This window comes from Lethenteron reissneri, chromosome 17, assembly GCF_015708825.2.
Source record: "Lethenteron reissneri isolate LAM-NWPU_2019-01 chromosome 17, ASM1570882v1, whole genome shotgun sequence".
NCBI lineage: Eukaryota > Metazoa > Chordata > Hyperoartia > Petromyzontiformes > Petromyzontidae > Lethenteron > Lethenteron reissneri.
In genome coordinates this window covers 6,332,978-6,405,066 of record NC_083795.1, presented here as the reverse complement: position 1 = coordinate 6,405,066, position 72,089 = coordinate 6,332,978, and the positions used below count along the sequence as shown (strand labels likewise).

General features: G+C 51.3%; 1 protein-coding gene across 1 annotated transcript; it reads left to right on the top strand.

Moving 5' to 3' along the window:
• Nucleotides 1-28,635: 28,635 nt before the first annotated feature.
• On the top strand, nt 28,636-52,788 carry LOC133343397 (fibroblast growth factor 8-like). Its single transcript, XM_061552982.1, has 5 exons — nt 28,636-28,816; nt 30,063-30,099; nt 33,712-33,877; nt 44,010-44,116; nt 50,114-52,788. The coding sequence occupies exons 1-5, from the start codon at nt 28,779-28,781 to the stop codon at nt 50,468-50,470; spliced, it is 705 nt and encodes a 234-aa protein (XP_061408966.1). The 5' UTR covers nt 28,636-28,778; the 3' UTR covers nt 50,471-52,788.
• The last annotated feature ends 19,301 nt before the right edge of the window (nt 52,789-72,089 follow it).

Sequence of the window (72,089 nt, the reverse complement as noted above, 5' to 3'; positions counted from 1 at the left end):
GGCCGGGGCGGGGTGAGTGGGTGATATCCTGGCAAAAGTTGTGTCTAGAAACTATGGTTCTGTTGTTGAGAGTAAGGGAATCAAGTGACTTAACGAAGTTCATTTAAAATTCGATTTAAATCTTTCGTGACTGCAGGGATTCATCTTCTTAAAATAATAAAAATAAAACATAATAAAATAATATTTTAATCTGTTTTATTTTTATTATTTTATTATTTCCCTTTTACGTGACTTTACCGAAAGAACCAAGAAGATGAAGTTCATTTAGTGGCCATCTGTTGGATGAGCAGGATACGGTGAAACGTAATCAACGTCGGCCTGTCAGCTGCGTCGGTGAAGCACTCCCGAATTACCACGGTTGGCTGTGTACGGTGCGAAAGAAGTTCAACGTACATATCGTTATTTAACATAGAAGGAGGAAATATTGGTTGTCATGGGTGTCCATCACAACCATTGGCCCTCTCATTGTAGTGTTTATGGGGTCAAGGCGGTGGTTGCTGTAGGCTTCTCGAGTGAAAACAATTTGTTAAAAGTGAGTCCTAAACAGAGATTGAACAATGAGGAGCATTGCAGCTGACATTTGACCGCAGAGGTGTCGAGGTGTCGGTCATCAGCTGCATTGGCGGTCAGAGTTCACGGGTAAACTGAGGCTTTACGTCGTTTGGGGTGGAAATCATTCACTCAAACCTTGCGAATCGATTAATTCTCCCGAATCGGGTGTCACGGTTGGATTTGACGATCGATTCTCATGTTGACTTTGCGGTGAGCGTGGGCGACCTCCAGCCGACTGGGGTCTCGCGCGACGAACCCATTGCATGCAACGTGTACGCATTGGGGGGGGGGAACCAAACATCGATTCTCACGCATGCAATTATTCGACGCGTGTTTCACGAGCTTTGTAACCGACGTGAATTTGATGAATTGGAGCATCATTACGTCCCCACTTGCCTGAGAATGGGAAAATTTGAACGCGTGCCCTCGCTGTCAAGGTAAAATGTGGCGACTCAGGACTTGTTACCTTGATTTGATGAGTCATGTCTGCACGGCTCGCGCAATCCATCAGCAGGGCTTGACGGGAAGGGCTTAAACCACTTGCAACTCAGCGAGTGGAGCAAAGTCAGCATAAATATACACACGCGCGCGCACGCACGCACGCCTGCAGAAGGACATTGCTGCGTGCCAGCCTGCCTCCTAATGCGACGCAAAGTCACTGTCAAGCACACACACAAACAAAGATCCCCGAGTGTAGCCTTGACAGACTGTAGGGGCAAGTGCTGTTAGCGAGCACCTATGAAGGCCAGCACGGCTCGCGAGGGGGTGGGTGGCCAACACCACGCCCGGCCGCCTTTGTCTCCCTAGTAGCGATGTTAACACACCGCACCAGGTACTCATTTGAGGCTGAGTCGACCTAGGGGAGGCCCAGGACCGGTTTTGATAATCGTCACTGGTGTTGGCCGTGAGCGGGAATCGAAACTCGACTCGCCGGGTTCTTAGCGCAGCGCGCTAACCACTACACTACCGCTCCCCACACAAAGTCACTGTCAAGCACACACACTCACGTGCACACGTGCACACACGTACACACACGCCCACTCATGCGCAAAATTTTAATTTTAAAGTCTTGCCCATTTTTGCAGCAGTAAGCTTTTAACTATCATATTAACTTGAACATTCAAAAAAGATCAATATCCCCCTTTGGCCGTATTGACTGTTAAGATGAGTCCCATTAGTGAGCACCTATTAGGCCCAAAACAAAGTCTCTCCATTGCCGCTGCTTAAACACTGCAGCAGGTACTCATCTAAGGCTGAGCCAACCTAGAAGAGGCCCAGGACTAGTAAGTATATCACTCGCCACCGATATTAACAGCAGCTGTGAATGGAATTTAAATCACACGCACACATACGCAGACAAGTTTCCCCTCTATAAGCTACATCAACTGTTGGGGCAAGTGCTGTTAGCCAGTACATTATTGGTTCAAATATTCGCCACTGATGTTAGCTGTGGCCAGGAATCGAACTCAGGTCACCGAGTTCAACAAGCAGTGCGCTAACCCCTAGACGACTGCTCCACTGCACACAAAGACACGCACGCACACAGGCAAAGAGAAAGACCCCCCATATAGCCTTAATAGACTGTTGGGGCAAGTGCTATTACCGGGCACCTATGAAGGTCGGCATGGCACACGCTTGGCCGCCTTTGTCTCCCCAGTGACGATGTTTACACACTGCAACAGGTACTCATTTGAGGCTGAGTCTACCTAGGGGAGGCCCAAGACCGGCTCAGATAATTATCATCACTGATGTTGGCCATAAGCAGGAATCGTACTCGGGTCGCCGGATTCATAGCGCAGCGCGCAAATCGCCACACTACCGCTCCCCACACACACAATGCCAACGCACGCACGTGCACACACCCGCACACACACACACGTGCACCACGATATCCACTAAGGAGGCACCCTCGGCTTTGCGGGCTGGATGTCGTCGAGCTGGGATATTTACGCTGCCCTGAGCCGCGTGAGCCAAGACCCGGCTCACCTGTCGGCGCGGCGTTTCAGCGAGCCAGCCGCACGGCAAGGGCACTCAACGATGAAATTAGAAACGTTTACTGAAAGCGCGCGCCATAAATCACGGCCTGAAAGATCCTCGAACTAAACGGTCAAAAGTCGAATCGGTGGAAACGCCGGGCACGCAGCTCGCCGCTTTGATCCCCCTCCACGTCGCGCAACGCGGTTTCGGAAACCGTCGCGAAAATAGAAAGTCTTACACATTTGAAATCCCTACCGGTTGAACGGTTGGCAGGATTGCCACGTCGGGGACGTGTTTGGACGGTGACCAAATCACCCGGAATGCGCCTGATCTCATCATCTCTCGGAAGCCAAGCGGGGTTGACCCTTGATAATGCTTGGATGGGCAACCGCCGTGCATAAAACAGGTGTTGCAGGCTGCGTCGCTCCACGTTTTTTTTGTCCGCTCCCCCCCCCCAAGCGAGGCATTAGAAAACCTCATAGTCCTTTATCCCCCCCCCTCCCCACCACCACCACCACATAAGTCCAGATGACAAACCCCTCTCGTAGGGCCTTGTCGACCTAAGTGACAAATGACGTCCCTCTCTAAGCAGGTGACTGGCCCACCAGCGGTGCCCAGCCTCCCTGCGCGCGCCCATCACTCGCGTCGCAGCGCAGCACCCAGCTGTGCTAAGTGCCCGCGTGAGCACCGGGCAGGGGACACGGCCGTCACTCCCAAAATGAGATACCCCTCCCCCATCGAAGCCACGCTGAGGTCCCCCCCCCTCCCCCCCTCCAAATTAAAAACAATGTTCGTTGAAACAAATTTTCAACAATATTCATCGCTCCCTTGCGGTCCCGTGCACAGATGCCAACGCGCTCGCTCTCCTTTTGGCGGTGAGGTGCGTCCTCGAAATGCCGTGCTAATTTTAAACGTTTCCACTCTGTGGGGAAGTCGCCCGTAGTTGTTTCTGTCCTGTGGAGGGACTCGCCCCTGCCATAGGGATGTGTAAGTTCCATGACGGGATCTGGGCTGTAGACGGTGCCTTTCTGGCATGGATCTGCCACCCAAAGCGCCATCATCACACGAGCACCGCCTTTATCATTTGTGTGAGGAAATGACCGTGATTTATTTATTTTAGAGTGCAGTTCTCCAATTGTTTTTGTTACAGAACTGTTAATTCCATGGAGAATAAACTTACCCTAGTAACAGGCTGTAATGCCCTTTCTATAACTTTATACATTATAACAATAAAGGTTCATAATAATAAAAAAACACCACTCAAACGACCGAGAATGACAAGCCACGATGCAATGTTGCAGCCGTGACTGCAGTGCTCGGACCCAACTGGGGCTGCCTGCGTCGGTATGCTCGTAGCGTTGACGCAGATAACAAGAACAATTTGGCAGGCTGTTCAATCTTTTTTTACTTTGGGTGTGCGATTGTCATTTTTTCCCTCTAATTTCTTTCGGTTAGCAGGTAACCAAAATAATCCCGCGACACGCAATGACGCGGTATACCCACCTCCGCTATTTCGAGGGCACACTGTAACCGCACGCTGGAATTTACATCTTCCATACCGCTCGCGATTGTTATTCGAAAGCAGAGAGATTTCTGCTGATGGTATGGGAATTCATCCTCGAACAAAAAATTATACTTTTATGTTTCACCCGCCACTATATTTTATCATCAAAATCCGCGCGAGTGAATTTATTTAGAAAAGGCCCAATCAGAATTATTTTTTTTAAAGATGAGCTTAAGCATGACGGCAACGCGCGCGTGCGCGTGCTCAAAATATGCGGCGGGAGTGCTTTTCATGGAAGGCGGCCAACTTATGAAAAGCTCCGTCTCCCGTGCAGGCCCGGACGATGTGGATGGCCGGCACCGAGATGGGAGTCGGCTGAGTGGAGAGACCCTCGTGGGGTCGTACAGCAACACCGGGAGGTCGGTCGGTCGGGCAGGCGGGCCGCGAATCTTTCCGAGTGGACTTGAACGCCACGTTAAGTGTCGGCGCGCGATGCGGACTGCTGGGGCACTGCGGCGACGTCGGTTGGCGACGCAGGCTGCCCGTTCTGCGCGGCGGATCGGCTCGCGCGGCCGATCCGCGTTGACGAGTGTCCTCGAGCGGCGAGCGCCGGCATTTCAAATTAAGTAGATGACGCACAGCTTGTTTGACAGTTGGGCTTTCAGCTTTTGCATTCTTGAGATGCGTCGAATGTTCCCGAACACTGTTCGCCTGCAAGCTTGGCTGACTTCGGTGGGGAAGTGCAATGGCGCGGTGGTTAGCGCGCTGCGCCCTGATACCCGGCTACACGAGTTTGATTCTTGGCAACGGCTAACGTCAGTGGCGAGGGACATTCGATTCGGTCCTGGGTGGTACCCCTGTTCAGCCACCCACACCTGACAAGCGTGGCAAACTTTTTAACCCCCCCCCCCCACCCCCCATGACCAACACGGCATGCGGAGTCCTTCACCCAGCAGTGGATTTGACGAGGGGGTCAAGTTACTGTTACAGGCTGCGGTGTCAACGTCTCCGGTGCCTCGGGATGTCGTGCGTGGGAAGGCGGGCTGTGAATCCGAAATGATGATGATGATGATCCTCAAAACCGACCGGAGGGCAATCGAGTCTACGGCGGTGAAATTTCGTGGAATTTAGCACGACTCTGAAACGTGCCATTCCAACGCTTGTTACGAAACAACATTTGGCTCAATTGTGGGGGGGGGGGGGGGTGAGGGGGGGGTTGGTGTAAAAGGCGGCGAGGCTGCCTTGGCAGGGCAGGTGGTGCCACTGGATTTGGCGGGGTGGTGGGGCAGTGGTGAAGGGGGAGAAATGTGGCGTGAATGCACATGTCGTGAATCGCACAAAAAAGAATCATACTCGGGAGTGGAACAATTTACCCGCGCCCCCCAGGAATCAATTCCTTTTTTAACATTGCAGTAAATGGTAGTGCCTCTAGTGGCTGCAGGGTTTGACGTGAACCCATTATATACAGCATATACCAATTGAAATAGAATGGTTCTCATACGCGCAATGCGATGTACGCATCTCCAATTTGATTTTCAGTATCAATCGATTAATCGATACAGCGTTCCACCCCTAAAATGTCGCCCTTAAATGTTTTTATACATTTTATAATTCGCTTGTACTCATTCTCACAATTCCTCAATTATCTTGCATGGTGCATAGAGCCACACATTAGTAGGACGCCAGTTCACATTCAACCTGGTAGCCCTCCCGATGTCATTCCCTTCCCCAACAGCGCATATCTATTTATTGTATGATTATGAATTGGGCTCTTACCCCCGTACTGGGTTATTGTGAATGATATAGCATATAAGAAGTGGGAGGCCTGAATTACGAGCAGAACAAGCCAAATTATCAGGTCAAATGTCTACATTTTTCAGAATGTTGACCTGGTTCACATGAACTGAATATAATACGCCATTAAATGATGCCTCGTTCATTAAAACCGGTGCAGTGGTCTGGGACAAACATATTACATGCAACCAGATCATCCCCTTGTTATGTACAGTACGGGGGATGCGGCCGTGGTGGAATGGTAACAACACTGCAGTTGCAATCCAGAAGTCATCGGGTTCAACCTCCCGGCGTGGCAGTTAAAGTTTCTTAAATCCCGCGCCCCTGCCCTGTCCATCCAGCAGCATAAATGGGTTCATCGCAGCTCTATGATCGTAATGTCACGTTTGTGTGGGCCACATGCCCTCCAGAGCAGCGGTGGCCAACTGGCGTCTCCCGAGCCACACTTGGCTCTTTAGTTCACCACGTGCGGCTCTTTATCGATGGGGCATAACGTGGAACGTACTTCTACTATCACAGTAGCGAAGAATAATGGGATGACTCCCATTCAGCGCCGAAAACTGTCTATATATATACACGCATATTATACCCACACTTGGCTCTCTGCAGAACTCATGGGTACTTTTTTGGCTCTTGGTCTGTTACAGGTTGGCCACCCGTGCCCTCGAGCAGCTCTCTGGAGCTGCCCCGAGTGGAGTCCCTTTCCGCCAGCAGTCGCGTGAGCAGCCAATGTCCCCGGGCTGCATCTTTACCGTGCGTATGGACACAACGGGGTCAACTTCGCGGCACGGCATCCACGTTTCTGCCACTTTGTGGGGGCACGTGGATCTCTCTGTCCCTGCTGCACTGCGCGTGGTGATGCCAACTGCCGCCGCCGCCGCCGCCACTGCTGCCGTGGTTAAGTGCCACGTGGGCTCGGCTCCAGCGTTGGACGGGGCAACGTCTGGTTGCCGGCTGCTAATAATGATCGACGGTGGTGCCGAAATGCACAGCTTGCACATCGAGGGGGGGGGGGTGGCGGGGGGGGGGCAGCAGGCAGCGTAGGCGAGCTGGTATTTTTGCACTGCCAACTCGTACGCGACTCTGTCGCCGATTTTTACTCGCGTTGCCAACCTTCGGGGCCGATCTGTAGCGGTCAAACTTTGCGTCCGCGGTGGGCAACTCTTGCCATGACCAATTGAGCAAAAACTGTCGTGGGACACAACTCGCTCTCGTGGCATTGAGAATTGCGTTTACTTTGGTGAGTACAGAGAGGGGGATGCTGGACGTGGATTTGGGGAAACGATCGCAAATCGGAGACATTATTTTATAATTTTTTGTTTCCAAAATGTAAGTGGTTCTTCGTCCGGACACATCGCTGGCGGGCACGATGGCCAGTGAGCGAGGCTGGGTCACGGAATAAGTAGCCAAAGGAGTGAACGACGTGCCCTGCAGGAGGATGGCGAACCACAGAGACGCGGCAGCGTGATCGGCTCATTTGGGGAGAGGCCTTCGCCCGGCAGTGAATGGACCATCGCTGATGATTGTTATTATAGATGGTGACAGGGCGGTGAGTCGACGTGACGCTGCACAGTGTTGTGCTGACTCACAGGAACACCGCTTATCGGCGTCCCAGCTTTGCTTCGAATCAGGAAACGGAATTGTTTGATTTCTCAATAGTGCGCGCTGGTTGAAATATCCCACGGCACTAATTGTTGTCTCATTTCCCCAGATGTTATCGGGAGAGTTATTTTGTTCAAAGGGCATGCGTCTGTTGTGCGTGCACACGCGCGGGCGTCTGGGTGTTTGGCCGCATTTTTAAGATCCTGCCCTTCTCGGTCGTGATATCGACGCGTCCTCTTTGGAAGGGGGGTGGGGAGGGGGGAGCAAAACAAAGTGACGTTAGTCACACACACTTAGGTGCAAGCGGCACAAAGCAGAAGGCACGCCGCCGCCGCCGCTCTTCAACTTTGCTCCAGAAGTAACCACAAAAATAAAGAAATAAGTGTCTGGATCCGGGCAATCGCCGTCAAATATGCAATGTCAGTTCGCGATACGATCTTACAGTAGGGCTCTCTACCTTAAGAGTATCGAGTATCGGGTGGGATTAGCTGCCATGGAGAATGCGTGTGTAAGGTTAAGGTACAGTCTGGGCTGTGAGAGTAGGCTGGGTGGGTGTTTGTATCGAGGGAGCACACAAGTCTGTGGGGTGCGGGGGGGACAGCGCGCGCCGCACAGCTCTGATGAGTCTGGCGAGCTGAGTTCGATTCCCGTGCCAGCCGTTGGCTCAGGTCAGTGGTCCGTAGCGAGTGAGATCTTCTGAAGCCGGTTGGCGGCTCCGTTGTGGACCCGCGCTGTGACCACCGTCAAATGTGCAGCAGCCTCTTTACATCGCGTTTCGTGTCCGCGTTGCCCTGATGTGTCCACGTGACCTTTCTAATCAACGTTGCCGTGTTTCTACTCTCATGGACCCAGGTATCCGTTGGAAGGAGAAAAAAAACACCCACATTGCATTATTTCGGTCTCATCGTCAGGTATGACCTATCCACTGCTGGATGAAGGCCTCCCCCCAAGCTGTCACCGTACCTCATGGTCTTACAATCACAACAATCAAATCACAACAGGGTGACACGGTGGCGAGATGTTAACTACCTCGCCTGGTATACAGGAGGACCGTGGGTTCGATCCCGACCATGACACCTGCTGTATATTTGGAGTTTGCATGTTCTCCCCCGTGGTCGCGTGGATTTTTCTCTAGGTCGTCCACATTCAGAAGCAACAGCACGCGTTTAAAGTATTTGCTCCAAATTTCCACACGATAAAGCCCCTTCGTTGAGCTATCATCTGTAGCCAGGTCGCTGCTGAAAAAGAGCCATATAGCTCATTGGGCCTTACCTGTTCAAATACAAAGTTTCGTTTAGTTATCTGACCAGCACCTGCCCGCATTCAAGCTGATATCATTGCTCCGTCTCCACGCTGAATGTCCTCTCTCGGGTGAGTTCTCTCCTTTGGCTCCCAACTTATTTGTTGGTCTCAAACACCGGCAACCACCGTCACCACTAGCACCGTCACCACCACCGTCACCACAATCACCACTGTCGCCACCACGACTACCGTCACCACCACCACTGTCACCACAACCACCACTGTCACCACAACCACCACCGTCACCACCACCACCGTCGTCACCACCACCACCGTCGTCACCAACACAACCACTGTCGCCACCACCATCACCACCAACACTGTCACCACAACCACCACTGTCACCACCACCACCACCGTCGTCACCACCACCACCGTCTTCACCACCACCACTGTCACCACCACCATCACCACCACCACTGTCACCACAACCACCACCGTCGCCACCACCACCACTGTCGCCACCACCACCACTGTCGCCACCACCACCACTGTCGCCGTTTAGCGACGCGCCCTGCCCGAGCCCGCTTCATGATTTCTCGAACTCATCACCACCATCCTCTCTGATCCATGTTTTGCAAGCCTGCGCCTAATCCACGATTCTGTATACACTCGACACAGAAGGCGGCAACAGTTTGTCTCAAGGTGAACAGAGCAAATGTGTTGTACAAAAAAAAGTTTGCAAAAAAAAAGTAAATTAAGTTAGATTTTGGAGAGACACGACTGTGACACCCTTAGGGCAATTACTGAAGGCAGACCAGGATCAAAATGAGGATATAAAGAGGTGTGGGTGATGGCAGCTTTGAGAGCTTTTGGAAAACTGATATTTGATCGCGAATTGCCTGTGATGACAAATGGATTGGAAACGTGAACATTGAGAGCATGAAATGGAACAAAAGCTGCAAAGTACACGAGCAGACACGCACAGGTGCGTGAAGAGGCCCCTTCCACTGAGAGAAAGAGGAACGTGTGGATTAGAGAACACGTGCCAAGTAGAGACATCACAGTGACTGTTAGAGAAAGTTTCTGTGGACTTTGGTAGAACAGCGTCGCGAGATGGAATGATGATGACCGGTGGTCGCGACTGACGATGGAGAAGGGTCCGTTATCAACGATCACGATCCCATCCAAGAATCGATTACTCATTTAAACTCTGCGGTTAAGGTAAGGGTCCTTAAGTGGTTGGAGCAGATCACGTGAAGCCATGTATAGACAAGATGTACGAATCGACAAACGTCGATGATCCCGCGCTACGATGTCACACATGATCTTAAGAACACGAGGAAGATTACCAACGAGAGAGGAGTGGAGTCAGTCCGGTCCATCCGGCTCATGCGATTGATCGTAGCAGATCGATTCTAGAATCTCGTCGTGGTGTCTATTGAAGAGTCCCAGTGACTCTGCTTCCAGCAGCACGTGGTGTCGTCGTGTGGGCAGAAAATGTTCCAAGACTCTCACCGCTCTCTCTCTCTCTATGCGTACAAACCACAATCGCCTCCTCCTGGCTCTTGGTACTGAACTTTTCCACACGCGGCTTGCAAGCCTCGGCCTCCGGGGTCTCTGCGTTGAGATGAACGCAGTCGTCCGGATCGACGTGGTCGATAGGATTTGTGGACCTGGATCAAGTGCCCCCCCCCCCCCCCACCACTACACGGATTTCGTCTTTTTTGTTCAAGACGCAAGAGAAATCAATTGTAATATATTAGCCAGCGCATCGTCAACGCACCTCGCATGTCTTACCTGCCCTGGTCGTGGCTTAGCCAGGCTCGTGCAGGTGATGGTGGGGGGGGAATGCACACAGCCACTGTACTCTCATGGTGTGGCCACGTGCTCGGCCCCTGTGAACGAACACACGCGGTGTTGTGCGGTGCGTCACAGCGATGTGTAAACACGGCAATCGATCATACAAAATCAGGACGCCTTTATCTGCAGGGGCATATCTTAGCAGTGCCCTCTCCTTCCTGCTGAATAAATCGATAAGTAAACTTTGTCACCGAATCGGAGCCATAAATCGGCTGGAGTGCGATGCTTGAGCCTCGGATCCGTGCGCAAAATATTTCAGGTGAAGAAGTGCACTGTACTGTTAAAGATGCACACACGTTTATTTTCACTTGTTCAATGTTTAATTTTCATCAATTGTATCAGCCATTGTATAATCCACCGCTGGATGAAGGCCTCGCTAAGTAGTGCTACCTACAATCCATGTCTTGCACAGGTTCTCCTTTTGCTGTCATGTCACCACCGGTCTTGTCAATTGTGTAACGTTCATGCTTAGTTGTTGTTGTTGGGTCATTTGGCTCTTTCCGTTTCAACGTTTCATTTCCGTTTCGAGGCCAGACAGTTGTGTACTCGTACTGCAAAACATCCATTCATGATGAGATTCATCGACTCAATCATCAATTGTCTAATCAGCTGCCTTCTTTGACTGTACAGTAATTGCATCTTCAGGCTTGTCCATCGGCCATCAATCATCCCTTTCTAGTGATGTGCCTACCCAAGAAAACCTACTTTGCAGGGGATTTTTTTCAATATAAAGCCCTCTGTCATTCTTCTGCTGGATCGGTTTGTGGGAGTCGTTTGACCATACTTCCTCACTCTGGTCAGTGCGAGTTGGTAAGGTGTCGACAACGAGCCGGTTCAGATATGTCTCAAACAAAGATGTTGATTTTGGCCGGGACTCAAACCTCGGGTCACCCGGTTCATACTGCAGTGCGCTAATCACTGCACCTCCGCTCCACCCACAGTTAAAGACGGTTACGTTTCCTCCAATGGGATTCTTCCCTGATTCATGTTTCTGCCTGTTCTTTCCATGAGCATGCCAGATTGGGATAGACCGTACCAAAAATATATATATTGATAACAAAAAAAAACACACGCATTTAGTCTACATTTGTAAATGGCATCGCCGGAATGCCGGGCGCATGATTAGTGAACGCATTGTGCTCGCTAAGATAACATCAAAACACTCGCAGCTGACTGCAACAACAAAGCGGCAAAAAGGACGTGGCGATCCCCTTCATTTCGTGAGTTGCGGAAGAATTCTGTGCGCGATACGGGAACAGGGGTTCGAATTCGCGGGGCCATGGAGGAGGCATAACCCACAACTCCCCCCCCTCCTCCCCGCCCCCTCCGTATGTCACCCCTCTCGCTGTGCCTCACACCTGCACTCGCTGGCACAACACGAGTTCATCTTCTTGGTTCTGTCGGTAAAGTCGCGTAGAAGGAGATTAATAAAAGAATAAAAAATAAAACATAATAAAATAATTCTCACGACGTTTCGGCCACAACGCAGCCGTCTTCAGGTGGAGACAGAAACTGTTCTCCACCTGTTCTCCACCTGAAGACGGCTGCTTGCGTTGTGGCCGAAACGTCGTGAGAATTATTTTATTATGTTTTATTTTTAATTATTTTATTATTCACCTTCTACGTGACTTTACCGAAAGAACCAAGAAGATGAATCCCTGCAGTCACGAAAGAAGCTTTAAATCGAAACACGAGTTCAGTTGATGTCGGCGCACGCTGCTGCTGCTGCTGCAGACTAGCAACGGAGCAGTGGGTTGAGTGATGTTCTCAGTTCCCTCCTAAAGGCCCCCACCATCCCCACACGCCTCAAGTGTCACACCCTCGGAGATGAGGCAGCTGATAAGGGGCAGTAAACATGATCGGGCGTCCTACGCATATGGTCTGGTAAATGTCACCGATTGTGACGTTGATGTAAAAATTAGGGTACGGCATACAGCCGGAATTTGAAATACGAGAGACACGTGCTGAAATTAATAATAAATAACTAAAGGTTTTTTTTTATAATCAGGAAATTCTCACTGCAGAGTCATCAATCCCTTGTTCAGTTCGATTCTGATTTGGGTTATACAACATTGTGGCCTTAATAGGAAAAACATTTAAGAGGTGACGTTTCGGGCAATTGCCCTTCTTCATGGCGCATCGCATTTTAAGACGTCACCTATTATACACTTTTTTCTTTTTACGGCAGTGTTATTGACGAATGTGTTGGGTGTTGTGTTTTTCTCCTATCAAATATCTGTAGCTTTGTACACAATGGATTGCCGAAGGAGTCTTTATCGGGCCATGTCTATATCTTGTCTTACCCCTTGGGGTCTTACAAGTCCGCTGGCTGGTGGCGCTCCACCGTGTAGTCTGTGCAAGGCGCTTACTCAGCTTCCCGTACAGATTTCACCTTTCTGAACACGTTCTCTGTCCAGGGTGCTTGAGCAGAGTTGGAGTGTTGCGTGTAGAACCGATCACCCCGCTTGCATTACAGTGTTGTGGGTAATGCACTGAATCAACAATTATACTCCCATCCTGTCTCTCTGCATAAAACAATTGCGTTGGCAGCAGAGGGCAGTGTTGTAATCTCGTGACATTGCGCTGTATTGTACTGAGATGTTGACATGTGTCACCTATCCGCTTTCACCAACTCGCACTGACCTGCACGCTGTTTGGGAGAACCCTAATCCAGCAGTGAATTTATATAAAAAAAAGGTTTGTTCATGGAAATGTACGCCATCGAGATAGATCTATTAATCGCCTTCGTGATCAGTGATGTAATGCGCGAGAAAAGAAAACGAACTACCACCGAATCACCAATCATGCAGATATTAGCCCGTCAGAAAACAAGTAGGCGGTTCACACGAAGCAACACACGAGCCAATTGGGGATCACTCGTTGCATGGATCTATTGGCAATGAAGCGACGCAGTTTTTAACCCTCCGTATTGCAGCGCATCGTGGGGGTAAATACATATCAGAATGACTCCGTTTTCTCTTTCACGGACACATAAAACGTGTTCTAGGCCATCGGCCTATTTATTGCCTTGCCAGATAAACGTTAGCGGGCAGCAGTTGTTGGCGTGGTCCCATATTTTGAGCGATGTTGCTCCAGCCAATGACGTCTGGTCGTATCAAACCTGCCGATGAGACCTCGGACGGTCGAAACCGGCCCAGAGTTTGCTTGTTGCGGTCGAAAATCTGCCGCTTGATAATAATAGTTGGTGTGGAAATCCAATCGACTGATGAACTAAGACATTTTTTTTTGCGTGTGTGTGTTTACACGTGGAAATCAAAACGGGGGGGGGGGGGGTGGTGGGTGGGGTGGGGGTTCGTGATTACAGCAGTCGCGTTAAAAAAAAGCTCAGATTCTCACGCTCCGGGCTACAATGGGGCGAAGGTGGGGGGGGGGGAGGCGGAGGGGCGGAGCGGTGGGGGAATAGAGGGCGACGCGAGGCTTTGAAGTTCAGGAGCGACTGATAAAAAACAACCGCTCGCCTGACGAGATAGCGAGAAAGCCCCATTACACGCCGACTTCCAGTGCCGCGAACCTCTCGCTCTTGTGGTCTCCAACCCACCTCGCTCGCGAGCCGGACATCTCCACGGCTGTTGTTGTTGTCGTTGTTGTCATCATCTAAGCGAACAACATTCAAACACCCTGCCACCCTCCCCCCCCACAGCCAACCCCCCAACCTCGTTCGCTAATCTCGGCCGAACCACCGCAAATCTGCGACGATGAGCCGAGAGATATGAAAGCTCTCAACGCATGCGGAGCGATTGGGCGGCTGGGACCAGGCTGCCCCCTGTGTTATTGGGCCTCGTCCGTGTGTTTTCTTTCCCACCATCACCACCACCTACCATACATCCAGGTGCACACTCACGCCGCGATTCCAACTGCTGTTGCACCCGATTGAAGAGCCGAATGGCTCACAGGGCTATACCAAATAAATGAAATTAAAACTGAAACTGCTGTGGTGCTAGGTGCTCGCTAACATAGCCCCCCAAAGAGTCTGTTTCAAAAAGGCTATACGGAGGGGGCCGTTGTCTTTGTGGTGTTGGGTATTGTCGTGAAACTTTGCTGGGCACTGTTTGCGATTCCTCTGGCGATGCACGTCCCTGATGCAGAATGTGGCGGCCACATTTGGCAATCCACTGCTGGATGAAGGCCTGACCCCACCCACGCCTTGTCGGTCCGTGGAGGTTGTTTGACCGCGTTGATGAGTTCACATATGACCCGTTCATGATATCACTCGCCGCTGATGTTAGCCGTGGCCGAGAAGTCATCGGAGTTATCGCGAAGTGCGCTAACCTCTGCGCCACCACTCCACCCCAAATATACACAGCGTATATATTACAACAGGTAAATTTGAATATTTACATTCAGACTTTGCGTAGCTAAAAAAAAGACCAATGAGTCACAACTTCAAGGGGATATAGCCACTACGTTGTTCACGGACAACAGTATCGTGTAAGCGCACGTTCCATTACATCCACCACAGAGAAGACTTGATCCACCACAGAGGCGACTGGAAGATGCCGCGGTGGAGAGATGGGATACGCCCGACGAATTGTGGAAGGGAATACACAAAGTGTGGTGCAATTAAAGTTTTAGATGCCAAAAAAACTACCCGAGTGTGTTGTTTGATGTAGCCGCGCCTGCCATCGTACAGAGGATTCGCTGTACCCGTCTGTGCGGACAGACGAGTGCTACCCCCCCCCCCCCCCCCGTACTCGTGGTGGGGTGGTCTCCGGGTCCACCGGTTGTCTTCCCACGCGTACAGAAAACGAGTTGGCCGAACGTACAAACACGTGGCCCGTCTGGCCATGCATTGTGTGGGGCCTTGCTAAGACCACTGCGTTTCCTTTCTCTTAGAACCCTTTGGCAATCCACTGCTGGATGATTAAAGCGAGTAGTTTGACCGTACTTCGCGCTGATCTGTGCGGGCTGGTGAAGGTGGCGTGGAGGACTGTGGGGGTGGGGGGGGAGTGATCGGCTCATAGATCACTTGCCACTGATCTTCGCCCCCCCCACCCCTCCCCCGTGGTGAGACACTTGATGTTCAATACGCGCACATTTTTGTTCCCCTTCCAATTAGGCTCATGGGGTGAAGGAGAAGGAGCGATACAGACGAGCTTATACGAACGAGACAGACTCGAGATGAGATCAACAATAGGGACGAGAGAGACAATACACACGGCACAGTACACATGAGACGGACAATAGAAACGAGACACTTTGCAGACGAAACCAAACAAAAATAATCAATTGCTCAATCTAAAACCGCGTGGCCCAGAATCGTTACAATCAAATGGCAATATTTTTTGTTCACTGTACGATATTGCACATCACGATATGGAGGTTATCGCGATATCAGCATTCCCATAATGCAGTTGTAATTGCGTTTCGTGTCTGTATTGTGTCGTTTTCTTTGCTGGACTTCCAGTGATAATGACCATTTACTCAATAAGTTGTACGACTTTGGGGTTCGCCAAGCCTAAGCCTCTGCCACGAGTCTTCTTTTAATCATCACGAGCTTTACAAATTCCCCAACGCCGACACGCCACGCATGCTGGCAGTCGCGCAACGAACAAAGAGTCCAGTGGACTACGAACATTCTGACGCCACGTACCATCAACAGTGATTATAATTATTAGTCGTGAATATCAGAAAACGAGAATAGATGGTTTTTTTTGTTACCAGGAAATGCATAGGGTTTCAAGAAACTGGGGGAAGACAATTTAATTAAGTTACCTAAGTATCATTTGAACAATCGGATGCAACTAGAAGAAGTATCTCATGCCAAGTTGATGAGTAAATTTCATGGACGAAGCTAAACTAAAGTAAACTTTTAATTTATTTATTTTACCAGGCAAGGCCCACCGAGCTATGGAACTCTTTTTCAGAAGCGATCTGTCCACAAACGATAGCTCGATGAAGGGGTCTATCACGTGGAGATGTACAGCAGCCAACTTCTCTCAACGCGTGTTTCTAAACGTGGAGGGGGGAAAAACACGGAGGACCCAGAGACAAATCCACGCGACAGCGGGGAAGAGAGACCATGCAAACTCCAATTATACGTCAGGGTCAGGATCGAACCCACGACCTCCTGCATACCAGGCGAGGTAGTTAATATCTCACCACGGGGAGAAAGAGAGAGACGCACATTACAATTATACAGCAGGCGTCAGGGTCGGGATCAAACCCACGACCTCCTGCATACCAGGCGAGGTAGTTAATATCTCACCACGGGGAGAAAGAGAGAGACGCACACTCCAATTATACAGCAGGCGTCAGGGTCGGGATGAAACCCACGACCTCCTACATACCAGGCGAGGTAGTTAATATCTCACCACGGGGAGAAAGAGAGAGACGCACACTCCAATTATACAGCAGGCGTCAGGGTCGGGATCGAACCCACGACCTCCTCCATACCAGGGGAGGTAGTTAACAGTTATTGTGCCGACGTCTTTTAGAGAGGACACACAGAGAGATAACATGCCGCTAATTATATTTACAACTTCAATCACGTTATTTTATTTACTCTTATCAATATTCTGAGGAAATTTTGAACATTTACGCAACAACGACAAAAAAAAACATGAGCAACTTAACCCCATATCGCGATTTAGCGAGATTTGGCAAAATAAAAAAACTGACATGGTCACTGGCTACCCCTCACATCGTAGTATCGTCATATCGCGGCAAGCTTCACGATTAATACCACTCGATCATCCTAGAAGTCCACACACTCAGCGGAGGCCTCCCCATCCTCAAGTGGAAGCAACCGCTTGGCTTAGGGACTTTGCGTTCGATCAATAAAATCGATCGGATATTTTTATCGATTGACGTGCAACAACGTCATTACAACCTCCATCGATGCCGTGATTGTCACGCGCTTTGTAAATCGCGATGCGATTCCGAATATTGTTCGTCATGTTTTGGAAATGTCGTCTCATATGCATCGTGTCTGTTTTTTCGTCTTGTCGAGGTTTTGTTCTCTCCGCCTGCGCTCGATGTAAAATGTGCACATCATTCACAGAACACGTATGGCTATTGCTACATCGCATGCGATCGATTTCCTAACGCAATATATTTGTTTGTCACACTGCGTTGGCCAGTGGTTCTTAAGCACAAACAACAACAACAACAACGATTTGACACACTCGCTCTAAACGTAAACGAAATCATAAAATCGGCGACATTTCGGGAAATCGCCCTCCATAGCACGAAACGCCGGCTTGAATGTATCGATAAGTCACGCACGAGATTAGATGTGCGCATGTATGTCGAACCTCTTTCGCACCGTACGTAGCCAACCGTGCTAATCGTAGGTGCCAATACGCGTCCTGTCGCGAGCGCGGTAATGAAGTTCAACCGACTAATCGATGGATGCCCCCACGTGCATGTGGTGCCGCGGTGAGTCGCCGAGTCCCGTTTGCACGTTCCCTGCCGACACGAGCGACACGGGGCGCTGCAAGGGGTGGACCTCTCACACGCACAGCGACGAGTGGCGGCTTGGAGGTCACCGTGGTTCCCCGCCCAGGCAGTTTGACCCATAGGTTCGACTCCCACTCCATAGGTCCGACTCCCATACCATAGGTTCGACTCCCACGCCATAGGTCCGACTCCCATACCATAGGTTCGACTCCCACTCCATAGGTTCGACTCCCACTCCATAGGTTCGACTCCCAAACCATAGGTTCGACACCTGCCGCCGGGCCGTTTCATTGGTAGATTACGACGGGCCCGCATTCTGTATTTCCAGAAAGAGACGTTAAAGACTGCGTTGCCGTCAGCATTCAAGAGACGACGGGTAGCCCGAAGCCCCCCTCACGTTCGATAACGACCTGCAAAGAAAACATGATATATATATAAATCGACCACACTTAATGTGTGCTTACTGTGTACCTAGTTACCTAAAAGTTTTTGGATCAAAATTGGACTTTCACGTATTATTAGTGGATTCAACAGTTCGTGAAATAGATCACATTCATTTGGATGTTCTCTTAAAATAGGCTTCTGGCGCCATTGCGCTGCGACTGGGTTATAAATAAAGCATCCAAGTTCATCTATGCTTAGGCCGTACTATAAATAAGGAAGGAAAGGCCACTGGTTGTGATGGTAACATCACAAGTTGATGATGTCCGATGTCGCACAGAAATGTTGCTTCACTACGACAACTCGTTATGAAGGATTCGTATTACAAATCACTTGTACCCATGACCGTGTGAGTCACTTATCAGATGAGTTCAGTGTGTGATTCATGTATTAATATAATTTTTGTATTTTATTTTGTCTACCTACGTGACTTTACCGAAAGAACCAAAGGGTATGGATTCCTGCAGTCACGAAAGCTTAAAATCAAAATGAATGTTTATCGATATTCCTTTTTTTTACACCTTGCTCAGTGAAGTTCTCCCCAAAGAGCGTGTTGGTCGTGGTGTGGTGGTTGTTTGTTGTGGTGGTTGTGGTTGTTGTTTGTTTGTTGTGGTGGTTGTGGTGGTGGTTGTTTGTTTGTTGTGGTGTGGTGGGCGTTGTGGTTGTTTGTTGTGGTGTGCTGGGCGTTGTGGTTGTTTGTTTGTTGTGGTGGTTGTGGTGGTGGTTGTTTGTTTGTTGTAGTGTGGTGGTCGTGGTGGTTGTGGTGGTGGTTGTGGTGGTGGTTGTTTGTTTGTTGTGGTGTGGTGGTGGTTGTTGTGGTGGTGGTGGTTGTTTGTTGTGGTGTGGTAGTGGTGGTTGTTTGTTTGTTGTGGTGTGGTGGTCGTGGTGGTTGTTTTGCCATACTTTACCACACTGGTCAGTGCGGGTTGGCGAAAAAGAAGGTTGGGGAGTGGAGTGGGAGGGGTTCTCATTTAAGGCTGAGTCGACATAGAAGGAGCCCAGGACCGGTGGAGATCATCACCGTGGTCAAGAATGATCGAACTCAGGTGACCGATTTGATAGCACGCTGTGCGAACCACCGTCCCACCGCTCCCCAAACCCCAATGTCACTGCCGATCGTGACGTGTGCACTGTGTGGATCTCACCGCAACAGTCTGCGGTGAGATCCACACACTGCACATCTTTGCTCTAAAGAGGAAGGTGCGTGTTTGATCTTTAGATCGCCGACGCTTTTATCTTCGTTCGCGTTCTGTGCGCTTGTCGTTGAAAGGTTGCAAGTCCGCATCAACAATGGGGCACCGTGCGTCAAAACGTAAGACTATTTAAAAAATAAAATAAAGTTCCCCTTCGTACGAACGCGTTGTCATTGTGCTTTATTTCTTTCATTCTTTCCAACCCCCCAAAGAGAAGAAGACGACGACGACTCCCACCGAAGAAATAAAGAAGGCAAAATGCCACCTCTTGGAATGCCCTCTGAGCCAACAAGAAGCAATGTATCGGCATGCAAATGAGCGGGGGGGGGCATACACCGCCCCCCCCACTTCCCCCTCCATCGGTGCGCGTGACGTGGAGGCAGCTCCAATCCACAACTTCAAGGAGAAGGAGGAGGAATCGTCACCGCTTTGTTTGGGTCCGAGTACAAACGATCACTGTGGCGTGGCGTGCGTCCCCCCCCTCCATATTGTCCGTGTGTCACAGGGACTCTCACTCGGTGATACTTTTTGGGTGCCACATGTATCATCAAAGACAAAGATCCGCACCCCCCCCCCCCCCCCCATAGCCTGAACAGACTCATGGGGGTCAGCTCTTGTTAGCGAGCAGCAGCTATGAAGGTCGGCACGGCACACGAGGGGGTGGGTGGCCAGCACCACGCCCGGCCGCCTTTGTCTCCCCAGTGGCGATGTTTACACACCGCACCAGGTACTCATTTGAGGCTGAGATGACTTAGGGGAGGCCCAGGACCAGTTCAGATAATAGTCGCCTGTGTTGGTTTCCACCAGCGGGTCGCCGGGTTCGTAGCGCGGCGTGCTAGCAGCTACGCTACCGCTCCCCACACATTGTCACCACCACCAGCAGCAGCACCATCACCAGCAGCAGCACCACCACCAGAAGCAGCACCACCACCAGCACCACCACCAGCAGCAGCACTACCACCAGCAGCAGCACTACCACCAGCAGCAGCACCAGCAGCAGGATCATCAGTCGGTGCCTCTCCAGTGTTCGTCCGAACCACCAGCAGTCATCACTTTCAGCGACGTGTCCTAAGTCCACGAAATAACCATTCAATGCATTGTATAGCAACAACGTCACTATACAGACAACGCGCCTCCTTCTGACATTAAAAAACCCCGTAAGTTTTACACATCCCATCCTCTACACGGCCTCATGGGAGTGATTTTTTTCCCCAACAGCATTGGTTTAATACGAGACAACTAGGTTTTGACACGCAGTGCCTCATCAGCAGAGTCAGGCTTTGTTTAAACCAACAATGTTGGCATTTGTTTGATCGAGAAAACGAACTTTGTGAACATTTTCAACGTCTTGTTTCAACGGTCGCCGCCGCTTGAACGTTTCGGGCAATCGCCCTTCATCGTGCATCGCGACTACCTTGTCCGATTGTGTTTTTTTTCTTCCCTTCGACTCCTCCGAGATGTGTCTCGCCGGGGCAGCGTGTGGCACCGTCAAACAACCTGCCGCTGCGTCGCCTCGTCTTACAGGACAAGCAGGAGTCCACCTCGCACACGAGGTGATAATTGTATACGCGGCGCGCTCAGCTTCACCCCCCCCCCTCCCAGAAAAAAAAAACCGGTTCGCTAAATAATAAACACGGTCCCAAGTAAGCCTCGCCACGACACGGAGACAAAATGTCTACACACACCCCTCCTCCTTCCATCGCACGTGCTTGTAAAACATATATAAGCAGACAGACGCTCAACATTCCCGCAAATAGCACTGCCCTACCAGGAACACACACACACGCGCGCGCGCACATATATATAAATGATACGGTACATTTTGGGTAATGTCCCTTTCTCTGCTTCGAAGGTAGGGTCATTGCCAAAAATGTCGTCTATTATATATGTGTATATCGTTGAAGGGCAGTGTTATTGACTAATGTGTTGAGTATTTCTTATCTGTGCTTGTAGACCCACTGCCAATAGCAGTTTCACGTTACCATATACGAGCAATATGCCGTCATTATGTCTCCACATGTAAGTGTTTAGACCATCAAGCTCTTGGCTTCCCAGCCCAATATTAGCAAGCGGCATTATTGCGTCTGGACCGGTTTTCACCTTCTGGGTCTCATCGGTGAGCATAAGGCGGCGTTAAAGAAATGCTTCTGGATGAGCCCATGTTTTAGATTTTAGATTGTATTTATTTCAACAGGAAGGGCCCAATGCGCTGTTCGGATCTATTTCATGAGAGTCCTGCGACGGTGCTGATGATATTGGCAAGTGCTCTCCATATAAACCACGGGGACCATATTCAACTCAAAATAAATATGATACACAATCTTATTTTGAGCATTTGCCTGCTAAAATTGTCCACGTGATAAGCCACTTCGTTTGAGCGATCATTTGTGGCCAGGTCGCTTCTGAAAAAAAAAGCTCTATAGCGAGGTGGGGCCTTACCTGGTAAAATATTAGTAAAAATATTTTTAAAAATAAATAGTTGAGTTTATTCCCTTCTTCGTTGTCGCGGAGCACGTGGTATAGATTGAATTCGTGGTCACAGTGCCCCCCCCCCCCCCCGCATACGCAAGAGAAATCGAGCCAGCCAGGCCAACCCGATGAGGCCAGGGCCCACTGTGGGGATCACCGATCATGTCCTCTATAACCCAGGCGTGTTGAATCGAGGATTTGGTGTCCACGCCCCCCGTAATCTGGCCGGATTTCGTGTGTTGCTTGTAATTGCCCGTTTATTGTTGCACGCTCTGGGGACAAGGGTGGGTTTTTTTCTCTCTCTTCTTTTTGCTCACCACGCACAGACATGCTGCACGAAATCTGTGTGCACCGACGACATCTGGAGGAGATCCAATGATCCACGGCACACACACAAAAAAACGATTTCGGGTTTAGCAGAGCACGTAAACCTCGAAACGACTGCAATTTGCAAACAAGAAAAAAACCTCAAAAACTCAACACATTCACCACTAAGCTTGAAATCTGACTTGACCACTTGAATGTGAAATCGTGGTCGTCGTGAAATCGTAGCCGTACGAAAGAAGAAGACTTCCTTAAAATAATTGTTTTAAATTTAATTTATTTTCTTTCGACGTGACTTTACCGAAAGAACCAAAGCGTAAAAAACCCATCTCAAACAGTCGACGTTTCAGGCAATGGCCCTTCCTCATTGCACTACTTGCATAAATGTCACGTGTGCATCGTAACTTTGTTCAGTGGCTCTGTCGGGAACGCGCGTGCAATCGGGTGCCAATTGATGGCCACGGTCATATCCGTCGCGGTGGACAAAGTTCGAAAGAACACGAATGAGGATCACGCATTATTTGGGATCCCAATGGGGTTACGGCCTTCCACGTCCTCCGTCAATGGCCACCTCTACTATTCACGTCACATCGGGCCATTGGTGTTGTATGCGTACCAATACATTAGCTCTGTGTGTGCCTACGAGACAATCGCCTGTGGACATAAGCGATCAGATTAAACATTTACTCCAAAGTGTGTCTGCCACGTTTTGTTTTCAGCTCGAAAACATAACGGGCCAACCACACCGAGCAGAGGCATCTTGAACATGTGTATTGAGACTCACTGAGATGTTCTTGGACACACAACCACACTGTGTATTATATATATAATATATGTAATAACATATGCATGATATGTATAGAAGAATCGTCGGATTAATTCAGCCCACACATACCAGACAAAGATCCTCACTTGTGTCCCTAAAGGCTGATTGTTGTTTTGCGAGCACCTATTAAGGCCGACGCGGCACGCGAGAGGGTGGAACAGCTGACAGCCATGCCCAACCACCTGAGTCTCCGCAGTGGTTTAAGTCTGAGTCGACCTAGGGGGGTTGCTGGGATGGAGGCAGACATGGTTTAGAATGATAATCACTCTCACTCGCCACTGATGTCAGCCACGGTCAGGGTTTTCAATCAGGCAGTTCGGTTCATAGCTTAGTGCGTTAACCACTGCGCCACGTACATACAGCAGCCGTCATTCGCGACGAAGTGGTGTCGCCACAGCGACTGTGCCAGGCTAGGTGCACGTTGAGGACACATGGCGTGTCTAAGGCTCGCTGGCAGCAGGTAACGGGACAGACCCAGGTGTTGTTGCTGGAGGGCGCCACTTGCAACCCCTATCTCCACAAACGACAAAGGTCCCCCGTATGGACTTTTAACAGACTGTTGGGGCAAGTGCTGTTAGCTGATGGGTGGCCAAACACCACCCGCGGTCGCCTTTGTATCCCGGGTGGCGGTGTTTACACACCTTACCGGGTACTCCTTTGAGGCTGAGTCGACCTAGGCGAGACCCAGGACCGGTTCAGATAATCGTCACTGGTGTTGGTCGGCCGTGAGCGAGAATCGAACTCGGGAAGCTGGGGTTCGTAGCGCGGCGCGCTCCCCGCTACACCACCGCTCCCCACAATACAAAGACAAAGATCCCCGTATAGCCTGAACAGACTGTAGGGGCAAGTGTTGTTAGCGAGCAGCACCTATGAAGGCCGGAACGGCACACGAGAGGGTGGGTGGCCAGCACCACGCCCGACCGCCTTTGTCTCCCCAGCGGCGATGTTCCCACACCGCACCAGGTACTCATTTGAGGCTGAGTCGACCTAGTGAAGGGCCCAGGACCGGTTCAGACAATCGTCACCGGTGTTGTGCCGTGAGCGGCAATCGAACCCGGGTCGCCGGGTTCGCAGAGCAGCGTAGCGCTAACCGCTGCGCCACCGCTCCCCACATGCACACGCGGACGGGCGCGCGCGTGTGCGTGTGTGCGTGTGTGTGCGCGTGTGTGCGTGTGTGTGCGTGTGTGTGCGTGTGTGTGTGCGTGTGTGCGTGTGTGTGCGTGCGTGTGTGCGCGTGTGTGTGCGTGTGTGCGCGTGTGTGCGTGTGCGTGTGTGTAATTGGCACGACGTCCGCGCGTCTTTTGACCTACCGCGTTCGGATGCGGTCACCGTCAGCCACGTGTCGATTGATATATTTTTAATTGCAGGGATCGCGTCAATGGCAGGGAGGCGGTAATTAAAGGCGATGGGAGCCGACGCGGTGGTGGGGGGGTGGGGGGGTGGTGGGGGGGGTGGTGGAACTCGCGGTGCATATCCCAATCCGCCAAGTCTCGCACCTTGCCGCCGTGAAAATCCTTCGCAGTTTTAATCGCCACTGCAAGTTGTTTATTGCGACGTTGTACGCGGCCTACCGTCCGCCACAGATCTGCTCGACTGCCCACCACCACGACCACCCGCCTCCTCCTCGTCGCCCCGTTTTCTCTCTCGGCTCATCTCGCACTAAATAAACACATTAAGCTTAAAATAAAGCCCCCCCCTCTCACTCTCGCTTTCTCTCCGCAGCTTGATGGATCCGCTTATATGAGCGGCCCAATTTCGTCGCAGCGCTTAATCATTAATTGATTGCCTTTGTTTGTTGTGATTACTGCGCCGCGTTGTGTCCGGGACTTTGATTGCGGCGCTAAGGAGCGGTTTCCATTCGCGTGTCTGAAGAAGAAAAACATTCCCCCCCCCCCCAATTATAATACGATTGTGGTGTTGGTATCACGTCGTTACGACGAGAGAACCCTTTGGGAAGCCCCGCAAAGCAGGGTGTTATTCATGTTCCAAACAAAAAAAAACGGAACGTGGAAGAAGATACTACAGAACTCATTCTGAGATTGCTTAAAATTTCCTCTTATTCACAACTAGGGAGTTGCGACACTTTCTCACACGCACCGCTGTGGCTACTGTTTGCCGCATATTTCACTTAAACCGATACACATGATCAGAATTGGACGTTTTGCCACCGTAAGTGAAACATCCAATTTCAACAGGATGGAAGTTTATTTTGTTGTTTTTTTGCACAGACATTGGGGACTGGGCTGAGACCAACCTTGATCACCCGCTTTAATCTCGGGTGGTTGAAACACGGATTCGAGCTGATGTTCTCAGCGGGACCGGCTCATTGCTCAGGAGCCCTCAGCCACCCGACCGGCCTCATCACCCCACGTGTCCTCATCGTTCAGCATCAACAAACCCCCGCTGACTTTGACTCTACAAAAGCGGCCAGACTTTCCACGTGTCATCCATACAAAGTATAGGCGGAAGCTTGTTTTTAGGGAACTTAGAGTGTTTCTGTTGTCTCCTCGGCCATATACGGTACTTATCGGCACTCTCTAGGCGCACACGTGCTCGCTGATGAGCCCTGACGAGGGCGAAACGCGCCCACGTGTCTCATGCTGCCAGCTGTCAAATGCCTTTGTCGAATGTCTGTTGGCGGAATGATTGAGCGGTGTTGGTCAGGGGCACGAAGTTACCGAAAGTTTACGGGTCTGCGTATATCCAGCGTTCGTTCGCGGAAAAAATGCCCATTCTTTCAATTGGCAAGCAAGTCTGTTGGGAAAAAAGAAACTTACAATGTAATGCATTAATTCAGTTATTCCTTCATTCACTCTTCTGTTTATAAAGTTTAGAACGCGCTTTCAATGGCCCTGCGCTCGGCTCGAGATGAACTCCTTCCCTGTTTAGCGTGGCTCAACTTTTGCGGCATTAATAAGATCGTGCTGAGGCTCAGATAATTATCAAAGTAGCCATGGCGATGATGGGGATTTGAGCGTCAAGGTGACGAGATGTTAACTACCTCGCCTGGTATACAGGAGGCATCCCGACGCTGACGCCTGCTGTATATATATTTTTTTATTTTGATGTTATCCCCGTGGTTGCGTGGATGTTTATCCGGGTTCTCTGGGTTTTCGCTCCACGTTTAGAAACATGCATTTCGAGTATTTCGCTGCGATACGTTTCCACATGATAAGCCACTTCGTTGAGCTATCATTTGTGGCCAGCTCGCTTCTGAAAGAGAGCTGTATAGCTCGGTGGGCCGTGTCTGGTAAATAAAAAAAAATAGTTTAGTATTAGATGACGAGCAATGTTCAGGAAAAGTCCGCTAGAATTGTGACTGCTGTGCCCTGTTCGATGGCTCTGCGAGTTGAGTTTCTCTCCTTTGAACGGCGGTTTGATTCCGCAGCAGTCCTACCTTGTCACAAAGCCCCCGAGTGTCGCTTTCACGAGGAGCGAACCAGTCGCAGTTTTGACCCAGAGTTTCCATCCACTTATAAAATGTACGGATTTATTACAACTCTGTAGTGGCGAGTAAGTATGCCGCAGTGTCGGGATTGGTGCGCACAGAGCGTGCATGACATTAGAAGTGGCTTGGTGGGAGAGGGTGGTGGGGGGAAACCTGGACGAACATGAGCATTCTACATTGCTAATGCGGCGCGTTTTGCTTTGCAATGAAAGCTGATCGACAAATGCGCATCGCCGTAATTTGCGCAGTGAAGATTGCAGTTTTATAGTTTGAGTGTGCAGGTGAGGCCCCTGAATCACCCTGAATATCGTCAATATATCAGCCCCCATCACGTTATATATATTGATATATGTACGTACACATCTTGAAGTTATTGACACAACTATTAATTACGCATCATCACATAGGCATTGACGACGACGCGAAACCTCAGCGCTTTTCATACACGTCGTACGCATTTATAGATTTCGTGTGTCGCATAGCGAGTGCGCGTGTATGTGTTTCTATGTGGGTGTGCGTGTGGGGAGCGGTGGTGCAGCGGTTAGCGCTACGCTGCGCTACGAACCCGGCGTGCCGAGTTCGATTCCCGGTGACGTTTATCTGAACCGGTCCTGGGCTTCCCCTAGGTCGACTCAGCCTCAAATGAGTACCTGGTTCGATGTGTAAACATCGCCACTGGGGAGACAAAGGCGGTCGTGTGTGGTGCTGGCCACCCACCCTCTCGTGTACCGTGCCGGCCTTAAAAGGTGCTCGTTGACAGCACTTGCCCCAAAAGTCTGTTAAGGCTATACGGGGGGGATCTCTTTTTGTGTGTCTATGTGTGTGTGTGTACGTGTGTTGCTGCTGCTGCTGCTGTGTTTCATTGTTTCACTGCTATAAATGCTGTTGGAGAATCCCGGGTTACTATGAATAGTGTGCGCCCACGCAGTCCCACACAGCATGACAAACGCCTTGCTTGTCATCGATTTTTTGTTTCTTTCTACTCGCCTGCTTGATTTGTTGTGCATTTGTGTTGGCGGCCCGGGGTGTTGGGTAAGGGATTCTAAGGGGGTGGGTGGTAAATGGTGCTTGCTGGTGCTGGTGGGTAAGGGGTGGTGCGGTGAGGGAGGGAGGTGGAGGGGAGGAGAGGGGGAGGGATGGAGGGAGGGAGGGAGGGCGGGCCGGCTGGAGAAGCGAAATGCGTGAGTGTGTGCGTGAGTGTTGGTGGCAGGGGGTTGCAGAGGGGATGGTCTGGCGACGTCACAACCGGAACACAGGCAGTGGGCCATTTAAAAGTCATCATTTAAATGAGAGGCATAGGTCCAGGGAGGGCGCGGGCGAGGGACAGGTGTGGGGTGATAAGGGTCTGCGTCGGTCACCGCGTGCAGCCACAAGACCCGCGCTTGCTGTGGTGCATCGCGGACACGACGCAGCACGGCGCAGCGACTCGGGGACTGACTGCCGCCTTTGAAGAGATACAGACAACGGAGAAGAGACAGAGTCACAGAGAGAGAGAGACAGACAGACAGAGAGACAGTGACGTGCAGAGAGAAGACAGAGGAGTCTTAGACATTAAGTGCGACGTCCTCGGGACTTACTGCGCATGTAAGACACGCAGCGGTGGCGTCGCTAGGGGAAATATTCGCGGCGAATTGATCCGCCCGGCAGAGGAAACCGGCTCGCTCGTCTCATCTCCGGCAAATCGAGTCGCGGATCCCCGGACTCGTGACCGTCTGCGTCGCTGCGGCTCCAAGCGAAGCCCGGAGCATCACCTCGCCACTGCCATCCTCACCCCTCCTGTTCCTAACCCTCGTGCCTCCATCTCCCCCCCCTCTCCTCCTCTTCCTCGCCCCCTTCTCATCGCCCCCACCAAGCAACTAACCAAGCCCCCCACGTCCTACGCCCCCCTCCTACTCCCACCCCCCGCTCCCCGCCCCCCGCTCCCCGCCCCCCCCCCTCACCAGAACCAACTAGCCCCCCCCACCACCCCCTTACCCTACCCCCCATCCTCATCATCACATCATCCTCCGCTTGCCCGGCCGGTCGCATTGCAGCAAGAGGTTGCGCCGGCGAGGATTAACTACCCCGCTGTCTACATCGACTGCGTCCTGCGCCGCGGCGAGAGAGCGCCGCGCGTCGTCCAAGATGCGACTCTCCCAGTACCGGCAGCCACTCGCGTCCCTGTAAGTGGCGGTGCGTCGGGCGCTCCTCGCCTCTGCGTTCATCCGGCGCACAATTTTTGCTCGTTCTTTGCGCGCTTTGCCCGCGTGCCTAGGCTCATTGAGAGAGATGGGTATTTCATCACGGCGGCGTGCCGTGTGCGTGATTTGCGCATCGCTACGGGAGAGCTTTAAAGCGGACGGCACGCGTTGAACTACAGGCTGCGTAGAGGTTATGCAAGGGCTTGCGATGGGGGGTTAATATTAGCGGTGGACTAATAATAGTTATTTTACAGCGATGGTGATGGTGATGATGTTGACGCTACTAACGATGCAGCGACCGAAACGTTTGCACGTGCAAGCTCGGTCCGATTGACGCTGTTTGTATCGCTGGGAGTGCAGAGATAAGAATTGTAAAATGTGCAGTGCGGGGGGGGGGACAGGACAGGTACTCGGGCTTCTGTGCGCGCGATCTGACCTCTGTATGCGTGCGCGCGCGTGTGTGCGTGTGTGTGTGTGTGTCTGTTTTTGCATGCACGAGTTTGTATATTTGTCTATGCACGTAGACTTGTGCGCGTGTAAGAAAGCATGTGTATTGTATGAGTGACTGCGTCTGTGTATATCGGAAGTCTGTTCAGGCTAGACGGGGTAATCGTTGTCTTTGTGTGTAGGTATATGAAACTGCTTTTTGCGTTTAGTTTGTTGTTCTGTCTCACCCCAGATTAGTACATACGTATGCTGAATATAAATCTTGTGTATACACGTGAATGTATGAATGCGCACACGCATGTGTAGATGTGAAGCGGGAATTGAACTCGATTATCTGAACCGGTTCTGGGCCGCCCCTAGGTAGACTCAGCCTCAAATGAGTGCGGTGCGTAAAACATCGGTACCGGGGAGACAAAGACGGACGGGCGTGGTGCTGGCCACGCATTCTCCCGTTCGTCGTGTCGCCCCTTCATAGGTGCTCGCTTAACAGCACTTGTCCCAATAAGTAACTTGAGGCCACACGTGTGTGTGTGTATATATATATGTGTGTGTCTATGAGATTGTGTGGTCGAGACTCGCCGATAGCCTCCCGTCGCTCGAGGAGTCCCCATCGCTGAATGTGCGTGTCACCTGGCACAACAGCAGCAGCAGGAGCAGCAAGAGAAGCAGGGGGCACGTGTTCAGTTAGAGATCTTCCGCAGCGAGCGAGCGAGCGCGGCGGGATTTGTGCCGCGGCTAAAGCTCTGTTGATGGATTTCTTCTTGTTGTTGTTTTCTCGCAGATGCCTACACTTCCTGGTGCTTTGCTTTCAAGTGCAGGTACGTGACCGCTGATTCTCCTTTTAATAGACGACGCGAGCAACAGTTTGTCCGGCCCCGTGACGTTGAAGCGTTCAATGTTTCAGCACCCAATAGATTTTTTTTTTGTTCTGAGCGTACCCCGATCGTGTGAATTGTACACACACACACACAAATACAAAGATCCCCCGTTTAGCCTTGCCGGACTGTTGGGCTAAGTGTACACGCTCACGCACATACGCACGTAGGGCACATATCCACGGGTGTGTCGTTGTTGCTGCTGCTGCTGCCGATTTAGACTTCTCCTACGAAAGTTGTATTTATTTATATTTTGGGTGGAAACGGTCGAAGTCCGATGTCGATGTATCCCATCGGCGGCACTGGGTGGTACGAATCCGACAAAAAGAGGCGAAATGTTTTGGCAGAGATGGTGCATCGCCACGTGCTGCGCACAAGCTTCTTGAGGTGTGAACAAGCCCATCGGGAGGGAGTTAGAGGACAACGCAACCGCGCAATACTCGGGGGTGGAAACTAAAAAAAAAGTTGGTCGAACGTATCGAGCGTTCTCACACAAAAAAAAGTTGGTGCTCGGTGATTGAAAGTTTTTTTTTTTACGGATATGGGAGAAGAAAAGAAAAGTTACCGGAAAGTTATTGATTCGTGATCCCTCCCACGTGATCGTAGAAGTTTCCGCAACCAGCCCCGTGGCACAGCCGCTCTTAACTTGAACAGGATCGATATTGATGATGCGACGATTGGTCACGCCGTGACCTCTGTGAGATACAGCTGTCACGCAACAACTTCTGGATAAGATATTTATATCTATAAATGTGTAGTTATAACTGTAACTAACGGGAACACAATAGCGCACCACGAGTTCATCGTCACCATGAAAGACAAAACAACGACAAGAATCTCCCGTATAGCCCGTAACAGACTGTTGGGGCAAGTGTTGTTAGCGAGCAGCACCTATGAAGGCCGGCACAGGCACCCGAGGGCGGTGAGTGGCCAACACCACGCCCGGCCGCCTTTGTCTCCCTCGTAGCAATGTTTACACACCGCACCAGATACTCATTTGAGGCTGAGTCGACCTAGGGGAGGCCCGGGACCGGTTCAGATAATCGTCACTGGTGTTGGCCGTGAGCGGGAATCGAACTCGTGTCGCCGGGTTCATAGCGCAGCGCGCTCACCGCTGCACTATCGCTCCCCACAGCACACGTGCGCACGTGCATGCACTGCTTCGGAGCCGCTAATAGCCCCGCGACGAACTTAACGACCCGGGGGTAGCCCACACGGCGCGGACACTCGTAGAGAGAGAGAGAGAGTATCCCTCCTCATCTTGGAAGCTAGAAGATAGATGGCAGCAGAAGGCAGCGGGCTGCGTGAGTCGATATTCATCACTATCATGATGCGGCCTCTGCTGTGTTGCTACTCTAGGGAAGTTTCATTTTGTCGTTTCGTTTCCTATCTCTCTCTCTCTCCATCTCTCCTCCAACGCCGAGAGTTGGGTAGAGTTGCGAAAGGTTTAAACGTTTCGCGACGGTGGCCTGCAGCAGGTGACCTTATCCAGTGGGTTCATTTATACCGTTTCAATTCTTAGAGCATGTTAGAGAGCCCGTTGAGAGCAGAAATCAAATTTTATGTTTTAAGGGAGACCTGGGAACACGTACAGGAATCATCTATGTGTGTTGAACTTCATTTGTACCGTACGTAGCCAACCGTGCTAATGGCTCGGGTCCTAGCGCTACAAAATCCGAGTTAAATCATCTTAACGGCAAACGACCCAACATAAGAAATGTCAACATTTTAACTGATAACAAAAAAGTTATGCAATTGGCTGTATGTATTAACACCACGCACCCGCACTCACCAGCGCGGTGAAGTATGGTCATCCGGCAACGGATTGACAGCAGGGCTGTACGCTTGCGTGCACTGCCACACAGTTATTTGTACCTGCGAGCGCTGTTATGGATGTTTTGTGTCGGCATCGGTCATGCTGTTAGCGCGAACACAAGACATATCTTGGGCTGGCACGGATCAAAGCCCCTTGATGTGAGAGTATGGAAACACATCTCGCGTGAGAGCCCTCCAAAGGGGCTATCTATAGCCTCAATGAAAACAACACTTTATAAACAACAACAGCAGCAGCAGCAACAACAATGCAGTCGTCACAAATAAACACGCCCTCTCTGCAAGCAGTGACACGCATTGAGATTGATAACATTATTTTAAACCAGGTGAGAGCCCATTAAGAGCAGATGGCTCATTTTTTTTTTGTCGGCAAGGGAGACCTTGGGTGCTCTTAGGTCAAAACAATATGCGTACATTTATTTATTTTCCCAGGAAAGTTTCACTGACTCCTTCCTTGGGACATATGCCCAATTTAAATTTTTTTTAGAGGGAGAGAAAATTAACGAGGGTGTCATTTGCAGTTCTCGGAGAAACCCCGCCACGCAAACGGGGAGGTTGAACAACCCCAAAGGTCTACAAAGACCAACTTTTGTTTTGTAACACGACTATCTTAGAGAGAGAGAGAGAGAAGGGGGGGGAGTAGAGACGGATATGTCATCGCGTATGTAAAACACATCGAAGCAATGCCTGCACGTGTATGCCGAATGTAGCTATGCGTACGTTGGTGTATGTAACTGTATGTCCGCGCGGGTATGTGTGTGTGTCTGTGTGTATGAGCATTTGCTTGTACGTCAACTGTGAGTACATGTGCGTGCGTGCGTGTTGTTTGTGGGGAGCGGTAGGGTAGCACTATGAACCTGGCGACACGGGTTCGGTTCCCGCTCACGGCCAACACCGGTGACGATTATCTGAACCGGTCCTGGGCCTCCCTTAGGTCGACTCAGCCTCAAACGAGTACCTGGTGCGGTGTTTAAACATCGTCACTTGGGAGACAAAGGCGGTCGGGCGTGGTGCTGGCCACCCACTCCCTCGTGTACCGTTCCGGCCTTCAAAGGTGCTCGCTAATAGCACTTGCCCCTATAGTCTGTTAAGGCTATACCGGGGATCTTTGTCTCTTTGTCTTTGTTGTTTGTGTGTCGTAAAGTGGTTAGCGCGCTGTGCTACGTATCTGGCGACCCGGGTTCGATTCCCGCTCAAAGCCAACATCAGCGACGAGTATCTGAACTGGTCCTGGTGCGATGTTTAAACATCGTCACTTGGGAGACAAAGGCGGCCGGGCGTGGTGCTGGCCACCCACCCCGGCCTTAATAGGCACTTGCCCCAAAAGCCCTGTTGAGGCTATAGCGGGGGAATGAGGGGGGTGCGTGTGGGTCCGTGTGGGTGCGTGCGTGGGTCCGTGTGGGTGCGCGTGGGTGTGCGTGGGTGCGCGTGGGTGCGTGGGTGTGTGTGGCTGCGTGTGGGTGTGCGTGGGTGCGTGTGGGTGTGCGTGAGTGCGCGTGGATGCGCGTGGGTGCGCGTGTGGTTGCGTGGGTGCGTGTGGGTGTGCGTGGGTGCGCGTGTGTGTGCGCGTGGGTGCGCGTGTGGGTGCGCGTGTTGGTGTGTGGGTGCGTGTGGGTGCGCGTGTGGGTGCGCGTGTGGGTGCGCGCGTGGGTGCGCGTGCGTGTGTGAGTGCATGCGCGAGTGTAAGTAATGGAGACCTTGCCTCCCCCACTCACTGACCAGGCGGCGCCGGATTTTACGCAGCACGTGGAGGCGCAGCTCCAGCGACCGGACGCCGTGAGCCGCAAGCACATCCGCTCCTACCAGCTCTACAGCCGCACGAGCGGCAAGCACGTGCAGATCGTAAACAAGCGCATCAACGCGCGCGCCGACGACGGCAATAAGTTCGGTGAGTGTGGAGCGAGCGAGTGAGTGAGAGAGTGAGAGAGGAGCGGTGGCGCAGCGGTTGGGTTAGCGCAGGCGATCAAAATAGTAAGAAGAAACGTTAATTTTTTTTGGCGAATTCGGTAAACGAACAAGAAACAAAAACCTCTGTAGTTCATGAGACGCAATGCCACGGTGTGTTACGAGACGGCCCTTAATAAATAACTGTCACGAAGCAGTCCCATGGGTTCACATTTCCAACCCACGGTCCCCCAAATCAACTCAAACCTTAAAACGAATATAACACGAGTACGTGGTGCGTTGCCAGTAGGAGGGATACAAAGGCGGTCGGACGTGGTGTTGGCCATAATAGGTGCTCGCTAACAGCACGTGTGTGTGTGTGTGTGCTTGCAATACAGAGAAAACACTACACACGAGGGGGGACCTTTTGAGGATTGAGTTGAACATGTATTTGCTTTTCAGGATGGGTGGCCACGCTATATAAATAATCTAAGTTTAATTTTTATATTCACAACTGCTCGCTTGGAATGAATCATCCATCGCAAATGCACACACACACACACACGCGCATACTTGATCGACAGAATATGCACCGATCAACTTTACATACTCATACATGTTTACACATTCATTTACACCGCAAGCTGACACACACACGTACACACGTATACACATAGGTGTATATGTGTGTGCCATGTATGTTGCATGTATGTGGTATGTATGTTACACGTGCCACGGACGTTGGTATCACCGCGGGTCTCTCCCCGCCGTCTATCAGGCTAATCGATTTTAATTTCGTTTGCTAAGTGATCTGAACTTGCTCCATGCTTATAACCCTCCGCGCCCTAGGTCCGCTCAGCCTCAAACGATGAGAGCAGGTGGATTGTGTACACGAAACAACTTCAACTTCAAACAAACAAAAAAACCCTTCCCAACAGCTCGCCCAATATGTACACGTTTTTTTTTTTTATTAAGAAACGTGTTGCCACTACCTGGTGTCTTGACGAACGTCGGCAGTGATCGATCCACTGCTGGATGGAGGCATCTCGGATGGTTCTCGATAGGTGCTCGCTAAAATTACTTGTCGCTGCAGTGAGTGTGTGTGTGTTTGTGCACACTATACGGTTAACAAACTGTGCGTGTGCATTAGCTCCCTTACATTGAATCGAGACTATTGGGGCAAAGTTCTTCTTTGCAAGCACCCACGTGCATGAAACACGCACACACGAATACCCAACCAAGAATACGCAGACAGATTTTTCCCGCACCTCCGATTAGCACGGCTGGCTACACACCAACTCTCGTAATGTACAAAGACACATAGACAAACACAAAGGTACCCAATACAATGCTATCTGGACTTACGTAACATCTACAAAAAATGCAACTGCCCCCTGAGCACGCTGTGCAAAGCATTGGGACATTGGCATCTTGGGGAAAGGAAGGTGATTTATGTACACACACACACACGCATATAGATACACCCCCAACACAAAACACTCACCGAACCACACACACACGTACAAGCCTAAAATAAGGACAGATTCAGAGTGCAGTGAAGATAACGTCTGGGTCACCACAAAGACAAAGATCCCCCTTATAGCGTTTTACAGACTGTTGGGGCAAGTGCTGTTAGCGAGCACCTATGAAGGCCGGCACGGCACACGAGGTGGGGGGGTGGGGGGAGGTGCAGCACCGCGCCCGGCCGCATTTGCAGACAGAACCAGACACTAATTTGAGGCTGAGTCGACCTAGGGGAGGCGCAGGACCGGTTCAGATCATCGAATCGTCACTTCGTGTTGGCAGTGAGCGGGAATCGAACACGCGTCGCCGGGTTCGTAGCGCAGCGCGCTAACCGCTGCACCACCGCTCCCCCGCTCAACCCCCCCACCACCCCCTCTATTCAAGAGTCACGAGAACGTTGACCGCACGTGGTTCGTTCAACTTGGCACGGACGAAATGTGCGCGTGTTGGTCAATGGCAGTGGCGCAGGAAGCTGCTCCTCACAGCCCCGGTGTAACTCAAGATAACACTGCGGATCGCACTGCCTGTGCCCGGTTATAATTAAACGCGGAGGGGGTGGGCGGCATTTAGGCGCTCAGCTGATTCACGCGATCTCGTATCCGCGCGCCCGGTGCAGGCAGAAGCCCATCGGCCCATGGCTCGCTTCGCTTAGCGAGTTAAATGTTGTTGTTGTTGTGCCCACGATGCTTGCGCGGGATGAAGCGTTGCTATCCCCCCCCTCTTTGCCTGTCTGGCCCGGCTGCGCCTCTTGTGTTGCGAGGGCTGCGGAGATACGTGGGTGTGTGAGTGAGTGTGTGAGTGAGTTTGAGTGGGTGTGTGAATTCATCACTCAGCGTGGCGGTTCGTGGAGCCGCGCACCGGCTCAGACAGGGCGTGCGGTGTCAGCTAATCGAGTGTGTGAGTTGAGTGAGTGTGTGAGTGTGCGTGAGTGTGTGTGTGAGTGTGCGTGAGTGTGCGTGAGTGTGTGTGAGTGTGTGTGTGAATGAGTGTGTGAGTGTGAGTGAGTTGAGTGTGTGTGAGTGAGTGTATGTGAGTGTGTGAGTTGAGTGAGTGTGTGAGTGAGTGTGTGAGTGTGTGTGTGAGTGTGTGTGTGAGTGAGTGTGTGAGTGTGTGAGAGTGTGTGTGTGTGTGAGTGTGTGTGAGTGTGTGTGTGAGTGTGTGAGTGTGTGAGAGAGTGTGTGTGTGTGTGTTGTGAGTGTGTGTGAGTGTGTGTGTGAGTGAGTGTGTGTGAGTCGAGTGTGTGAGTGAGTGTGTGAGTGTGTGTGAGTGAGTGAGTGTGTGAGTGTGTGTGTGAGTGAGTGTGTGAGTGTGTGAGTGAGTGTGTGTGAGTGAGTGTGTGAGTGAGTGTGTGAGTGAGTGAGTGTGTGTGTGAGTGAGTGTGCGTGAGTGTGAGTTGAGTGTGCGTGAGTGTGTGTGAGTTGAGTGTGTGTGAGTGAGTGTGTGTGATTTGAGTGTGTGCATGTGTGAGTGTGTGTGAGTGTGTGTGAGTGTGTGTGTGAGTGTGTGTGAGTGTGTGTGAGTGAGTGTATGTGAGTGAGTGTGTGAGTGTGTGTGTGTATGTGTGAGTGTGTATGTGTGTGTGTGAGTGTGTATGTGTGTGTGAGTGTGTGTGTATGAGTGTGTGTCAATCTATTTGCGTGTGTGGGGACGGGGAGCAGTGGTGCAGCACTTAGCGCGCTGCGACGCTCACGGCCACCAATACCGGTGACGATTGTCTGAACTGGTCCTGGGCATCCCCTAGGTTGAATCAGCCTCAAATTAGTACATTGTCCGGTGCTGGCCACCCACCTCCTCATGAGCTCGTTAACCTTCCCGTATGCCATGTGTGTAACCACCAGCCTATAGGCTGTTGATGTTTAAAGACCAAATAGAAACTCATTTGAAGACATCATGCAGACATGATGCCTTGTCTGTAAGTGTTTATTTTGGTGTTTGAACGTCTTGACACCTCCTGTATTTATGCCAGTAAGGGTTAAGCCCTATTTTTTTTATCATGAATTATCTGGATACTAACTGAATGCTCCAATAGCCAGCCTATAATAGGCAATAGGGGTGCTCTTTGTCTGTACGTATGAAGGTATGGACGTGTATTGAATTCCCTTAACTCTAACAGACTCACGAGGCAAGTGCTGTTTGCAAGCACCTATTAAGCCCAACTGCAGCCACCGATACTCCATCGCAATCGCAGTGGTTTGAGTTCCATTCCAGGCCACGGCTAACATCAGTGGCGAGTGATATCTGAACCGGTCTTGGGGCCCTCTCTTCGATCAATTTCAGCCCTTAAATGATGCACGTGCGGTGCGGGTGTGTCAACATCGGCACTCGGGGAGACAAAGGTGGCCGGGCGTGGTCCTGGACGGCCACGCCCTGTGCCGTTTTGGACTTCTTCGCATAAGAGGTGCTCGCTAACAGCACTTGCCCCCAGCAGGCTACAGAAGCCGCTCGCTTCGCTAATCGACACTGAGCGCTCGCTGCGCCATTGCCGAACGCGTCTCGGCAGTCTGACTGACTCCCCCCCCCCCCCCCCTCCTCCTCCTCTGCTTCTTCTTCTTCTTGAGGAGTCCACCTCTCCCGTGTTTGTCTAAGGCTACTGTCACAACAACAACAACAACCTTGCCCCGTCAATGAGCTTCACCCCGAAGTTACCGACGTTGACGTGCAATTAGCAATGTCACAGAGCAAGCAAGTGGTGGTGGGCGGGTGGGGGTTTCTCCTTCCTTATTCTTCTTCTCGCTTTGCACAGCGATCACTCCCCTGAGTACTTTGACCCGCGACTCGTTAATCGCACCTTGTTGCATAATAAAGGGTAGTGGCGATTTTCTTGCGCCGCTCTGAGCTCGCCACCCAGCACTTTTGCTTGACACAGTCCGTCTTCAGAGTGAGACCCACGCGAACGAACCACATCTACCGCCTCCCAATCACCCCCACGGGCTGCCGATACAATCCCAGGTCAATTTCAAGATCGCATTCAACGTGCTCACGATCCGTCCATGGGTTTCGCCCTATGGCTACCTCTGTTCCTCTCTCATCTCTACCCCCTCCACACGCTCTCCTACCTCTCACTCCACCCCCCTCCACACACTCTCCTACCTCTCCCCTCTCACTTCACCCCCCTCCACACACTCCTACATCTCCCCTCTCACCTCACTCTACTCCTCTCCACACACTCTCCTACCTCTCCACTCTCACTCCACCCACCTCCACACACTCTCATACCTCTCCCCTCTCATCTCTACCCCCTCCACGCACTCTCCTACCTCTCCTACCTCTCACCTCACTCCACTCCCCTCCACGCACTCTCCTACCTCTCCCCTCTCACTCCACCCACCTCCACACACTCTCCTACCTCTTCCCTCTCATCTCTACCCCCCTCCACGCACTCTCCTACCTCTCCTACCTCTCCCCTCTCACTCCACCCCCCTCCACACACTCTCCTACCTCTCCCCTCTCACCTCACTCTACTCCCCTCCACACGCTCTCCAACTCTCCCCTCTCACTCCACCCCCCTCCACACACTCTCCTACCTCTCCCCTCTCACTTCACCCCCCTCCACGCACTCTCCTACCTCTCCCATCACTCCACTCCCCTCCACACACTCTCCTACCTCTCCCCTCTCACTCCACTCCCCTCCACACACTCTCCTACCTCTCCCCTCTCACCTCACTCTACTCCCCTCCACACACTCTCCTACCTCTCCCCTCTCATCTCTACCCCCCTCCACACACTCTCCTACCTCTCCCCTCTCATCTCTATCCCCCTCCACGCACTCTCCTACCTCTCCCCTCTCACCTCACTCTACTCCCCTCCATACACTCTCCGCTCCAGCCAACCAAGGCTTGCCATCGAAGCCCCCAGTCAACGTTCGCTCGGCGGTAGATAGGTAGGCGGGATATCGCTCATTCTCCGATGCTGCCCCCATTGTCTGGCACTGCTTTCGCACAGCCGTCGGTGCTGTCGCTTCCCTGTCCCTGTCCGAGTCCAGGCTCAATCAAGACCTGACTCCCCCTCCTCTGCCTACAGGCTCGCCTGCCCCTCTCTCTCTTCTGTATATAAAATAAAGACAAGCACTGCTCTTGCGATATATAATTGTGAATCGTATTGTGTACACAGCGTGGAGTTGTCGCAATAATAGTAATAATAATAGGTAGCGTGGGTGCCTCTTCACGCATTGCGCAACACGGTTCGCCAGGCGAATCGTTTAACGCCGGGCTGTAATGTGAGAGCACGTGTAACTTGTTTGAGGGATGTGCGGCGGTGTATACGGCCCGCAATAAACACGCACGAGCAGCGCTTATGGTGCAATAGAAAAACCACCCAGAGCCCGTATGCAGGACGTGAAGAGGGGCGACTTGCCGTGGGTATAGAGCACAAACCAGCACCGCCAACACGTGCGTTTTAGCAACTTGCGTAGTATGGGCAGTTCAATGCACAGTGAAGTTGGCGTTGTTTTATGCAGAAATGTCGAACCTCTTTCGCACGGCACGTAGCCAACCGTGCTGACTGGTTGGCGCTACACACATATGTACACACACAACGAACACCCACACGTATGCACATGCATGTATGCATACACGTGCACATATTCGCAAAGAAGCACACGCTAACAAGCACAAAGACAAATATCGCCCTTAGAGCCATAACACAGCACCACGCCCGGTCGCCTTTGTCTCCCCAGTGGCGATGTTTACACACCACACCAGGTACTCATTTGAGGCTGAGTTAACCTAGGGGAGGCCCAGGGCGGGTTCAGATAATCGTTACCGGTGTTGGCCGTGAGCGTGAATCGAATTCTGGTGGCCGAGGTTCGTAGCGCAGCGCCCGACACAATCCCTGCCCCCAAGCGTACGCACACACACGCACGGGCGCGCGCAAGCAAGCGTGCGCACACACACACACCCACGCTCTCGCACTCTCGTTGCACGCCGTGTGTTGTGTTCATTTGCCCAACGCGGAGTGCGTGAGCATCACTCGGCGTTGAGACGCGCTGTGCGGGTCACGGACACATCGTCGCGGAAACAATTTGCAATTTGCTCCGCTTAACAAGCGAACGTCTCAAAAGTTTACGAGCGTTTGGACCTCGTCGCTTCGTCATAACATTGCACGTGCGATCGGTTTGATCGAGGTTGCGTTCGAGGTTGGTGTGGGTGGGGGGGGTTAATAGATGTGAAGAATTGCAATGAAATAATTTGTGAATTCGAGTAATAATTTGTGAAGATAGATTATTGGGTACATGGACGTAAGGGTTGGGGGAGGGAAATGCGTGACGGTTGAGATGCAACTCGCCACTGATGCGAGCCTTGGTCGGGAATTGAACTCGGGTGGTCAGGTCCACTGAGCCACTCACCCCCCTCCCCCACTCCACCCACCACGCGCACACGAAATCGTTTTGATAACAAAGTAGTCAATGACGTTGGATTGGTCTATCCCTGCGATCATTTTATGATTGAGTTAGTTCTTGGATAGATCTGAAAGTAAATAGAAATCGTCAAAGTGGCAGTCGTCTGGCTCTCCGTATAAAAGTAAATAAAGAATGTGTACGTCTGTCACCCTGTGCGTCTTATGAAGCAATGCTTTTTTCAGCAGCCTGTTTTTGTAAGCAGGGCACGTACTCGATTCAACTGTACTGGAGTCTCATCGGCACAAGCCAGGCCTGCTCACTAATTGTTTGATTGGCTGCTTCATGGTACAGTCTTGAGCGACAACATCAATGGTGCTGCCAGACATATTGATATCTCAGTACAATTCCTCCCACTCGTTAAACACGTGAGCGTTTGCACTAGTCGGAAAATCCGCACCGCTGATTAGCACGGTTGTTTGCGTACGGTGTGACTGAAGTTCAACGTACATACACACACACACCAAATCTGGCCAATTTGTTTAGTTCCTAAGCCCCATCTCACTAATTTCACCTGCTAAGAGTGGGTTAGGTGCAAATTTGGCAAAATACCAACTCTTACCAACGTAGGAAAATGCGGCCAAAGGATTGACAAATGATTTTGCCCTTCACCCGAGGAAGAAATTACACGTTCACACAGAGGATCCATGTATAGGCTGGTGGACGCAAATGTTACTTTATTTTTTTATGATGAGACACAGATGTAATCCTGCTTATTTATTGATTTATTATACCCAGAAGTCTCCATCCACTTTGGTGCATGATAGCTATGTTATAAAATCGTAACGTGTGTCATTGTAATCGCTTTCATTGCAGGGTCGTTGTCTTATAGAATCCAACAAATACATTGCACTAAGTGGTCCAGTATTGTTATGAGATCACATTTTATTGCCATGACCTCTGAGTTCAGTGCGCCATCCATGCACACACTGGCGATATTCCTGCATTCGGTGCAGCGTCTACAGCCGCCTTGAATTGGTTGAATGACCTTAACGTTCAATACTGACATCATCGACACAAACTGTTGCTTGTCGTACGAAAGCAGACAAAGTTGGTCCATGCTCACTTCATGCTTTGCGGAGATTATTGTCCAGCACCATTCTTAAAGCTAAGGTGGCTGGGTGGCTCAGAGGTCAGATGCGCTAAAGCCAGCACCCGCTGATACCTGGGTTCGATCCCGGGTTTTAGCCACTTGTGAGCGACCTGGATTCTCACGTGCAGCGAGTTGATGACTGCACAAAAATACAAACTCTCGATTTAGAACTTGATTTTGTTTATTATACGAAATTCAGCGCTGATAATTCACAAATATCATGTTTGACACATTGTGCGAAGGGGAAAAAGCAGCTTGAAGGGGGGGGGGGGGGGGGGGAACAGCAATTCATGACCGTTCTTATTGAAGAAATACAGACTCAAAATACACGCCGGAGGCGTTTGGAACGGCAAAACACACGAAAGAAAGTCACAGCGTGCTTTGCATGGCAAAGGTGACAACAGCATCGTTCTTGCATATGTTATGCGCACGGCCTGTGCGACAGACCAGCAGCCGATTGTAAGCATGCGGCTCTTCTCGGTATAAAAAAAAAATACATTTATTTCCACTGCAGTAGAAGTCATCTGCCAGGCCACACCGTACGCGTGGAATTGAAAATGCGGGGGGCTGTCACCAATCCCTACCACCACAGTTGCTATCTCACCTGTCGACATTTACAAGATCGCCGATAAGCTCACCCACAGACTGCTTCTGTGTATTATACGAAACCGGAGCAGACCCCCCTCCCCTGCTCCTCCAATCTCGCACGCACCCGCTAACTTATCGCGGCGTGGGCAATACAAGCCCAAATCATAATTTATTATTTAGTTGGCGCAATTGGGTCGGCGAGTTGGTGGTGGTGGTTTTACGGTGGCACAACGACAGAGGAGTGTCTTAATAACTTTTTTTTTACCATCGCGCTTTGGCAACAGAGGCTTCCTGTAACATGCGCACACGTCCACACACACGCGCGCGCGCGCGAGCGCATGCAAGGTTTGTGGTTTTGCGCGAACGGCCTCGGCGAACAATGATTCTCCTTAAGTGCACGCGTGGAGCTAATCACGACGCAGGGAGGGTTCCAAACCGCAGGGCAAAGAGCGCTTAATCTGAAATGTGGCTGCGCGTGTGGCTGCAGCGAGGAAAGGAAGGGGGGCATTGGCGCCCGGGTCAGAGCGGGTCGCACGTGGGGCGGAATGAGTGCTGCTCTCGTGGAGGAGGAGAGAGCGCAGGAGTTAAGGATGGCTTACGGCAGGTGCATGGATGTTTGAATGTTGTGGGTCTGGCTTTGTGTGTGCGTGTGTGTTTACGCCTGTTTGTTTGTGTGCGCTTATGTGCATGCGTGGTTGAATGGATGTGCGTTTGTGCCTCTGTGTTTGGGAATGTGTGATTGTCGGTGCGCGCGTGTGAGTGTGTGTGTGTGTGGTGGGGAGCGGTGGTGGAGCGGTTAGCGCGCTGCGCTGCGAACCCAGCGGCCCGAGTTCGATTCCCGCTCACGGCCAACACCGGTGACCATTATCTATCCTGGGCCTCCCCTAGGTCGACTCAGCCTCAAATGTGTACCTGGTGCAGTGTGTAAACATCACCACTGGGGAGACAATGGCGGCCGGGCGTGGTATTGACCACTCACCCCCTCGTGTGCCGTGCCGTCCTTCACAGGTGCTACTCCCTAACAGCGCTTGCCCCTACATAGGCGCTCGCTAACAGCACTTGCCCAAAAAGTATGCTGAGGCTATATGGGGGACCTTTGTCTGTGTACGCAATTCATAGAATACCGCAGCAGCTACCAATCGTACACAACAGCACACTTATCGTATCCAGCCTGCGCAATATTGCTGCGTTTACAACACGAAGTAAACAGAGCAAACACCACTCCGCTGGGCAATGCATTCGGCCGAAAAAGCGGATGTACAAAGGGCTGTCAATGATTAAATTCATTATATAATACACCACGCGCGTATGATCAGGTCGAACACATTTAGCAAATGCGCGGTCTATACCACAAACAAACGCGATCGTAATATTCTCCTCCTCCTTGTCCACGCCACCTCGGTTGCTGCTGGTGCTGCTTTAACAGCTGCTGCTGCTGCTTTAACAGCTGCTTCTGCTGCTATCACCGCAACCTTGGCTGTGTAGATCCCCCCCCCCAACTCGTTCTCATCGCCTCCTCCTTCATTCTCTTTGCAGCCAAACTGACCGTGGAAACGGACACGTTCGGCAGCCGCGTGCGGATAAAAGGAGCAGAATCCGGCTACTACATCTGCATGAACAACAAGGGGAAGCTGGTGGGCAAGGTGAGAGCTGCAACCACGCACCTCACACGGAACATGCAGCCCGCGCACGTGGGCTGCAAGTGTAGCCTGACACTGGTGCTAGGCTAGGTGCACTTGGAGGGCACGTCAAGTGACGACAGCTCGCTGACAGGTCACGGGACAGACCAACATGTTGTGGGTTGCCATACAAAGACAGACGTACAGACACGTACAGGCACGAACGTAATGCACCGCACGCCTCTTCCCACACACAGACATCAACATCAACAACAACAACCGCCATTCGCCACTAAGTGGCGGTGACGTCACCACGTCGCTTGTGCCAGGCTATGTGCACGTTGAGGCCACGTGAAGTGTCGAACGCCCGCCTGCCACGGGTCGACTGACGGAGATGACACATACATGCACAAGGACACACACGCACGCACACGTGCTACATACACGCGCGAACACAGCCCACGTGCTCTGCCAATAATTTGCTTTTTACTCACCTCTTCTCATTCACGCGCACACACAACGATCCCCCGAATAAGAGAGGATAGAATGTGCTGTCAGAGATCACCTGTTAAGGTCGCCTTTGTCTAGCTCGCGCTGATGATTACACATCATACAAAGGAACTCATTTAGAGCTGAGTCGGCCTAAGGTGAGGGCCCGGGACAAGTTCAGGTGATACTACTTACCGCTGATATTACCTGCGGCCGGATGTTGTGCGCGAGCACAGGTACATAAAAAAGGCAAAGATCCCCCGCGTAGCCTGAACAGAATGTTGGGGAAAGTGGTATTGGCGGGCACCTACGAATGCACATGGCGACAAAGATCCCCCCGTGTGTAGTCTTAACAGGACTGTTGGGGCAAGTGCTGTTAGCGAGCGCCTAGGAAGGCCGGCACGGCACACGAGGGTGCGTGTGGGTGTCCAGCAGCACCACGCGCGTACACACACACGCACACGCACGCACGCGTCTCGCTCGTGTTTCGAAACAGACCACGTGACCTGTGGTTATAAGCGAGATTGCTTATTGATAGAGGAGGTGATGGAGGTGGGCTGTGGTAGGGGCGCGGTGGTTAAGTGTGTGTGTGTCGGGCGGGGTGGTCTGGGTGGGTGTGCGTGTGAGTGTGTGTGTGCACGCTTGATCCACTCATTCTCTTTAGCACTCGTTTGGCTGGAGAGTTGGTTTCAGTCCCGGCGTGTAGATTGTGGTTAGGGATTTACGCAAAAAACACAAGTGCAAGTAGGACATGTTAAATCTGGACGTGGAAACGGTTCTTTTTTGTACGCGTTCTGTGTTTGCACGAACGCCTGTTATTATTGATTGCGTCTGATAAAAGCACGTTCCGCACGCGGGCACCGGTTTACGATGCGCGTGCGCGGCGCGTTGCTACTCACGCGGCATTATTTGGGTGGAGCGGTGGCGCGGTGGTTAGCAACGCCGCTGTGCACTATGAACCCGGCTACCCAAGTGAGTTTCATTCCCGGTTCACGGATTCACATTGACGGCGATAGGATATTAGAAATGGATCTAGGCCACACTCCCCGCCACAAACACCCCCTCTCTCCGTCACCGGTGTGGTAAAGTATGGTCAAACAATCGCCCATAAACTTCATGCGTTTTTATTCGCATTCTTTCCTGCCATTAGCCCTATGGCGATACTGTTGCTAGCCCTATCTTGTCGCTCGTCGTATTATGTCGTTGCTAGTAACATTAATTATTGCTCATACTTGACTGCACCGTTATTACATAACACGCACGCAGGGAATCGGAATTATTGATGCTTCTGCCTACGTCCGAGGAATGTGGATTTCCCACCTCCAAACGCTCGTTTGACCTCGTCATTTGATCAGTGGGGATACTAAAGTCGTTTGCAGCTGTGACGCAGGGACAATGCAAGCCACTTATATACTTAATAAAAAAAAACATTATTACGCTCATAATTCCGCTTAATCCAAGCCAAACGTCCCATCATAACACTTGGATTATATGGCATACTACTAATAATGATTAACTGCATCGTATATTAATATTAGCGATTCGTTAAGGCCATGTATGGCGTATGAGGAGCGCAGTGCTGAGTGGTGCCCCGTGAATGGAATGTCCGTGGCTTTAGGTGACCGACATAGCTCGCATAACGCGGCGTTGACTTGTACGTACGTGCGTCGAACTTCTTTCGCGCCGTACCTAGCCAAACGTGCCAATCGGGGGTGCGGAAATCAACGGAATCGATGACTTGCACACATTCAGTGAGCGATCTCTATCGATGGAGAAACCCCTTGAAGGTCCGTTGAGACGGCGAGCATTTTCCTTTTGCACTCGTGCTCGAGAGAGGCCCTAGGCAGTATTCTCGAGAGGGGCTCGCGGGCACAAGCACGTACGGTGTCTCACAAGCAGCAGCAGCAGCAGAGTGAGACACGTACAAATCACCGCTGGAGACAGATCACGCGGAGAGAGAGAGACGATACATGCGCCCGTAACATCGTACCACGCTTTCGTCGCAGCATTCAGTGACTTGTATAGGAGCTCGCCTGTCCACATCCAGTGAACGCGAGCTGCACGCAGACTACAGCGCACGGGACGATAAGGAGATCGGGGGCCGTTCTTCCAGCATTAGGCGCGCCGATGAGTGACGGGTGACTTCCGTTGCTGCGCGATTCGTTCGGGCACCCGGTTCGTCTTGATACCAATGGATAGCGCTTGAGGCCCCTTGTCCAAAGTTGCGACGTTTCCTTACCGCCTCCCTGCACCGACGAGATACCCGCGTGTGCAGTCGTAATCGCGGGTTGACGCATCGTGCATGCGTATGGAGCAAGGGCAGTTGACGAGCGCCTATTTCGGTGACGGCGCTGGCTCGCAGCCTGCAAAGTGCGGAGTCGTCCCGCTCTCCCCATCGCTGACGGCGACCGACACGAGCGAATCAAACATTTACGACTTTGCGGCAATTTCTCAATCCACTGCTGGATGAATGCCTCCCCAAGCCCCGTGTTGCCCATGGGGGTGATTTTGACGGTACCTCACCACGCTGCTCAGTGCGGGTTGGTGACGGGGTGGGAAGGAGAGGGAAGCGGGGACGCGGTTAGATATAACGCACCACTGGAAAAAAAAAACTCAAATCGACGAGTTTGTAGCGCAGTACTCGTTTGAACAATTGTGGCCATACAGAGTCGAGCGAGTAAGAGCCCATTCTGATCAGAAGAGAGCACGCACCTCGGGTGTTCATGATGCGCTGCGTTCACTCGATAGCCTTTGACCTTGGTGGAATAAAAACAACGTGACCTAGATAAGTCACTCTGATTGCAGTCGCATTAAGGAATGTGTTTTCTACACAGAAAAGATCCGCAGGACGGTCTTCCATCGGCTTCTGACGGTAGACGTTGCATTGTAAGCTGTGCCGAATGTGCAGTCGTGGCTTGGGCTGACCTTTGACCGCGGGAGTGTTCGTTGATGAACTTGGACTGTTTGATAAATGCTGCTGCCTTAAATGTCCGTTGAATGGGCGCACGTGGTGGTGGTGGTGGTGCGGGAACACGTGGTGTGTGTGTGTGCACGTGGTGTGTGTGTGTGGACGTGGTGTGTGTGTGTGCACGTGGTGTGTGTGTTCACGTGGTGTGTGTGTGAACGTGGTGTGTGTGTGTGCACGTGGTGTGTGTGTGCACGTGGTGTGTGTGTGCACGTGGTGTGTGTGTGTGCACGTGGTGTGTATGTGTGCACGTGGTTTGTGTGTGTGTGCACGTGGTTTGTGTGTGTGTGCACGTGGTGTGTGTGTGTGCACGTGGTGTGTGTGTGTGTGCACGTGGTGTGTGTGTGTGTGTGCACGTGGTGTGTGTGCACGTGCTGTACTAGTACCCATCCCGCGACTTCTCCAGCTGTTCATGGTTCGCCGCGGTGGCTATGAGATGTTAACCACCTCGCCTGGTATACAGGAGGTCGTGGGTTCGATCCCGATGAGCTTTACTTGGTAAAATAAAATAGTTTAGTTTCGTTCACTTCATCAACCTACACGATAGACGCGGTGCCTTACACGTACGTACTTTATACGCCAGTGGTGTAGCGGTGGCGCCGTGCTTAGCTGAATGAGCCGTGAACCTCACCACCTGAGTTGGATTCTCAGCCACGGCTAACATCAGTGGCGAGTGGTATATAAAGCCAGTGTCCCAGCCCCCCCTCTGCACCCCCGCCCGCCCCCAACCCAACACTAACTCGCACTGACCAGCGTGGTGAAGTATGGTCAAACAACCCCCATGACTGACGTGACGCTTCGATGCCTGTATCTGGACATGACAGATTCAATAGAAAGTGCGTCACGTTTTCTTCACTTCAAGAACACGCGTGCGCTTCGATACGACTCTATAGCCGTGCGCGTGTATACCGCAGCGACTTACCATATATCCTACTCATGTCTGCAGAGTAAACATATTAACATCACCATCACCACGACCACCACCGTTTTCTCTCAGACACAATCTCACCGCGAATTGGTATCAGTTCAGCGTCATGTGTCAGCAAGTCCTTTATTTATTTACGCTCGAGGGTTCATTGACATCGCGACGATTTGTCTGTCAACGGAGTTAAATCATTGTCGTGTCTGTCTTCATATTCGCCATATCGATTCGCGTATCACATGGGCGATTCTCCCCCCCCTCCCTCCCTCCCTCTCTTTTTTTTACGATCAGTGGAAACAAGAAGATGCTCGGTGTAGTCGGCACTTTGCTTCGTTCATCCATTTCGTAATTTTTTTTTTATAATACCTTTGCTTTATGTAAACCCGCACCTCTCGCTCACTCTCTCGCTCTCTCTCGTTCTGCACGCAGCCCTTCTCGCAGTCCGACGGCCTCCGACGGGTAGCTCATAACTGCATGCAGAGCTCCCCGTCTTTTGCCACTGAGCACACGGCCTCACCCCCCCCCCACCACCTCCCTGAATATGAGAATCGTTTTGTGGCCCCGTGATGATCTCCGCTACATGAACAAAGGTCTTGCATCGGCAATTCATCAGAACCGCAGCGGACAAATTCCACATTTCCCTCGGTGACATTCCTGGCTTCCGCGAGTTGCATTCCCGCTCGCAAACACGCATCCATCACGCCGTGCTTGCGCGTTCGCCAACAGTCGGTGTCTGCATGCCCGTCACTCGGCCAACGTGTCAATAATGCGAGCCACACCACCCCCCTTCCCCTCCACCTACCTCCCCCGCACCCCGCACCGACCGCGTTGTTACTGGCAGACCTATGTACTGGGCGAGCGTGGAGGGTGGTAGGGGGTGTCATTAGATGAGTGTTAAGGTGACTTCAAAGGTTGCCCCCTTCCCCATATCTGCGTTCAAATCCTCTCCTTCTGTACGATGCACGACTGCTGATCCTTCTTGCTAGCTTGACCTTGTTTAATGGGGGTAGGGGGGGCATACAAAAGGTGCGGGAACTAGAAGGCCGCAACACGGTCAATGTCACGAACGGACGTGAACCCGACGTTTGAACGGCGAACAGAATGAGTTACACCAGCCGATTTTATTCTATCGCTGTAGTCTGCTGTAGCGCTCACCCCCGGTGTGTGTGATGATCATAGAGGTGCTTGGATTCGCGAATAGATGTGTTTGGTTTTTGTTGTTGTTGTTGTTGTTTTAACATCGGTCGTGGCGGACTTCTCTCACCATTGGTGACTTCTCGCAAAGCGGCACAGCACACAACTGCAGGGAGTGGGGTGGGTGGGGGAGCGGTGGCGCAGTGGTTGACGCGCAATCACGGCTAACATCGGATGGCGAGTGATGTCCTGAACGGGTCCCGGTCTCCTTTTACGCACCTTCAATAACCGTGCGAACCAGCCTGGTGAAATATGGTTGAATTGACCCCCCCCCCGCCCACTATGATTGACACAACGCGGCGTGGGTAGGGGCCTTCATCCAGCCAGCCAGCAGTGGATTGACCTCGTCTGCTGCTGCTCATCACAACGACACAGATCCTCCCCGAACAGCCCCCTCCCGTCCCTCCTCAACTCACTAACCGCCCCCCCCCCTCTCTTGCCGCGCGTGCAGAAGGAGGGCAAAGACACCGACTGCGTCTTCAAGGAGATCGTGCTGGAGAACAACTACACCGCGCTCGAGTCGGTCATGTACGGCGGCTGGTACATGGGCTTCACGCGCAAGGGCCGGCCGCGCAAGGGCTCGCAGACGAGCCAGCACCAGCGCGAGGTCCACTTCATGAAACGCTTCCAGCGCACGTCGGAGGAACGCGAGCGCAAGTTCATCCAGGTCGCCACGGGGGCCGCGCGCCGCAGCAAGCGCATGCACGGGGGGGCCGCCGCCGCTGCCGCCGCCGCAGGATCGTCGTCATCGTCGTCTGCGTCGTCTAAGTCCGAGTCGTCGTCTTCGTTGGCTTCCCGCCCGCGGTAGATGCGCGAGGAAGGGAGCGCGCGCGAGCTGCACGTGGCACGCGGCGCGAAAGAAGGACGGACGCGGCAGGAGGGAGGGGAGGAGAGAGTGGAGAGGGGGAGAGAGGGAGAGTGCAGAGAGATAGAGAGTGGAGGAGGAGGAGGGGAGATCCCAGAGGTTGAACAAAAATGGACGGGTGCAGCAGGAGAGAGTGGAGAGGGGGAGAGAGGGAGGGAGAAAGGCTTTGAGAAGTAGGGAAACGTAACCGCAGGGGAGAGAGAGAGAGGCAACGAGTGCGATGGAAGCAGCAGACAGCAGAGAGAACTGGAGTAATGTACATAGCGAGAGAATGTATAAAGCGTGCGTGTGAGAGAGACTTTGAGCAGAGTGTGTGTGTGTAAACAGTGTGAGAGCGTGCGAGCTGTGTAGAGAGACGCAGAGAGAGAGATGGGGGGGGGGAGGTGAGAGAGAACGGTGTCTCAGAGGATATCGCGTGGCCTCATCTCGATCAGATAAACCCAACACCCGCATAATGCAGAAGCAGGAGCCGAGAAAATGAGACAACTAAGACACCTCCATTGTAATTATCATTGACAACAACAACAACAACAGCAACAACGGCGGTGGCGGGCCATGATGAGAATGAACAATACCGATCTACAAACGGAAGAGAAATAAGAAGAAGAATAAAAAACGATGAAAAAAAAATAGAAGTAATTTTTTTACGACGAAATGTTTATTTTTGTAAAAACCCAAACCTCTCGATAAGACTGCGCTGTCAAGAAGAGTGGACGAGTTCTCCGTGTCGCCACCACTGCGACTTCCAGCAGGGACGTTGCTTCCCTGCAACGTGTTTGCCAATCTTCGCGTATTTATTGAACCAAACGAGCGAGCGATCACATGTAAACTCGACGTGGGCAAGCCGACCCTTGTGTTATGTTCTTTGGGGGGGGGGGGTTATTGTTGTTATTATTATTTTGTAAGTTTTCTTTTTTTTTTACTCACCGTTCCGATTAGTCGACTGACACTTTAGCGCATCGCTGGACGGTACTATCGCGCAGAAGGGGTGGGGGGAAGAAGCAGTGTAGCCCTGTGCTTGGTACGTTGTACGTTGTCCGCCCTCATCGGAAGAGTCTACGCGATTGTAAAGTTTGTCTGCAAGTGCCGTTAAGAAGAGAAAGATTAAGGGGAGAAAGACGAAGATTTGTTGACCGAAGACTGCATACATAGAACTAAACAAGACGAACAAAACATGGATTATACAGAGACACGTTCGTGATGAACTCCATCACACACAGACACAGACACACACAAACACTTACACACGTCTGCAAGCAAAGAGACCACACAGAGAGACAGACCCAATGATGGCTCCGTTACATCTTTGAGAACTTTCATTTAAACTTCAGAAGACTGCTTTATTTTTATTTTTTTGCAAAAAAATAAGATAAATGTGTTTCCGAGGTATTGTAGATTTTTTTGTAAAGTTTTCCTGCCAGTAAAGAAAGAGAAACGGTTGTATCCTACACAATGTACACTTAAGATGATGCTCCATACGAACCTCACCGTTCACCCCGCAGACCGGTTGCAGTATAGGCTGTGGCTGCTTTGATCCCGCCAGCACACACTCGCGCTAGCGGCCCCGTGTAGACTGCTCGCATACAGCCACCCGCACGCGCACGCGCGACCCACGCACGCGTGACCCACGCACGCGCGCGCGCGACCCACGCACGCGCACGCGCGACCCACGCACGCGCACGCGAGACCCACGCACGCAGGCAGGCAGGAAGGCGCTCGTTACTTCGAGAAGAGAAAAAACTTAGATGCCTTTTTAAGTTGAATTCCGTTCCGTTGATATGACAAAAAATTAACATATCGTATTTTTTTTATATAATGTATTTATTTATTGTTCAACCGACAAACTTGCATTAAAGATGAAAACACTGTAAAGCTACCTGGCCCGAATTCATTTGTTGTTGACGAGTTGTATTTTGTAAGCACCCTTTTAGAGAGGAACAAGCAACGCAGTGTTTAAAGGCTTGCAAGACTTCGAGTGAAGCGCCGCATTAAACAGATGTTGGCTTAACCGATTAAGGGATTCCTTTAAACGTGTCCAAGCCGTTTTGCCTCGCTGCCTAAAACGAACGTGTTTAGCAAACATTGCCGCGATGATCTGAACCACTGTTATCGCCTTCGGTGAATGCGTCGCGCGCTGCTAGCCACGGGCATGACCCCCGCGTATCTCTTCCCGTTCTCACGTGCCAAGGCAGATCTGCTTCGTCAGTCGCTGCCCTATTAAAGCAAATCAAGGCAGCACGCGACACCGACTGAGTATTGCGTTTTGCATGACAACGCAGTGACTCTCATTCACCATCGTCATCATCATTCATGTAACGTGTCCATCCACTGTTGAATGAAGGCCTTACCGCTTCCGTGTCGACCATGTGGATTATTTGACTTTACATTGCAGCACTTCGACTAGGCTGGTCGGGTCCGGGTTCGTCAAAGGGGAGGGAGGCTCATGAGCCGCTCGGATATCGCTGGTCGCTTCGCCTTGGCCGGGTGTCGAACTCAGTGGGTGTCAGTCGCGTTGCGTAGCACAATTGCGCCAACCGCTGCACCACCGTTCACCAGCGTGGCATGTACAATATAGGGCTATGGGCGATCGTGAGCTTGAGCGAGCGAATTGGTGAGTGATGCAAATTCTAGTTTTTAAAAATATATAGAAGGGAAAGTAACCCGAAGTTTTTCACAATCATAGTCGAGACATTGATTATATTATAATTTAAACAATTCCAATAGACAATTTTCGCCTTTTGGTCCTACAGACCGAGTTTGATTAGTTTAACTCTTGGTAATTATTAAAACGATGATCATCGTCGGTGAACCAAGTGCTTCCCTGGATAGAGTTGGACGCACAGAAAACAGGCAAAGCCCGCTAGCAGTTACTCAAACGCAAACAAAGATCCCCCGTATAACCTTAACATACTTTTGGAGCAAGCGCTGTTCGCGAGCGCCTATGAAAGCCGGCACGGCTCACGAGGGGGATGGATGGCCAGCACCCTACACCCGGGCGACTTTATCTCCATAGCGGGTTGTATCTAACACACTCATTCCAGACTAAGTCGACCGAGGAGAGGCGCAGGACCGGCTCAGATAATCGTCACTGGTGTTGGTGGGCGTGAGCGGAAATCGAACTCGGCTCGCCGGGTTCGTAACGCAGAACCCTAACCACTAAAATACTACCGCTAGCAATTACAAAGACCCCCGTATAGCCTTAACATACTGTAGAGGCAAGTGCTGTTAGCGAGCACCTATGAAGGCCGGAACGGTACATGAGGGGGTGGGTGGCCAGCACCACGCTCGACCGCCTTTGTCTCCCCAGTGGCGATGTTTACTACACACCGCACCAGGTGCTCATTTTAGGCTGAGTCGACCTAGGGGAGGTCCAAGACCGGTTCAGATAATTATAGTCGTCACTGGTGTAGGCCGTGAGCGGGAATCGAACCCGGGTCGCCGGGTTCATAGCGCAGCGCGCTAACCGCTACACTACCACTTACCAATTACACATACATACGCAGATACACCGCGAATGTGTACTTTGTGATGGCTAAGTTATGGATCGACGGTAGAAGTACGCACGTGACCAGTAGCCACAGCCACAGCGAGAGGTGAACCACACCACACGAAATGAGGTGTCGATGTTTCCTCCGTTAATGGAAGGACCAGAGACTCCACCAAACTGCCATTGCGGTGAGGTGCAAACCATCGGGCGAACATCTCTGACGACTGCCCCAATACAGCACGCGTGTCCATGGTGGAACAAGCGAACTATTCCACTCCGCGCCCCCAATACAGCAAGTTTGTCCATGGTGGAACAAGCGTTACCACGCCACTCGGCTACCACCCCCGGATGGCGTGCAGGAATGGCTCACTCAAAATTCAACGAACAATTGTAGTCTGCTGCTGTTTTTCAAAACGCCACACGAAAGCAGAGGAATCGTTGGCTGTGCCTGTGTAAAGGAGGAGCACTGGGGTAGAGAGCGGACGTCTGCAGGGGACGGTCCGAGGTGGACCGTTGTTTGTTTCGAGAGTACAGGGCTGGTTTTAACCGCGGTGGCGAGGAGATGTTAACTACCTCGCCTGGTATACAAGGAGGTCGTGGGTTCGACCCCTACCGTTGTCACATGTACGTTTGGAGTTTGCATGTTCTATACATTTGCAAACATGTGTTTAGACTATTTGACTGCTATGACTTTGCACATGATAAGCCAATTCATTGGACTATCGTTTGTGGGCAGGTTGCCTCTGAAAAGAATGTGTATATAGCTCAGCGAGCCTTACCTGGTAAAATAATAGTTTTTGTGTTTCTGCTTACGGAGGAGATAAGAACAGGCACCTTGATATAGGCGGATTCTATTCAGCGCACAGGACAGTTTGCGTGGTAGTTTCCGCCACGTGTGCGAGCTAGTAGCGATATGCAGACAGCCACTCAGCCAGTTTGCAGGAAAGCAACCGATCGATTGCTGACACAGCCGCTGACAACAGGCGATCGTGATATCCTCTGGAATTACCAATGCGGACAAATGATCAAAAAAGGCCATCGGAAGCCATTCGCATTCGCAGGCAGGCAAAGTAACGTGGCTATCGTCCCCACGGTCTAAGACCAGCCTATCACTATTTATCTATCCATCATCGATGTGCTAATGGATTAAAGCGTTCTCAATATTTCATGTGGAGAGACCGACGCTTTGTTTATTTATTTATTTAACAGTAACCCAGGTCAACCTTTTGCAAAAACAAAATGAATTTCATCTGTGCGCATCTGGTCCAGCATAGCGTTTCGAGTTAAACTTTAGTCAAGTTAGCATTTGCGTATGTATGTTGAACTTCTATCGTACCGTACGTAGCCAACCATGCTAATCGGAGGTGCGGGGGAAGAACAACAAAACATAAAAATTAGTTTTGAAGAAACGAGTTCTCAATCGAGTTGATTTAAAAGTGTACAGCTCCAGTGGCTTCCTAATATCGGAAGCAAGAGCGTTCCAGACGGTCGCAGAAGCGCATTTGAAAGCGCACGGTGCAGTGAAGTGGAAGAGGTGGGAGCTCGATTGACTTTTTAACACTTGGATCACCGTAATAATGCAAAATAAACGCCCCTTCAATTCATCATCATCAGCAGCAGCAGTGGATTTGGCCACTGCTGCACTGTCAACTGCGGGCAATAGACGTGACCGTAACTCGATAGCGCCAGTTCATACTTGATGCGGGTTATGCCAACTCGGCTTTGTATTACACACGCTCGCGTCTGCGTGGTACCCAGTGAAAGTCTCACTGAATCTCAAACAACTCATGTTCAGGAGGGTCCCGCATTGGGGATGGTTGCTCAACTTAAATGCAACGCGTTTGCCCTCAGTGTGCGAGATAATCGGAATACCAGGATAAAGCCCAACATTCACATACGAGGGACTAACACTCACATCTCCGCACAGATGGATTCAATAATCTGCTGATGTGTTGTTTTTACTCCTGACTACCTCGGCTTAAAGTGCATGACGCGTGTTAGGAACCGCTGACCACACATATCACCATCAGCAGGATGTTTAGCTCATCCTCGCAAAAATAATTACGAGCCAGATAATGATGTGCGGCTCTGCGTAAATCCACTGTTGGATGAAAGGCGTCCCATTACCGTGTTGCATCGTTTGAGTTATTTAACCACAGTTCACCACCGTGGTCAGTACGGATTGATGAAGGGCCGCTCTTGTAATGACTTGCTACGTGGCGAAGCTAGCACTCGCCACTCGTGATAGCCGTGGTCGGGATTGGAAATCGTGAATTCGGATTCAGTAACCCAGTTTGAGAACCACTCAACGTCACTGCTCTCTCGCGTTAAGAACACCCGTCAGGCTACATTTGTGAAAGTGAAATGAACTCTTTGCAACGTGGACCATTGCTCAGCAAAACCCCCACGTGGTCGCGCGGCGAGCCTTGGATAGATAGAAAGATCATTATTCACTGCGGCAGCTTCGTGAGAGGCGGCGGCTTTCATCCAGCAGCGCATTGGCCATGTCCTGATGATGATGATGATGATTGATGGTCACGCCGCCTGTTGTGTCACGTGTTGTGCCTAACAAATACACAGGGCAGGATCGGTGGTTACACGAGGAGCAACTAGCAGTGCAGCTCTACGCTGGGTATGAAGTGGACTTCTTGGACTGACTCCCACATCAAGAAGCAGGTTTTTTCTTCTTCAATCTAACCAGAATGGTTCACTGTTGTTTGCTTGAGAATAATGTAACGTACGTTGAATTGAGCGGGGAGGCTTTTTTGGCTACGATAATAGACCTATAACGAACCTTAACAAAGCGAGCGAGAGAGAGATCTGCACAGCCAAAACCCACGGCGTCTGCGTGACCGACTTTTTTTTTTTTATAAAAAAAAGAATTCTGCTCAAAAGTCAGAGGACAAAACACTGTAACTTACAACAATAACCCCTCCCCTCCCCCACGATTGAATAGCCAGAAAACTGCCTTTTAACTCTTCCACGCTTTCTTCTTTGCGCTCTCTCTCACACACAGACACATACACAGACACACACACACAGAGGGACAACGTTTCTGAGTTTCTGCTGCGGGCGAGTCTGCTGCAACACATCGCACCGAGGTGCTTCGTGAAATGTGCGTGCTCTCCAACAACAACAGCAGCAGCAGCAGCGACTACAACAACGATAATTACAACAGCAACACAAACAGCAGCAGCAGCAGCGGCGACTACAACAACGAAAATTACAACAGGAACACAAACAGCAGCAGCAGCAGCAGCGGCGACTACAACAACGATAATTACAACAGAAACACAAACAGCAGCAGCAGCGACTACAACAACGATAATTACAACAGGAACACAAACAACAGCAGCAGCAGCGGCGGCAACAATTTGAAGGCACAGGCATATCTGCACCAAGGTATTGACGACGCACCGATAGAGCCCGCCTGTCCGGGCCCCCTTGTGATGTGCAGCAGCAGTAGCAGCGGCAGCGGTCAGGAGGAGCTTCATCTGTAGACGCGGGCAATGGGCGAGTTATTTGTTGACGTTGATCGGCGAGGTGAATTGGCAATATAAATGTGTGTGCACGTGGAACTTCTTTCGCATCGTACGTAGCCAATCGAGCTTTGTCGGAGGTGCGGAGGGACGGACACACGAGTTACGTGTGGGATTGCGTCTGTTCATAATAGTGGAATGTATGCACTCGGGAAATCCTCAACTTATTTTTTTGGTAAAATTTAGTTTACGTTTATATAAACGTCCTGCTTTTGGGTGTTTAGAAAATGTTCACCCAGTTTCTTTGCACTTCCGATTGGCGCGGTTCGTTACGTACGGCGCGAAAGAAGTTCAACATACATACGTACAAAAACACTGATTTTGTAGTTTCTTTGCGAATAAATCCATTGGTTGGAGGCAGGCCTCCCCACGCCATCTTGGTCATAGGGTTATTGGACCACACTTCGCCACTCTGGTAAGTGCAATTTGGGGGAAGAAAGGCAGCCAGGACCGGCTCAGTTATCACTTCGCCACCGATGCTTGCCGTGGCTGGGAACCGAACTCAGGTAGACCGGCTCCATAGCGCAGTGCGTCAATCCCCCCCCCCTCCCTTCCCATTGTGTGCATGCTAAATACACACGCACACATACACAGCCCAGTCTCTCACTACTGCATAACTCGTACATGTGTTTATCAGCAACTACGCGTTATCTTGTTTGAGCTGCCGGGAAGAGCATATTTGGTTAAAACCGTCGCGCGCGAGAGCGCTAATTTGGCATTCTCATTCGAACAACTCAGAGGCAATTTAAGGCGGCCATAGCCACTGGCGTAGGCCACGACCGAGTGCGCAGGGGGTCGAGTGGCCCAGGGGACCACGGATTGGAGGGGCACAAACGCCGTGCCGCGATTAGACGGTGGTGCCGAGGGAGGTTTGGGTGGGGTTCATTGTACACCGAGGTAGAGGGGAGGGGTGGGTAGCGTTTCATTCATTGCAGGGCCCCCAAATTAGTCGATGGGACAGGTCACGTGTGGTGGTGTAAATGCGTGGGTACTGCCCCGCCTCTTGCGACGCATTCTGTGCCAGCGTGGACGAGTAGGGCGACATCACTCACTGCAGCCAGGAACGCTTCCTCCGGCAGTCGCCGTGAGCGAGCAATTGCAGGGCCGCCGCTTTACAGTTCACCAGAGCGGGCACCATTCCGAACCGCGCACGCGACCGTCACTGGCCACGCCAGTGGTGGGGTCGGCAAAACGGAAACATCACGAGGAGCAAATTTCTTTTCAAATTTCAAGAGTCGCACCGCGGCTCCGGAGCCCGCAGGGGGAGGGGGGTTGCCGCACCCCTCTCCCCCTTGCGGGCTACGAGAAAGAGAACGAAAGAGAGAAGTCGCCACAAGGGTGCCTGCCGCCAGCACGCTCGCGTTGCGTGGCTCGGTGGCTCTGCGTGTGCTGCGAGTGTTGTGTGTGCGGTGTGTGCTGCGCTGGTGCTGCGTGTGTGCTGTGCTGGTGCTACGTGTGCGGTGTGTGCTGGTGCTGCGTGTGTGCTGTGCTGGTGCTGCGTGTGTGCGGTGTGTGCTGCGTGTGCGGTGTGCTGCGCAACGAGTGCTGTGTGTGCTGCGTGTGCGTTGTGTGCTGCGTGTGTGCTGCGCTGGTGCCGTGCTGTGTGTGCTGCGCAACGAGTGGCGGCGCGTTTGGATGCGGTCTCGTCCTGGTGTGCTGCGTCTCTCGTGAGCTCCCACCCCGCCCCCCACGCCCCCCCCACCCCGCCCCCCACGCCCCCCCCCCACCCCGCCCCCCACGCCCCCCCCCCCACCCCGCCCCCCACGCCCCCCCCCCACCCCGCCCCCCACGCCCCCCACGCGCCTCTCCCGCGACGACAGCAGCAGCTGACGTCATCATCATCATCATCTCGCCTTCCCAGTTATCGCCACCGGTGGACCAATTACGTTTTAATTAGCGGCAGAACGCGGAGCGCGCGCGTGTACGCGCACACACAATGGGAAATAGGTAACGCTTTTATTGAGTGCTGCATAATGCGCTTACTTATTTGTAGACGTTGTATAAACAGGTGCGTGCGTTAAGAGTGTGTGGTACATTTCACGTACACGCGTAATAATACTTAACTACGTTTTAGTACTTAAGGCAAACATTTTAAGCATTTTTTTGAAGAAAGCATGCATGTGTGTGTGTGTGTGCGCACATGTCTTGGGGAGCGATCACGTGGTCGTTAGCGCACAGCGCGACGAACCCGGCGACCAGAGTTCGATTCCCACTCACGACCAATAGCGGTAGGCGAATATTTGAACTGGTCCTGGTTTCTCCCCTAGGTCGATTTAGCCTTAAATGGATACCCGGCGCAGTGTGCGAGTCTCATCGCTGGGGAGACGAAGATGGCCAGGCCCTAAATATGAACCCGGTGCCTTGTGCAAAACATCGCCACTGGTGAGACAAAGGCGGCCGAGCGTCATGCTGACAACAACCGCCCCCCTCGTGTGCCGTGTCGGCCTTCATAGGAGCTCACTAATCGCACTTGCCCCAACAGTCTGGTGGAAAGGCTATCGGTGGGATTATTTATCTTTGTGCGCACGTGTGTGTGCGTATGTGCGCGCGCGTGTGTGTGCGCGCGCGTGAAGAGTGAGACATCAACACATCGCGATGCACGTTTAAGCTCAAGCCTTTTAACCCCTCATCATTTATCCTTGCGGTTGCGGTCACACATACACACACACACACCCAGCCGGCACAGCGGCTCTCGCTTCAAGCCCAGGCTCTCGCCTCTCGACACGTGGTGAGTGGCCAGAGTGGTGCTACTTTGACAGCAGAATGAAGTCCCATGAGGATCCACGAAGACGCATGTTCAGCCTACGAAAGTAGAAAATGCAGTGATACCCCCCCGCCCCGACCTCGGTTTACGTCGGAGGATGCGTTCCCTGAAAGGTGCGACGACTATGTAAACGACGTGAATAAACGCGTTATACAGGGTTGAGTGGAGGTGAAGGTTGAGAGGCGACGGACACGAGAAAGGACGGACGATGCTGTCAGCGACGTCAGTGCGGGTTCGAGGCGACGCAAGACAGGTGGCGGTATTCATCAAGCGACGACGTCGTATTTGCGAAACGACGTTAAATGGGGAGACGTAAATCGGGGCATTCCTTTAATTTATATAATAATTCACAGCCCCCCTGGTGCTAGATGATGGCCTCCCCCACGCCGTGTTGGGCGTGGGGGAGTGTTCCTATTTGTTGGCGTAATAATAACAAAAGCAGTAATGATGGTGCAACGATAGCTGTAATCAATAACAATAATTCCCAGCCGGTGTTGCTCCATGTGCTATGAAGTAATGCGATGGATTGCGACATCTTTGGACGGTGCTGCATGGTGATGCGGTGGGAAGGCATTCATCTGACAGTAAATAGATAACGGTCAATTATGATGAAGTAGATCTAATAGGCAATGTGGGTGCTGTGATATCAAAATTTCCGCGTGCCATAGGCGTACAGGATGTCACCTGCACAGCGCAATATATTGCCAACTGGGACACATGTACGGCGAGTCTGATGAGCGATTTCTAAGACACGCTGGGGTACATTGTCTGAGAATTGGTAACTACGAATGTGTCAACCGTGACCAGAATCAGCGGCATTGATCCAATCAGGACAAGCACTCATTGCGTACCTCCACCTGCACATCCCATCTGCCATTTGTGGATCAGCTGTGTATATATGTGTATATGTATGTTGAATTTCTTTCGCACCGTACGTACCCAACCGTGCCAATCGGAGGTGCGGGGGACGGACAACATCAAACTTGCTGTGATGTCATTCTCTGGTGTTTTGATTTTACGGGAAGCCACACTGGCACTTCCACTTACGATCTTTCTCGCTGCCAGGCCATTAGTCTTTTGGGCCATTGGGCCACAACTCTATCCTTTACCCATACTTCTGTGCAGACATTCACGGCGCAGCGTTGTTTAGTTACGGCAATGTTGCGTCGCGTGCAAGATGTGACGGGAGGGTCACATCGACGCCTGTTGCCGTCTAGAGATCAGAGATCACCTATTGCGTACACTCTTACCAGCCCGCACTCAGCTTTCTGAAAATTAGGAATGTCTCATCAAATTTTTATTCAGAGCTTTCGTGACTGCAGGGATTCATATTCTTGGTTCTTTCGCTAAAGTCACGTAGAAGGGCAATAATAAAAGAATAAAAAAATAGTTTTATATTTTTATTATTTTATTACTTCCCTTCTACGTGACTTTATCGAAAGAACCAAGAATAGAATGTCTCATTATGCCCAGCAGGTGTTACACATTGGGTTAGCCGCGTGTGCTGGTAGATACAGATCAGTGGCTTAGCGGCGTAGGTTAGCGCTGAGACTTGGTTGGTGTAAGGGACGAGATGCGGTCCGCTCGTCCACGTTTCCCTTCACCCTTTGTAGCCCGACGTCTGGTGCCCTCCGGCTCGCGGGCCAACGCGCAGTTCCCCGCCTACACACTCGATAGCTACGCTACTGACGCACCGCCCCACCGCCATGCCATGCTCTATTCCAGGCTTAGTTGTAGGCTACTAACTTTGGTGGGAAATTAATTTCGGCTTCAGTCTTGCATCAAGATTCTAACGCCGTGTTGCAGAGGTCAAATTCGTGTTTGAACAATACCTCGTTCATGCATGGAACACTTGTGCATGCATTGCGCCCCGTTTAGATTGTGTTGAGTTCTGAATTTTAATTCGCCACTTGAACAACCCGAAATCAGCGTCGCATGCGTTTGTTGAACTTGTATCTACATGTTTATTGTGCCAGATTCTTCATTAAGGCTGTCCCAGAACAGACAACAGATACGTTAGAGCAGTGTGGTTCTTAACCTGGGGTGCACGCTGTACCCCCTGGGGGTGAGAGACATGGCCAGATTTCTTTCGAAGTCAAATAATCGAAACACAAATTAAGCACCGGCACGTAACTACAACTATTTTGTTTCATCAAACCTCTGTATTGATCACCATTCATAATAAAGGTTTTTGGGTGAGATCGCGTTATTTATAAATGCGTCGTAACCCTCCACCACCCGACACGGCCAATCAGCACAAAAGTGTCACGTTGACAAAAGACAAATAGTTCACTACTTTATAAATAACGCGATCTAACCCAAAAACGTTTATTATGAATAATATTGGTCGCGAAAGCCCACATGTTAAACTTGATCACCATTGTACCCTTTTTTACGATTGAGAACCAAAGGGGTGCAAGGCTGCAGTAAAAGTGAAGCACCATTCCGTTAGACTAACGATTCGGGCAACGGTCCTTCTCCAGAGCAGAACGGAGCAGAACAGATCAGAAAGAGACGCATTCTGCTATGTGGAAGGGTCGCTGCTGGAAACGTCAGCCAACTGACGTATATCCATTTCTCGTATACGACAGGGCTAATGATGGATGTTGGTGACGTAAACAATGTGCTTGCGTCTCATTGTTCATAAGTCTGTTGTGTTCCTTTCCCTTCGTTCCTAAATTTAATTAATTACATTTTCGATTATTGCTTCTACATTTGATATTGTATTTTTTTTTCTGTGTCAGGTTTCTCGTACAAAACATATCAATAATGCATCGCTCTCAATGGGCTCTCTCCTGACTTTCAGTAAAGCGGGTGGCTTGGCGTAGTTAAGCACTGGGCTACCGCGGAATGGAATTGGGTGTCCCCTGTCCAATGTGCACCCCCCCCCCCACCCCCCTCTTATTCTTAGTGCACGTGGCCCGGCCCTTTGGACCACTCCGGCCGCTGGGTCCCGCCGGTGCAGTTGCACCGCCTGCACACTCGCTGGGCTATCCTACACCGCCAATGCAGGTCATCTCGACCAAACCCCCCCCCCCCGTCGATGAATCGGTGCGTCGCCGCGTAAGATCTCGGCGCGGCCTCGGTTCCTGACACCTCCTCGTCGTGCGCTCTCTCTCTCTCGGCAGGTGTCCGCCGCGCTCGGCAGATTACACGGGTTCCATAAAATCACCGCGACGATGAACTAAGCTAAATTACAAAGTCTACAATTACGACACGTCTACAAAAAGGAATGCGTTGTTACTCTGTTCATTTTGCCGCGGCCTTTCATCTGCCCGGAGCGATTCAAAGAGGCCTTTGCTGGCTTTCAGCGCGCTGAATGGAGCGCATTCCTATCCGACCCTTGACAATGTCGGGCAATTTAACCCTTGTGCCGCCCCCACCGTCTCCATCTTTGCACCCCCCGCCTCCCCGCCCCGCCCCTCCCCTCCTCTCCCACCCCACCTCTCTCATCCACAAGCCACGCTTAAGGAGGAGTTCGGGTCGGATCGATGCATTTGGCGCTTCGAGTCCCCCCCTCCCCTTCTAACCACCTTCCCCCCACATCCCCACACCCCCCGCTGATTTCAGCAACACGCGTGTGACGATGCTAACGCCTGCTGCAGCGCGGTGACAGTGAACGGCCTGCGACGAAATCCACGCGACCGATCGCGTCGGATCTGTGACGCTTAACAGGGCTCGGCGCCTGGTCAGCACTTACATATCGGAGAGACTTCCTCTGCCTGTGCATAACCAGGTGTTACGGGCTTGGGCTGCTACGAGGTGGCCGGCAGACGGCGGCGTTGAGTGTTGTGCGTGCTCATGTTTTCTCCCACCTGGGACCACAGCCGAACCAATGGGACCGGGCCAAGGATCCCGAATGTGGCAGCAGGGATCCTCCTGAGAAGGAGTCTTGACTCAGCGAGGCTGGATGCGTTCACCACGGGATGAAAACGAGCTGATAAGTATTGAAACTGTCCACGGTTAGATCATGAACCCAATTGGTGTGCTGTTGCATAGCGACCTTGTATTACGCACGCGACTTCGCCATCTCTATGCAATCCACCAACCCCGCTTCTGTGTTGTACACACGCGCCTCTACCGCAATGCGTGATTCCTTCGTAGGGAAACAGTGCTGTCTGTCTGTACCTTAGCGCGTTTGTCAATTGCTGTCTTCACACGTAGGCGCTGCAAACCCGCCGACCTGAGTTCGATTCCCGCTCAAGACCAATATTCAATGACAAATAGCAGAACGGATCCTATGCCTAATCTAGGTCGACTCAGCATTAAATTAGTAAGTGGCGCGGTGTGTGACCATCAGCAGCGGGGAGACAAAGACGGCTGGGCGTGGTGTTCACCACTAATCCCAGCCGTCATCGGTGCTCGCTAAGAGCCCTTGCCCCAACATCGTGTTAGACGCTATACGGGGGAGCTTTGTCTTTTGTATACAATAGTGCGAACTTAGTTGCATTCCCAGCCCCGTTTAACATCATTGGCGAGTGACATCTGCACCGGTCCTGCCCTCCCGTGCAATCTTCACCAACACGCACTGACCGGCGTGGTGAAGTGTGGTGAAACAAATCTAATGATCGACCACGGCTTGGATGTTTCTTCATCCAGCAGTGGATCAACACAAAGGATGTGCGTAAAGTTATTGGCACAAGACAGAGGCAAGTGCAAAAACAAATTACGGAACGTGCAGTGGATCAGTGGACACCCACGGGCTGTCTGCTGATGATGGACGTACGTGAAGTTGCAACGAATATGCAAAGCCTGTAAAGTCATTTATAGTCGGGCCAATTGACTTGCTTGCCTTACCATTAACACTCCCACCCCGAGACGTTTCCATAGCTGGCAGCTGCATGCTAATGATATTCTATGGTCCTTTCGGTAAAGTCACAAAGATAGAAGAAAAAATAATAATAACAATACAATAAAAAAAAATAAAGTGAACAAAAAATAATAAAAAGATTTGTATTATTTAAAATAATAACAATACATTAATAAAAATATAAATGAAAATAAAGTGATTAAACATAATACAAATATTTTAATTAAAATATTTTTTTTAATTTTCATTAACTTTATTTTATTTTTATTATTTTATTGTTATTATTTTTTCTATCTACGTGAATAACAATAGAATATGAATTCCTGCAGTCACGAAAGTTTTAAGTCAAAATTGCATGCTAATGAGTTCTAATTATATCGAAGCCGGTGGTGCCTGGCTACCATGCCGATTTAAAATGGTCAAAAATATCGATCGTTTCCCCCCCCCCCCCCCCCCCACTTTCCATGAAGTGACCCTATAATGAATGTTGCGCGTCGTTAATGTAGACCCGCGTGGTGAAGTATGGTCAAACAACGCACACGACTCGCTCGCCTTGGGGACGTCCAGCAGGGGATTGACACAAAGACGCCTTATTTGTCCGGATCATAGGGCGCTTCGGAGAGTGAGACGCACCGCAAACCTGTGCCCGGTGGAATTAAAGTTATATAAGTCAAAGACAAAGGTAAGACAAAGATCCCCCGTATAGCCTTAACATACTGTTGGGGCAAGTGCTGTCAGCGAGCACCTATGAATGCCGGAACGGCACACGAGGGGGTGGGTGGCCAGCACCACGCCCGGCCGCCTTTGTCTCCCGAGTGACGATGTTTGCCCATCGCACAAAGTACTAATTTGAGACTGAGTCGACCTAGAGGTGGTCCAGGACCGGTTCAGATAATCGTCGCTGGTGTTGGCCGTGAGCGGGAATTGAACTCGGGTGGCTGGGTTCGCATATTCGTCTGGTCACACATACATACGCATCTACAAGAAACAAAAAAAGTGTTTTAAGGCCCCCTGAGCTATTTCGCTCCTTTTCAGAAGCGACATGGCCACAAATGATAGCTCAACGAAGTGGCTTATCATGTGGGAATGTATAGCAACCAAATACTGTATACGCGTGTTTCTAAATTTAAATATAAAACCCGTAGGACCCATAGGGAGGAGATGATGCAAACTCCAAATATACAGCAGGCGTCAGAGTTAGGATCGAACCCACGACCTCCTGTATACCAGGCGAGGTAGTTAACATCTTGCTACCCTTGACGCCCCAAGTTGGCAAGATTATCGAACGCGCCTCCGACTTTTGCTTTGAAATTAAACGGGGGGGGGGGGGGGGTAAAGGTCGCGTCTTACAATCCGGAGAATTCGTTGCACGAGACACAGGCGTGTGAGTCACACACACGTGTGTGAGTCACACACGTGTGTGTGTCACACGTGTGTGTGTGTGTGTTTGTCTCCGGGTGAGAAGCACGTGGGCGTGAGAGTGATGCCCGCGTTGGGAGCTACGACACTGGCGAAACATCACAATGCAGGACCTTCCTGACACAAAAACACAACCTCAAGACTCAGTGCGGCTTTGCTGGGCAAAGTAAAACATAAAGTGTCATTGCAGTTAATCATACCGTTAAGAAAAATCACATTCAGAAGCGGGGCTTAGGCAGAACACGCCAGTGTAAGTACTAATGGCATGGCGGATCAATATCCGAAAGCAGAGTGGCAGCCAATAGCCGGGAATTGCCTTGCGACATCGCCCCACCGTGATGAGTGATAGCTGGCGACGGCGTACGAGATATTCATCCAGCAGTGGATGCATCATGACCGACCATGACGATGGTGGCGATGGTGTTGGCGACAATGTAACACGAAATACAACAGCTGACCGCGACACAAAGCGTTATAATTTCACATCGTGACCTCTGGCCCGCTCTCTCCTTGTCTGAACGCCCCCCCCCCCACCCAAACGCTCAACCAGCCCCCCCCCCCCCGACTTTTTTGAAGTCACCAAACGCGAGTAATAACAAGTAGGCTGGATTAAAATTCCAGCCCCTATAACAGTGCGTGCCTGTATGGCTTGCGCGTACGCGTGCGTGTGTATGCTGCACGTGTTGCGTGTATGTATCTTCAGAGGCAGCGGCGGTAGCGAGCTAGGAGACCCCGGGGTGCCCTGCATTGGAATTGCGCTGGGAACGCATGGCAGTCCGTTCAGGTCTACCTGAAAAGCACAATGATCCAAACGGAGCGCCGGCCCTCTTATCAACCTCCTCTTTTCTCATGCACCAGCGTCCCAGCCGTGCTGGCCGCTAAATAAACACAGCAGACAAAACCTGCCCAGACCATAGAGTCTCCCCCTCCCTCCCTCCCTCTCTCTCTCCCCCCCCCCCTCTCTCTCTGCCCCCTCCCTCTCCTCTCTCCCCTCTTCTCTATCGGTCTCTTTTGTCCCCCGTGCGCCCCGTCTGATGCCTTCTGATGCGCTCGCCGTTTCACTGTCCTCGAGATGTCAGTTACGCATCGTCCACTCGCTCAGAAGTTGCTTCAAGGGGGACCGATCTTTGGAAGAAGAAGAAAAAAGAATAAAGAAAACACACAAAAAAACAACAAGAATGAGAGCGAGAGGGGAGGGAGGGAGAGAGCGAGAGACATGGTGGTCGACGCATTCACCATCCTCTGGATCTTTATGCATCTTCAGATCTGCCGCATTAAATGGGCCGCTCGCCAGGACCAGGCGTCAACGGCTTTCTCCCGGTGTGCGTCTTTGTTGGTCTGTAGTGAGATGATACCTGCTCGGCCCATGCGTGGCGGCCGTGTGTTTCTGATGTCATTGCACGGCCCCTGGTCAAAGCATCGTCGACTGACGCCCGCTGATGTGAAATTAGGCTGGTGGGTGGCGCAGGGTTTGTGGGAATGGTAGCGATCCCCACACTCTGGATTTAAACGTGTCGCACGCATCATCATCATTCACTTGCATCGGCATTATCAACATCGTCATCATAATCATCAGCAGTGTGATCATCAGGATCGTCAGCAGCATACTCAGCAACTTAGCATCCCTGAGCATAATTGCTATACAAACAGGCAAAGATTCCCTATATAGGCTTCAACAGACATTTGGGGCAAATGCTGTGAGTGCGCACACATTAAGGCCGGCGCCGGGCAACAGTAGCAGGTTCTTATTTAAGACTGAGTTCAAAGATGGGAGGCCCTGAACGAATTCTGATATCATTATGTTAGCCGTGGCCTGGAATCAAACTCAGGTTGCCGGGTTTATAGCGAAGTGGTGATGCTAAAAACTGCGCCACCACTCTCCACCCCGACTCGCACAATAGCTGATAATCCTAATGCTGCAGTGACGGTGAAGACGATGACGTGTTTATATTGTGAGCATCATCCAGTAAAACAAAGCCATTGTCTCGCTCATGTCCGTTGGGTAGGACACCACTTTGTTGATTTCCCAGCCACTCGCTCTGCAGGTGGTAAATGAATAAATAAATGTGCACAATTCATACCTGCGGCAGAACACGTTTTCTTCTTCTTCTTCTTCCACCAAAATATAATGAAGATTCCATCCTTTGTGGGTCCCCGCGATGCCTTTTATGAGTTATGAGTCATCACGCGGTCTCTTACGAGCGGGTTTGATTGTTCGATATTGTGCATTGTTCATCTCGGTTGGACAAACTCAAATCTGTCATCATCTCACCACAAATGCCAACAGGTGCTGTTTATCCAATGGATAGGAGCGCGCAAGGCAGACAGGACATGCACGCACACAAACAAAGACAACGATACCCCGTATAGCCTGCAACAGACTGTTGGGGCGAGTGGTGTTAGCGAGCACCTATGAAGGCCGGAACGGCACACGAGGGGGTGGGTGGCCAGCACCACGCCCGGCCGCCTTTGTCTCCCGACGTTTAAACATCGCACCAGGTACTAATTTGAGGCTGAGTCGACCTAGATGAAGCCTAGGACCTGTTCAGATAATCGTCACTTGGTGTTGGCCGTCCGTGAACGGGAATCGAACTCGGGCCGCCGGGTTCGTAGCGCGACGTTTCACCACCGCTCACACAGACACACCTATAAATGGACACCTTTAGAATGCATCGCATTCCATTCCTCGTGCGCAGTAATCTTCTATAATTGATAACAACAACAACAATACAAACAAGACTCTGAGACAGAAAAAAATGACGTGACGGCCTTTTGGTCTATGGCACCCTCTTGCCTCGCTCGTTGTATGCACGGGAGGAGACGATTGACGCCGATGTTGACCTGCGCGAGCGACGGTGCTGAGAGACGTTCAGTGTGTGAGGTGGGATGGAACAGCTTTTGCGTGCAATCCGCGCCCTGACATCATCACCATCAGCAGCCATGATCTATTTACTGCTGGGCGAATGTCGACCCAAAACCGTCGCCGTCTTTCGGTCGTGTGATGAAACAATTGATCGGGCGCGTTTCACTCCTCTGGCTGTCACTCCGTCGTTAGTCTCGACCACGGCACATCCGTCCCTGCCAGAGACGGGTCCTGCCCAAGCCCGCTCATCGTTCTTAACAGTCAATATGTTGAACTTCTTTCACACCGTACGTAGCCAGCCCTGCTAATCGGAGGTTGCGGGGGGGGGGCAGCGAACTCAAACGTGCGTGTGTTCTCTGATTCACGCGGTCCTCTTTCCTGCATCTCAGTGCAGTACCAAGCATGCACCTCTCCTACAATCCTTTGCGCAACTTTTAAGACGTTTCGCTCCACCTTCTTTGCCAGTGTCCACGTTCTAAGCCACGCGCCGCACGTAGCGAGCAGCACGCACCCGTTGAATACTTTATACTCTCCACACATCATTGTTGGTGCGTCACTTTTCAGAATCAAAAATCAACATTATTTCTTGACGTTGCGTTGACAGTGAGCCTTGGCAATAACAATAATTAGTTTTCCCCTCTCTAAGGCAGTACTATTATCAAATCAGTGTGTTAATGCATACAGACAACATTTGAATCTGCTCTAGTCCGTCTCGTTTCATTATTTTGATATCGGCCCGCCTTCAGTTGCTGTCCAAGGTACGCAGAATTTGCTGTACAGTATCTTCGAACGGTGTCCCTCCGATGAAAAAAAAAACCCCGGCACTTGCGTGTACATTCACAGCGATTTGACGAGCACGCTCGCCAACTTAATAACGAGGGTGGTAAATTAATAACAACAACAACAACAAAAGCAAGACACAGTGACAAGCGCTAGCCACTCGCAACGGCGTCACCGCTGGGACGTTGCGGCTGACGTTCATTTCCTCGCTTCGCTTTTGCCAATTGCGAGGTCGGAGACGCTGCGCCCCGAAGATCTTGAGCGGAATATTCCGAGTTGAGAGAAGATGCTCGGAAAGCCGCTGCCGACACCGCACGTAGCTGAGAGGTCGGTCACTCGATGTTTTATACGAGGCGACGTCGGTGCCGGATTATCCTTCGTAGCAAAAGCAGCTACACGTTTAGTTACGGACCTCGCACTTTCAAGGGCCCCGCGCTAAACGCTTTCAAGCTATCAATTCCGTTTCAGCGATTCTGCACTTGCTCTATTACTATAGTACTAGACTGCCTTCAACTTTTATGAACGGCTGGGTGTTTAAGGTTTGCGATTTGTCGTATTATCTGGCTGTATAGCTAATTAAAAAACACAATTACTTTACTATGCGAAGTTAAAACATCACGTTTTCATCATCATAATCACCAGGCACGTTGTAGCGTGTGCCGGCTATAGGTGCATGACGGAGCTGAGGTGGCAGGGCGGATCGATGAGAGAGAACTGGTACCGTATCAGATTTTGGCCGCCTGTAATTAGCACCAAATGATTAAGGTGGTGGTGTTGGCGGCGACTATACACGTGGCCTGTAGTCCAGCACTGTGGAGGCGAGGCGAGGGGTTGGTGGACCGCTCAAATGTTGTCACACTTTCCCTTGCCACGGGCGTCGAGAAGGCAGTAACAGCGAGTGAACTAATCGCCGTCCGTTTGCATCTGTACGGCGATGGAGTTTTGCCTCTTTTGCGGTTGGCTACGTACGGTGTGAAAGAAGTTCAACATGCGTTCGTGCGTTTTGTTCTTCTTCCCGCTGGTCTGGTTTCAACCCGTTTTCATAATGAACACTCATCGATTAGCGGGAAACATCTTGAAATGATAACCAAATGTAGGACCCTCGTGAAAAAGAGTTCAAATACCTAGTGTGGCTTTCGCGGATAAATAACATTATTGAAAAGTATTAATTCATATTATTTTGGTGATACTGCGTGACAGTGGTGCACAACCAAAAATAAAAACGACTCAGCACGTTTGTCAAAAAACACGAACTTAAAAGGAAAAAAATAAATATCGTGGACATGTGCACGAAACGTCGCCTATTATATATTTTGTCCCCTTTTTAAGGCCACGCAATCTTATTGACGAACGTGCCGAGTGTCTGTTTTTTTTTTCCTCTGAGCAAATAAAAACTGGATTCTCGAGTGTGACGAGTTGAAAATGTCTCAGCGCTTGTCCTCAATGACCTGCCCAACGCCAAACCCCCATCGCGGTATTAAACGCGATGGGGGTTTTGCAAACGGACGCGTCACGAGCACTTGCGATGCCACGTCGCGAGACGTCATCCTCGTCACCGCTGATGTTTTAGAGCTCCGAACGGAGCAGAGCCTGATCGCCTCTGCGTTACCTCCTGCGCACATCGGACACGGTCGTGGGGCAGCGCGAGCGGCCTCGAAGTTCTAGAAGGGGCTTGAAGGTGCGGCAAAGTGGCTGTGCTCGGTTTCCACGGCCATCGGAGTGCGGGAGTGGGGACACGAAAGATATTGACGGGGGGGGGGGGGGGGGGGGAGTGCGCAGCCTTGTTATAGCGAGTCCTCGTTTAACGCCGCAGTTAGGTGCCCTCCTGGAAAAGTGCCGCGCTTCAAGCGCAGGACGCGTTAAGCGAAAACAGTTTCCCCAAAACATAATGTAACGATAA

Excerpts from the sequence above, each read along its gene's own strand:
- LOC133343397 (XM_061552982.1), top strand. The coding sequence starts at position 28,779 with ATGCGACTCTCCCAGTACCGGCAGCCACTCGCGTCCCT. Across the intron at positions 28,817-30,062 it reads CGGCAGCCACTCGCGTCCCT|ATGCCTACACTTCCTGGTGC; the intron begins GTAAGTGGCGGT and ends GTTTTCTCGCAG. Across the intron at positions 33,878-44,009 it reads CGACGACGGCAATAAGTTCG|CCAAACTGACCGTGGAAACG; the intron begins GTGAGTGTGGAG and ends TTCTCTTTGCAG.